This window comes from Colias philodice, chromosome 15, assembly GCF_061535455.1.
Source record: "Colias philodice isolate Cphi_HAF_F1 chromosome 15, ilColPhil1 Martin Lab GWU primary, whole genome shotgun sequence".
Lineage (NCBI taxonomy): Eukaryota > Metazoa > Arthropoda > Insecta > Lepidoptera > Pieridae > Colias > Colias philodice.
Window position 1 is genome coordinate 8,655,844 of NC_143100.1, and position 55,762 is coordinate 8,711,605.

A 55,762-nucleotide genomic window follows, 5' to 3' on the forward strand; every position below is an offset into this window, starting at 1 on the left:
TTCATGACAACCCAAATATTCTTTTTTTTCACTTTCAGGACTATTCAGTTCAAAAATCAAGTCTAATGCTGAAACAAACAAAGAAGCAAAGCAATATTTTTTCACATTTAGGATATAAAATCATTATTCACAAAACAACAATTTTTACAGAATTTTTTTTAAATATAAATGTGACAATTTTCATAGCCCAAAGTTTAATGTTACCGTGCCGTTATATTTGCGTTATATGTATCATGTGTTGCTATTTTATGTAAAGATGTTCAAGAATTTACTTCGGTTATCATAAATCTCAAGTGTGTTCTAGAATTTTGATGAGACAACGTTATTGAAATTATTCATTGAAACCTCAGCACTGTCTCATAATTAAGAAGTTATTCAGGATTTCCGGGCTTCTTAATACTGAAGGTTTTTGATATTTTACTCTTTGAAATGTGTCCCTCGTTTAAGGTTGATATTTTTGACATTTAGATACATTGCCTATAGAGAAAACTGATTCGACATGCAAATTATTATTATAATATTATTAATTAATTCTGCAAATCCAAGAAAATATTTAGGGAAGAAATAAGTCCAAATATCGACTTACTAAAGTTCGGGCGTTAGTAAAAAGTCTCATACAATAATCTCACCTTTATTTAATAATTCTAGCGTAATATCTAAATACATAACGGTACAAATTAATCATAAAGATCTTATATAAAAAAACTAATTTATAGCAATAATCAAAACATAAAAATGAATAATACAAATTGAAAATAACACGTAAACTTAACTGGGAAATACAAGAAAATAAATCTTTTTAAGAGTAATATAAAAGTTCATTTAAATAACAATAATAATAATTGTTGAGTGCCGCGAGATTCGAAAACGTAACACAGAACAAATGCAATTTTAAAAATCTTATCATTTATAAAAGTACACTACGTGTACCTTTAAAAGATGTAAAATTAAACAATCTTGACAAAGGGGAATTTATGCAATGAGGAACAGTTTTACTTTTTGCGCAAATTATAGGAAAATTCAGTGTGAGCGAGCGTTGCGGTGGCACGACTTTAGATAACCGCTCCATTTCCTCTATTCTGCTCCACTCTGGACTTATATTTTACTTTGCTGGGGAAATTTAAAGCCCCACACAAAGAGAAATGTGACTACGTGAAACTATCCTGAATTCCAGTTCGTTTAGATTGCCCGGCTTGATACAATCTTACGTTTACGCTCGCTTGTTCATCTGGATAGAAGACGTGTTTAAAAATGTTTCGCAGTCTTTGGAATAGGAACTACGCTTGGTACGTGCCTAGATAAGCGTTACAACTAGGGCAATAGTGGTCGGCGTTTTGACAGGAATCCACGCAGTACGGCACGCAAACGCATGGCCAGCATCTGTGAAAAGGAAAATTTATTTATACATCGATGTTTTTTATGACGACGCGGTTGGCGCAGTGGTAAAGTAACTGCCTACTGAGCTGACGGTCCCGGGTTCGATCCCCGGTCAGGGCAAATATTTGTGTGATGAACTCAATTATTTTTTCTTGGGTCTGGGTGTTATCTATATATGTATTTATTAAATATTATATTTATCGTCGCCTAGTACCCACAACACAAGCCTTAATTGAGCTTACTGTGGGACTAGGTCGATTTGTGTAATAATGTCCTATAATATTTATTTATTTATTTTATTTTATAGGAAAGATTTGATTGCTTGTGAGTTTATTTAAAATGGATTACTTTAATACTACACTGGTTATATTTTTTCACCTTCTAAAGTTACATTATGGCTTACTGGACTATCTTACTTACTCCATATGTGTTTTTTTTTATTCCGATTTGACCGGACGGAAATAAATAAAGATAACAATTACGAGTATTCTCGAAATATTTTGCTTCCAGTTCATTTATTGATAAAATATGAGTATGATAAATATGGTGTTATAATATTGAAACTTTAAAAATTATAAATACATTATGAAGTGATTCATTTATTGACGTCAACGAGCACTCTCGACTGCTCGACTGATAGCCATTTGGTTTCAGGTCATTGATATCATCAACGTATATCATCATTAGTTCTGATGTCTGAATTGAATTTGAACTAGAATTTATTTTAGTACAAGATCCTAATGTTGTGGGAAGACGGTAATGCCGAGTTTTCGACGTTTTGACGGACGACGATTGTATATTTTATAACATAACGACGTTTTTTAAAAATATATCGATGTATATATCATACAATACATAGTTATAATTCATAAAATTATAAAATATTTGCCAATAAATGAATTTCAAAGGAAAAACACACACTTTAAATATCTTCAACTAGATTGCCTTGATCTGAATTCTCGTCTGTTAGTTTACTAGGTATATTTGAACAGATAAGTTTTAGTTACCTGTATAATTAACAAAAAAATAATTCCAACCGAACTGTTTAGAATTATATGTTTGAAATATGTTAAACATAAAACTCTATTACTTACTTCAGAAATAATTACATACTTAATAATTATATAATATAATTATTATGAAACTAACAATGATAAATATCTGTCTATGATTGTCAAATTTAAAAATAACTAACTGTTTATCTAAATAAGAAGGAATGCTTGGTTCTCACGATCCATACTTAATTAAAAACACTTGTATTAAAAATGAGGTCATGAGACAATAGCCTATATCTAAACCAACTAGAAACACGTCATAGGACTAAAGACTAAATTTATGAACCAAAATGACTAATAGTTTAATATGTTTGAAATTTTAATAGGGTGTAATGGTAAATTCACAATTAAAAATTAATTGTACATTTCAAAATTATTATTATACTCTAGGGTCTAGAGGTTCCATTACATTAATAAATAATAAAATTGTTAGACGTAACTTTTGATTTAATATTTTTGTGGATGAATAGTTGTCAATATAGCTGTCACTGTCACCTGTCAGAACACGCTTAGCTGTCGAATACTATAAATTGCCGCGTTCCTTTGACTCGGCGCGCAATCGTACGGATCGTGCCTAGGGGCTCGGACGTTGTTTATACGACGTTTGACCCAACTACCTTCACTTTGCTAATAGTCGTTGACTTGCTGCGATTTGTTAACCAATTAGGTAGCTGTGTAGAATCGCAGTACATTCTAATTACATTTCAAACTAATATTTAGCCCAGTCTCGCTTGTTATTTCTATCATCAGAATTGGGATAGAATTCAAGCCCACTATTTTTAAATGTGTTTATGTTTACGTAGTTTTGTAACTGGCATTTGTGTTTTTTTTTTCGTGCGTTGTATAAAGTAAAAGTTTGTTACGAGGATTATTGTAACGGGAATGTAGTCCATCGAAGAAATTGTGTGTGCTATCTGGGCTGCGGTCCAGTGTTTGTAATAAAAACCTCTCAGTTCACAGGTAAATTAGATTCGGGGATGCGAGGGCCCTACGAAGTAGTGAACATCCTGCCTAGTGGTCGATACGAGTTGAAACTAGTTAGTGGTGACTACGGAAAGAAGACTTAAGCCGCGACTCAGCATATGGTGCCCTGGCGTGGCGAGTGGTGTCCCGAAGCATGTGCCAAATTTTTTTGACGATGAGTGTTATTGGCTCGTAGTGATCCAAATCGCTAGTCGAACCCTGGCGTTGAGGTATTGTCTAGCCGCTGACGTATCGTAGTGATGTATTTCACTAGTCGTACGAGCGTAGATATACCGTCAAGTCGCCGTCTGTATGTCCGTAGTGAGTTGTCTCGCTAGTCGGATTTGAGCGTTGAGGTATTGTCTAGTCGCTGACGTATCGTAGTGATGTATTTCACTAGTCGTACGAGCGTAGATATACCGTCAAGTCGCCGTCTGTATGTCCGTAGTGAGTTGTCTCGCTAGTCGGATTTGAGCGTTGAGGTATTGTCTAGTCGCTGACGTATCGTAGTGATGTATTTCACTAGTCGTACGAGCGTAGATATACCATCAAGTCGCCGTCTGTATGTTCGTAGTGAGTTGACTCGCTAGTCGGATTTGAGCGTTGAGGTATTGTCTAGTCGCTGTTTTACTAACAAGTGCGTAGAAAAGTATGGTCAGTGTGGCCGAGGCAGTGTGTTTTTGAAATCCCGAGATGAACTACCGTTGTATTGTAATACGAGAAAAGGCGTACGAGGACGTACATTTGTCAGTATGGCCGTGTTAGACGTAACTTTTGATTTAATATTTTTGTGGATGAATAGTTGTCAATATAGCTGTCACTGTCACCTGTCAGAACACGCTTAGCTGTTGAATACTATAAATTGCCGCGTTCCTTTGACTCGGCGCGCAATCGTACGGATCGTGTCTAGGGGCTCGGACGTTGTTTATACGACGTTTGACCCAACTACCTTCACTTTGCTAATAGTCGTTGACTTGCTGCGATTTGTTAATCAATTAGGTAGCTGTGTAGAATCGCAGTACATTCTAATTACATTTCAAACTAATATTTAACCCAGTCTCGCTTGTTATTTCTATCAAAATATATTTTAAGCAAAATTTTTAATCTTAGTTGTTAAGGCATTCGTAAAAAATGTTAGTATGTATATTATCCATCTGGCAATAAAGAAACCAATTCTTACTTTAAGGGTGCTTCTCCACCAATAATGTGCGAAGACGTGTAGCGAGGAATGTCTTTGTAAATAACCAATCATATCGTTTCATTTAGTTTGAAGTTTGAAGCATTTAGCATTTGTAGCGATATACTTTTGAATTGATAAGAATTTAATCAATTTAAACTCGGTATTGTGTATTTACGAGAGAAATAGGGACATAACATGTAAACATCTTTATCTTTTTATCTACCGATTGTAGATGTAAACATTTAACAACAACAAACAACACAATTAACTAAAGATAACTACTAATTCTTAAGCATGCATGGAAAACATCTGAAAGCGAAATGAAAAATTCCATTAAATTCTAGATTTAATATTTAAAATTTCGAATAAATTTGATACTTGAGATGTAGTCTTGTATTTTTAGTCAAAATATAACGCTACACGATTGATTATTATCAGATTATCCTCATACTATTAACAAAAAAAAAAACAAATTTCTATATAGGTAATAATAATAACTGTGACAAGGTAGAATAGCCGTGTAAAAAATATCTAATTCGCGTTTCAAATCATGAATATGTATGTCTGCGTCATATGTTTTCGAATAATTTTCCTTTTGAGCAATTTCACAACAATTAATAAATTTTTGAAGTTATTCGTACATATTGTATTTATAATTATTACTATATTTCCTTACGTGTACTTTAATTCTATATTGAAAAAGCTCTATCATCTCTCTTTATGAACAATTTCTGGTCGACCCAGGTTTTGCCGGTAGTAGGTACTGGTAGTATGCTTATAATCAGGATCATGTCAATATCTATCGGTCAATTTTTTTCCAATCGGCCCAATAGTTCCTGAGGATATCGCATTGATACAATCCTTCAGCTTTATAATGTTAGTATAGATCTATATCTCTATAGTGCAAATCTATACTAATATGCTAATAAATATACTACCAGCATGGACTAATAAATATATATTTATATATTTATTAGTCCATGCTGGGTTACTTGTAAAACACCAGCAACCTCGCAGGACAAGATAGCTAACATCATAAGTAACAACATTTGTTCTATGACTATTGGCATAACGCAATAAATTATTTTTAAATGATTTTTGCAGCTTTTATTGTACTCTCTTAACTTAATTTGTAAGTCTATGTTCTATTCATTATCGAAAGGACGACGCGACGCCCTCTTCCCCTCTCGTTCGCTTTTTGCTTACGTAATATTTGAGATGCGCGTAGAGTTTATAATATTCAAACGGAAAATTAAATGAATATTTATTTTTGTATGAAAATAAAATCTAACAAATTATCAAAAGTCGTAGAGCAAATGTTGTTACTTATGATGTTAGCTATCTAGTCCTGCGAGGTTGCTGGTGTTTTACAAGTAACCCAGTATAGCTTTGCACGTACAAATTTCTATCAAAGTTCTTGTTAAATTAAAAACCAAACTTACAAGAATAAACATAACAGAAAGGCTACAATATGTGTCCTGGTAGTTGCTTTATGCTCGATTCTGGTGACCACGCTCGCGCGGCAAGATGGGCAGATCAAGGTCCCCGGTTTTGGACCCACAGGTGCGATGTTACTCATTGTTACTGGAAAGATAAAGAAATAAATTAATTTCTGAGCATTTTCTTTAAAATTTCTTTTAGCATTGATTAGATTTAAACGTCACTCAACATAGAAGCTTGTTAAAAATGTTACGTATGGGTCGGACGGCTGGGACACGAATAAAAGACAGTAACTATAACAAATATAAATTATAAAAAATCATTATTAACTTATGATTTTTTTACCGAAAATAACCCTGTAATATGTAACGAAAATCGACCCACCGTCGTCTTATCTCCTAATGTTTTATATGTCTAGTGGTCTAATTCAATAAAGAAATTCACATATAATACACCCACACAATATCGTCACAGTTACAAGTATTTTAAAACTCTATTTTTGGACTAGGTATTACACATTTTCTGTTTCTAATCACTAGGCTCCCGTCTGTCAAACGGATCAAACTAAATACAGGGCATAATCACGTATAATATAATAGAAATTTGAACTAGTTGGTGAAAAATGTGCCTTTTTTGTGAAAGATCGAACACTTCCACATTAGATCTATGAAAAAAAGATCAAATTTAATATTCAAAATACTATAAAAGTATGCTGTTTGCAACAATATCTAGTGTTCGTACCCAATGTGAACCTCATCGCTAGATACATATTAGTATAAAAAGTTTGAGTTCATATTACCTATACCACGCACGCACGAATTTGGTTTCGGCGATATTTATTTCATACTCGAATAAGCACTATTCATGGCTTAGATTTAAATGATATTCTTCTCACTACACTTCTTTGTATCAATACATGAATAGATTATAGAGGTTTAGTATCCCCTATGACACTTGGGAATGGCTAAAATTACAGTTCGCAATTCGCGCTAGATCAGCATTCAGCTGCAGCGTCTTAATAGGTATTTAGACGTCTTATTATATTACACCAAGTTTGCAGAAATTGTAATCGTAACTATCTAAAATTTTATGCTTGTATTATTCGGAACAATATAAATTACATAATATTGTGTCCTGAAAAGGAATTTAACATCAACTATATTATGAGAGACTTGATTGTTTTTTTTTTTTGTTCAACCCGTGTAAAATCCTGCTTATTACGTTTCTTGTAAATAAAAGTAACGGGTAAACTCAAGCATGTGTCATATAATATACACTGTTTAAAGATATTTGAGAAGTTTCAAGGACGCCTGCGCATGCACATCACACAGCTCTCGCAATTACCTGAATTTTCGCAATTTCAAATACATAGTTTTCAAACAATACATCAGTTCAATGTTCATTGTCACACTTATTATAAAATAATTATTATTATTCATAACTCTATCGATTCGTCCGGTTCATTATTTCATAGATGATAAAGACCCCGACACATCAATATCATATTTTAGGTATAATCAAATCATGTTCTAATTAGGATACCACGTAGTAAGTAAAATTAATGTTTAAGTTAAGCAAATTTTTAATTAAACAGACTCTACCAACTTGACTCTATAAAAGGAAATTTAAAGGGAATCTTTATTTGCACAATTTTAAGATAAAAAGAGCTGATTTCTATAAACATTCACTTAGTTGCAACCTTATTCACTTTCTTTCATCACTTTATGTACACACACTAGAAAACTCTTCGAAGCCTGCCGGCAAAACATGAGGAAAACAAACTATGACAATCTCTACTACACTGATCATCAAGAATTAATATCATATCAAATATATAGTATTAACGTGATATTATTTTATGTTTCTTGATTATTTTAGAACACACATGGTTTAAAACATACCTGTATTTAAAATTTATAAACTAGCGACTCGACACATTCACTGGCAACAAGCTACTAAGTTGTTGAACGTGATTGTAATTGGTCAGGCCAGTGTTGGCCAACAGCTGTGACGTCATCATGAGTCACCCAGGCTTGGTTGGTAGGAGTTATTACCCTTGATACTCCAGTATATTATACTAAAGTGGTTAATCTTAATGATAAGATGGAGACGAATTTATATTTATAATTATTCATACAGCGAAGGAAACACTTAGAGTTGGCCCTGATTCATTCAGTTTACGCTCAACAGGTTAACGTTTGTATAGTACCTATTTTAGTTTCATTCTGGTTATTCGACGTTGAATTATAAATTGCTTAGTATCGGTATTTTGCATAACATTGAAGATCTATATACATAGAGGTAAACTATAAATCAAATCTTAACCAATAACTATTTATTCTGTAATTTAAATAAGAATTTTTATTATAAACAATGATAATACTGTTGAATAGTAATTGACCATGAGCTAATTACGAGTATAGCAAAATAATAATAATAATGCACTTTAGATTAAAATAAATAACTTCATATTATATTCATTCCACTGCTAGAGATAGAGACAGCAACTATATAACTATAAGATACATAATAGAGACAGCAGCACAATATATTTATTATTTTTTGTAGTTTTATTGCATAATACATTACTCGTATTACTAGCATTAGAATAGATTCAAGCGTTATCCAACATTAATCTAGATACAATACAATGTATACTGATTCTATCACCAACTAATAACAAACCGGGTCAGAGCCACGTCGATTTACTAGTTCAAGGACAGCAGCAGCGTATTCATTAATGGTATTTGTTTTAGTCTATTTTTTTAGATCACAATCGATTACAAAAAGCCGTCTGAGAATTTATATCCGTATGGAATGAACACAATATCTTCACTAATTCATAATTTTACCTACTTTGGTAAAATTATAAATATAATAATACTAGCGGTCCACCCCGGCTTCGCCCGTGGTACATATTTACGTTTTCTCTACATAAAAACCATCCTCGTACTTCAAGGAATATAATAAAAAAAGAATTATCGAAATCGGTTCAGCCGTTCTCGAGTTATGCGCTTACCAACACATTTTGCGATTCATTTTTATATATAAGAAGATGTTAATCAATTATTATTATTCGTATTATCATTTAATTCTATTTTCCATCATATGTTATGTAAGTACATAACATAAGTATGTTGCCTTCGATTGAGTATCGAGTAATTATCGTGTGGTATTACAGGATTCGGTGTCCAATGTGACTAATAAAAACAGACATAGCTGGCCACAGAGAGTTGATCACCTACTTACCCTTATAAAAAATCAATCTCTAATGCAACTAGTTCGTAGAATAATACAGTTTCCATACACCTTATAGCATGGGAATAGGTACACTTGAATCGAATGGATATTATTCGTAATAAATGATAAGAATTGTACTAATTATAATTAAAGTCACTGCTCTTGTCGCGGGGTTTCTCAAAGAATTCATTGATATCAATCAATCGATAGCAAAATTATTATCAATAAAATGATTTCATAGTCAACACATTTAAAACTACATGTGCACTGTATTACAAATCAATCTTTTTAATCTACACGTGTCTTTTGACAGGAAAAACCTATGTTTAAAATAAAATACACATGTTCAGTCATAAAATATGTTCAAACATACCTTTTATATAAATAAACTACTACAATAGTTTACTTCAAACGAGAATAGCACTACGATTACTAAAACACGTCTCACTTCAACACCACCAAGAACAGTATACAGCTGTGTGACCTATTTATAAATCAGGGAATGTTGAGGAAAATAATATCTATAATCTCTTTAGTCTATGGTCGATGTGAAAAGTATGATTCGGAAGGAGGAGGACCTGAAATTAGCTACACTATTAGAAATCGGCCGTCTGAAAAGCCCTGGGTGGGTTATAAATAAATCGCTACCTTGGTATAGACCGTAATATTATTACTGAAGAAAATACATTATGTTTCTAAGGTATAAATGACAGTATATCTATGTAACTTCATTTTGCCTATATCTAACGGTGCATTTACATCAAACGAACATAGAGCTAGAGCTAGAGCAAGAGTTTGACTTAGTTGGGTTAGAATGAGAATTCACTCGTTTGATGTCAATGCACCGTAAGACGATTACTTTCATTACCTATCATTTTTTCGAACCAATTTGTTCTCAAATTTCTTCAACATAACAATGAAATATGTTTTTGAACAAAAATTCCAAATAAAAACTGCATTCAAGCATCTGTTTATGTTATTTGTGTTCCTCTGGAACATGCAACAAAATGCAATTTATATTACAAAATAAACAAACTTAATGATCGTAAAGCCAAAAGTCTCTTTTTCATAAGAGATCAAATAAAAAAGAAGGACATTGAAGTTAGTTTTTTTAATCAATAAAAAGTTGCACGTAGTGCCTTCCTAGTCAATTGAAGTTTTTTTATAAGGAACAAAATGCCTATTACCTTATTTATAAAAAAAAGTATCAACACAATTTAAAACGTTCAACTTGCCATAATAAAAAAAATAACTTTTTCAATCCATTTATTTCTAATCATACGTCATAATAATAATTAATAAAACCGAGAAAAGTACAATTTATATATATTTATATTTTTGCGATGTATGTAATTTTAAGTCTATAATACCAACCCCAACCCCAGGTACAATTAAATCTCTCCATTTAATTTAATGATCAAGTTCCTTATACAATGTACTTAGAAAACAATAAATATGTACAACAAGTAATTATTATGTTTCATTTTTCTTATAAAGTTATAAAATTATGTTTCATTTTTCTATGCAAAACTATTGATTATATTAATTTTATCCGATAAATAGATATAATACTTATTTATATTGATATAATATAAAATATCCATAGAAAATACTTAACCTACTCTCTATAAATCGACTTAGCCCAATATTTAAGGGGACTAGAAGAGCTAAACGCGAGTTTTATAATGCTTTAAAGTATATGATTAACTGCAGTAAAAAATCTCAGACAAATATATGATATTCTTCAGTAGATATACTAGCTAGATAGTTTTCAGCTAGCTAGCACTCAAGTTCACTCTTGTAGTCCTCTTAACTCTATTATTTCTAGGTTATCATACAACAAAAACTATGTGATTATAAAATATAAACAATAGGAACACTTATCCCAAAACGACACACAAAATGAATACAGACATATTCATTGAAAATGCTTGAGTCAAAATGCAAAAGTAACTATATCATATTATACGTTTTGTATAGAGTATAATAATTATTGGTATGTCTTTTCAAACCAAAAAGCGGATCCACACAGAGCGAGCAGAAGCAGCGCCATTTTCCTCGGAAAAGCCACGTCCGCATGGACCTGCCTCCTGAGGAAAACATCTATCGAGTTTGCTCGCTCTGTGTGGATTCTCCTAATAAATATTTATATGACGCAATAAGATTGTAAAAATATATAGTCTATGGAAAAATAATACGTTAAATTGAATGCAAATGTTACAATAAAAGATTGCAATCTTGAGATTAGATTTATTTATTATTATAATATTATAATAGAATATTTAGAATACATAGAATTATTTAACGGTATTTACAATCTTAAATACTTAGGTACATTTTATACATATGGATATCCACCCAAAAAGTTTTACTTTTTACTCAAAATTCTTTAATTAACGAAGCTCGACTTGCGTATTAAAGTTAACGATTAATGTTTTATCCTTGAAACGCTGACTTCCCTTTTTCTTGTTATATATTGCAGCCTAAATAAGTGTTACATATCGGACAATAATGCTGAATTTTTTTACAGGCATCTGTACAATACGGTATCCAAACACACGGCCAGCATCTGAAAATAAATAAGAATTCCCTTAATTGGTTATAAAACTATCATTAATAGTCGCTTTATAATTCTCTCTAAATAAAAATTGTGATTGAGAATTAATTTTAATAACTATCTAATAAATAGTTGTTATTATTAAAACACTATGCCTTTGTTTACGAATATTTGTTACTTATCATCACCCTATCATGCACAAACTAGCTATTTGACAGATATATACTTGAATAAAAAAAAATGTAGACATCGAAACAGTAGTCTCTCACTGACTAGCAAGTTATTTTCTACGATGTAGTTTTGATGGTTGCAAACATATTATTGCACTAGCTTCCGCCCGCGACTCCGTCCGCGCGGATGTCGGTCTTCGCGTGGATGGTTTATTTCTCCATTTTGAGTAACTCTGACAATGACATCTTATAAATATCTATTGGACCCAAATACGGCTAGGCCTATAATAATACGCAACGTGTGTTCGCGGTTCTACAGAACAACGTCTATGGATAAAACTGAAAAATTAAGATTAATTTTTTTTCTACGTATTTTTCCAGGATAAAAAGTATCCTATTTTACGCCCAGGATAATAAGGTATAATTATACCAAGTTTCATCGAAATCGAACCGTTAGTTTTCACGTGATGTCTTCACATACAGACAGACAGACAGACAGACAGACAGACAAAAATTTTTTTAATTACATATTTGGGTTTGGTATCGATCCAGTAACACCCCCTGCTATTTATTTTTTCAATTTTTTCAATGTACAGAATTGACCCTTCTACAGATTTATTATATGTAAATAGATATAGATAAAAATGCTGCTTCATTAAACATAAAAAACCTTCACAAAATTATTATACATTGAATCAATTACCCAACTTTCTACAAGAATATAAATTAATTAACTAAACATTTCGAGTAAACATAGACATAAACAATTTTATAAACCTGATTGACCCGTACTTGGACAACAAACATCGGGCACCTTTATTAACCTTGGTAAAGTCAATTGCATAACAAACACCTTACAATTAAATCAATTATAAACGCTTAGTTTTTTAATTGTCTAGTGTTATAAAATGCTAAATGGACATAATTATCTAAATATTATCACAAATAAACATCGTAAAATCTTTAGAAACATAGCGTGTAAAAAAATATCAATGAAAAAATACGTGTAGCACTCTAGGACTGCCGCGGTAAAGCTATTGCATAGCATCGCATCGGTGTGCTAGTTGGAGTGGGGGGTGTTAGGTTTTTTCGTTACGGAATTTTTACATTCGGTCGCCGCGCTCAAAGTCTGAGATAAAAGCTATGCAATGCAATAGCTTAAAAGTTTATAGAGAGAATATTATAGAGTCCATACTCTCCTTTCTTCACATAGCAGCTAGCTGGTATTTAATTAAACCACCAATTAACTGGACGTGGTTGTCCATAGAGTAAGATTATAAGGTTCTACATCTTTAATTATTATGTTTATTAGTTTTATTTGTTGAATATATCTCCTGTTTCCTTGAAATAGGTACTAAATTTATTCATTCGATTCGTAAAACACGGTAGATATTTGTCACTCTTTACGAGGGTAATATCTTTATTAGGTCCCAAATCAGCATCATAAAAGTGCCCAAAAAGGACGGAAGATTCTCGAATAGTAGGGTATACTTTTTTTTAGATTATATCTGTAGGTATCTCTTGTTTAGTACAACCTTAGTACGACTTACCCAAAAAGACACAAGAGCCCAGCGACCACGTGTGTCCTCAACGAAGTCTCCGTCCGCGTATATGTTGTAACTTGCTGCTTGCATGTATTGCAGTAGCACGATGTAGGATATGGTCCCAAATTGTTGACCACGATGACTGGTGGACTGTCCACTATGACGATGGTTCGTGGTGGACTGGATACAGGTGGGTTTGGTTGGTTGTATGTGTTACTTGGTTGATTGTATGTGTAGCCTGGTTGTGGAGGCGAATAGGGTGGTGGGCTAGGGTATTTTTCGTCTGCCATTTTATCCTGAAATTTTAAGGTTAAAATTAAATATACGGTTACGTACGGTTATACGGTAATTATTTTGAGGGACATTCTAATGACGTTATGATATGTTATGATGATGAAGTTATGGTAAAATGTAATGACTCCCATGCATAAATTGTACTTAAAAACGTTATTCTTTCTTTATACAGGGTGTCCCACTTTCGGTGTACTAAGCGCGAAGGGACTTGTAGTTTTGCATATACTGTTCACATAAAAAATACTTAAATAACAAAATTACGTGAAAAAATTTTTGCTAAATTTTTCCTTAAAATCCATGTATTCTTCTCTAGCTTCGCGCAGCCGGCATATACCGCTTTGCTAATGTGCGCATTTTGTCTATGAAAACATAATCTTACACGATAGCTCACGTGCGGGTGGCAAAGTTGGGCGGGTTGCTTGTTAGGGGTATACACATGGAATTTTAAGAATTCCTCTATTTGAAAAAAAAATGCGTCTGGAATTTTATAAGTATTTTTTACGTACTCAGCGTATGCAAAACTACAAGTCCCTTTGCGCTTACTATACCGAAAGTGGGACACCCTGTATACTGAAAAACAAATCAAAATCAAAAAATGTCAAAAAATTGGTGTATGCGATTTTCACAGAAAACGGTAAGTTGTTGCATAAAATCACTTTTGCGTAACAATATTATTGATCATTAAATTATCATTATAAAAGGTGTCTGTATATTCTATAACATAAGATATTAAATGAATGAAAATTACCTTTTTTATTTCTTTTGTATAACTTTTCCTCCAAACGGCACTGTTTTCGCATCGACTGATATTGAATATTTGTGTATCATGTTGATATTATTCTATGATAAGAGTTTCATTTATCAAATGTTATCTTTATCGAATATGATTCATATCATTTACATCTATATTAAGCTTCAAACGCAACAGGTCGAATTCTTTACATTTGAGATAATATTTAAATGTAAATTATGGTGTGCAACTCTTGGGTGCTTTGCAAAAGATGATATTATATTATACTAGCGGCCCGCCCTGGCTTCGCCCGTGGTACATATGAAAAATAGATGTTGGCCGATTCTCAGACTTACCCTATATGCACAGAAAATTTCATGAGAATCGGTCCACCCGTTTCGGAGGAGTATGCAGACTAACATTGTGACACGAGAATTTTATAGAAGATTATATGATTTACTAGCTTTTCGTCCGAGGCTTCGCCCGCTTTCTCTAAAACCTAAAATAAAAAAGATTTAAGCATACATAGGGACCTATGGACAGAGAAAGCGATTTCGTTTCATAGTATGTAGTGATATTATTCATATTATGAACTGCGGTGTAGAGTTTGTTTAGATCTTGTAGAGTTAAGAGATGTAGAGTTAGATACTTGGCTCTACATAATATCTGATAAACTTTTGGAGTATAAACCCTACAGTCACGTCTTGGCAACATTTTATATGAAAGTGGAAATTCATCTTACAGTATATTATTTAGGAATGGCATAAAAAATAAACAAGTCAATATAAATAACATTTATTTTCATTATGAAAAAATTGTACTGTAATGTTATTCTCTATATTTTTTTATTTTAAATTAACTATACAGTAAATCACCAATATATGCTTAACTATTTCTCATTAAATAAATGAATTAATTGTACTACAATTTGGTTCATTTTGTTTAACTAGTTAATAAATAAAAGTAATGAATTTTCCTCATTCTTATACTTTAATTATTATTATCTACCTTAAATTCACATAAATATAAATAACTGCATAATAGTGACTTAGAATATAAAAAGTACAACTGACCATTAAAATAAATTAATAATTATGTATAATAAAATATTCGTCTTTGTGATACAATGACTGAAAGAATAATAATTTCATATGCACATTATATAGATAAGGGTATGCGTTTTAAAATGAATAAACAAAAACAAATGAATCACATTATGAATGATTTTTTAACTATTAAAAAACAACGATAAGAAAAATTATCATGCTCGACAATGTATGAAGTTTTTGTTTGAAATGAAAATATATTTATTTATTTATTTAACAGTTTTATGTACCATTACAAAATTTATTACAATCATATAATATTAAAAGAAAAGGAAACATTCGCAGCACATAAGGCTGTGTATACGTCACAAAGTGTTAATAGTCCATGAGGGACATCATCAGTAAGTAGTGAAACCATCTTTTAATGTTATGTATCTTAATTGCGTACTGTGTACACAGAAACATAATACAATATTCCTTTATACAGAATTTTTTTTTAAATTTTAAAACAAATTATTCTAGTCTTCTAACTATAATTTATATCTAAAATTTCGTTAAAATTATAATAATATAGATAGATACCTAATACGTACATAATATTTATATAAATAGGTATTAAAATAACATTATATACCATCTTCCTCCTTGTCTTTACATCCTAATGTTTTTACGCATTCATTTCACTTTTATTTAAATATCAAGCTAATTTACATAAGAATTAATTTTGCGAAGGTATTACTCGTATCACATGGATATACTTAATAAATAAAAATAGCCTTCAATGTTCGTTTGGGTACCAACTCTATGACTAAATTTCTTGTAATTTTTCTATTACAATAAATTGATCGTAAATAATTTACATTATATCGTAAATAATTTACCTACATAAGTATTGAATGCTCAATAATATACATGAATTGCCATAAAGAAACAGCGTAATATTATTTTTATTCATTTCGTGACTAATAAAAACAATACAAGAACTACGCTCCACGATATGAACCTACATACGAGTTACAATTAGGACAATAATGGTCAGCATTATTACAAGACTCCACACAGTAGGGTAAACACGCACACGGCCAGCATCTGTAAACAAATAAGAAATGTTATTAATAATACAAACATTGTTTTGAATATAGCATTTATTAACAACTTTATTGCGACTGAAATTAAACTGTTACGGGGTTGGAATAAAAACTTGTTATTCCATTTAAAATCTCATGAGAGACACATGTCATATCAAATCTCATGCGAGCTGCAGCATTAATTTTTTCAAGATAATATTACAAAAAGGTAAGTAATAGAATAAGAAGTCTGTTGACTTATTAAGGAATTGTATCAATTTCATTATTACATTTGATTGTATCAATTTCATTGATTCGACAAAAATATTGATTTGTTGATTAAGCGCGTCACAGTATCTTAAGGTATCCGGTATCAGCGTTCTGACCATCATTTTTCTTTTTGTCATTGCGTACTAAGACCCCTGTATAACCGCCATCCTGTCACAAATGACCTATGATACTGTAATATTTTATATTAGAGAATCTTAACATAAAATATTATAGTATCTTCACCGTGTGTGACGCGCTTAACGTTTACAAAACTTTTAAAGTAATTAAAAAATTATACCTTATAAAAATAATTACCATTAAATGCCCTTTGTTTCTATGTTATTTTAAAATTTATAAGACCACATAGTTTGACCCGCGTTATATTTTAATGGAAAACATGAGCTGGTTACAGTCAAAACATTTGCATGTTATAAAACAGTTTCATGAAACGTTCGCTTTTCATATTTTTTACAAATTATTATCGTTTCATCGCTCTATATTTTAATAATTCCAGACTTGTTTAAACACGGCACATGTATGCTGTAACTGTGTAAACTTCATACCTACCTGTTATTGCGGAATAGCAATTTTTATTAAGATTTCTATAGATAAATAGCGTTAAAGTAATTTTTCAATCAATACCACTATCATTAATCTATAACATTCAATCGAGTATTATCACGTATTATCAAAATGTTTTCACGATTGTGATTATTTCTGACGTAAAATCTAAACAAAAGATAGAGAAATTCATAGTATTTTACTTCGTGTGTGCAATAATAAGAATATGTTAATGTTATATTATATTGTCGCTCGAAGGTCTCCAATGCAATGAGTTTTCACACGCAAATGCTAATCGACGACGTTATTTGTTTCACATTTAGGTAATTGTTTTAATTATTACTGCTTTAAACTGGTATGTGAAAATAAATATCAATAGAATAATAATACACAACATAGAGGTATGAACATACGAAATCTTTGGAATTCACTCAATTCATTGTTGTTCCGAGAGCCACTTGGATCCACGCAAATGTAAACTATAGTCTATTACTGCAGGTTCATCAAATTTACGCCAATCACTTATTCGTGAAAGTAGAAGCCAGAAGAATCAATTACTCACCCAATTAAGCAAATTAAAAGAGCGAATAAATGCGTTCTAACAGACGGCATTCTTTCCACCCTGGTTGTTATGTGCTGCCCACAAGAGACGCATACAATTATCGCGGAGTTCGGGCCCATAGCATTAGTGACTATAACGGGGACAACGTTGGTCCCTTGGATAATTGTAGCCTGCATTGGTATGGCTTGAGGCTGACTGGTGACGGGATAATCCGAGGGCGGACCAGGGTACGGTGGCGGGTTTTGAGGTGGGTACGTGTGTTGTTCACCACCCATGGTTGTCTGAAATTTTAAATTTTATTGATTTATTCTAAGTGAAGAATTGAACAATGAAAGAAGTGTGTGAACATGATTACATTGATAACAGGCCTTAGATTTCACTACATAGTATAAAACAAAATCGCTTTTTCTGTCCCTATGTCCCTTTGTATGCTTAAATCTTCAAAACTACGCAACGGATTTTGATGCGGTTTTTTTTATAGATAGAGTGATTCAAGAGGAAGGTTTTAGTATATAATTTATTAGGTTTTAGACAAAGCGGGCGAAGCCGCGGGCGGTACCTAAGCTAGTTATCTATAAATTGTTTTAATGACTGAAGAGTGTTAACCTTTATCATGAAGCGGTAATTGAACCTGCATTTTTTCATAAACTAAGATAGTGTTCTTAGAAATATTTTGGAACGATAATATACTGATTATTATTTATTAGCTTGTAAGATAGCGCTGATGGATTTTTGGTAAATTTTAAAAGAATCATGATAATTAGTTCTAGTTGAAAACACTGTTTCTAAACGCATTTTCTTAATTGTTTTATTTCAGCTAAAACTATTTACAGGGATGAGTCATAGAGCGAATACAATCGTGCGATAGAAAACATTGACTAGGTATAGCTTTCTTTTTTCATAACCTATTTCATATATTATTTCTAGTTACAATTATTGACTCTAATACTTATCGCTTCTATCTCAATTCCATCGATTCATTTGTTCTAAATCACATAATTATATTATAGCTTCACAAAAAACTATACTTTTACATCGAAGATTGCCACTTACACAATAATTACACCCGTTAGTTAATTATTTTTACGCTTATCATGAAAAACTACCTTGCAAATGAAAGGACACGTATACACTATTTTATTATCTATTTGGTAGCGTCCATGACATCATACTTTTATCAATAATATTGATTTGATGACGTATATGTATTTCATTTATATTTGGGGTGTTACAAAAAGCTACATAAGTATTTTTTTAACGTATATTTAATTAAATAAACCATTTTATAGAAAATACGAGACTGCAATAACTACTAATACTATTAAGTATTTAAGATAATAATTTACTACTTTAATGTTCAAAATATTTATGAACTTACATTTTTGTCCATGTTTTAAACACTAAAAGAAATCCTTAGGAATGTGTTGAATGAAATGTTCACAAAAAACCACGAATTAGCACTCTTTATCACGCTTCAACTTCGACTGAACAGTCGATCAACTAGCTCCTTTGATAAACACGTGTGCTGCAAAATAAAGGCTAAACTTTTGTGGGTTCTGTTGCTTATTTAATGTTTTAACTTTTAACTATATCAGATTAGTTATTTTTTTTAGTCTTCAATTTGTAGAGCTCATATAATTATGAATTGGTATAGTGTTTTTAATTTACAATAATTTACTTGTTTAAATTTTGATGTTTGAATAGGTATGTTTAGTCCTTTATTTCGCATATTTTTAACCAAAATGTGAGATTTTAGTAAATTCTAAATAATTAGAAATAGAAATAGAAATAGAAAGCGTTTTATTTGCCACCATGTAAAAAATATAAATCTTAGTACTTAATATAACACACAAAACAGAAAAAAAAAACAAAAATTTGACCACTGGGCTTTCTGGTCGCCAAGCAAGTAAAACTCAACTAGTTAAATTATAAACAAAATATGTAGATTTATGCATCTTTTTAATTGCTTAAATGTACTTTCATAAATAAAAAATAAAGGCTTCTTCTCTGCTGCTCTATATTAACTTTTAAGTTAGTGTGGCAAATTTAATGTAAAAAAATGATAAAAAGATTTTGCTTCACGTAGGTATCTATTAATATACATCTGACTAAGGGTTCAATTTAAAATTTAAAAAATAGTCACAGAACTCTAAATAACTTTCGAATACCTATAGATAATGTTCTTCGTGTAACGTATTACCTGATAAACCTAGATAACGATGACTGATTTTAGAACTAGAACAGACAAAGCAATATATTTATTGTAAAATATTAATAAAAATAAGATATAAATGTAACTATTCTTATCGCCCTCTAATTACCAACAAAACCCATGTACTTGATATGAAATATTTTTTTTTATTTAAAAGTCACACGTAAAAAACAAGATAATATGGAAGGATTTATTTACTACATTTCCATTTGTAGTGTATTTGTTTATATTGATTTGGCTTAAAAATTTAAATAAGTAGCTCATTTAAAATACCGGTGGTTAATATTAAATGTTGTATTTTGACTATGAAAAGTGTTCTCAAAGAAGGCTAGTTGAATGAAGTGTTTTGAGTTTGAGTTGAGTTTAAGAACATTTTAATCATTGATTATAACAGTGTTCGTATAAGATGTTATTTTTCTGTCCAAAATCTGCACGAAATTTTAATTACAGTTCTAGTTTTCTGATAAAAATAGTTTTGAAAACATTTTCGAATATTATCTGAAGGCCAATTAGTGCTTGCCATCAAATAGGCTCTAAATTAGTTCTAGTTTATAAAAACCATTCAAACGCAGATGTTGATAATTATCTCACAAATAATAAAAAAAGCCTGTACAGCCAAAATAACAATTAGGTATTAGCAGTGTTGTCAAAACCGAACATATTATGAGAAACGCTGTCAGGAGAGATAAGTTAATCTTGATGGAAAAGCTATTTCACTAATGCACGAACAGAATCAAAATATACGCCCCTAATCTATCATTTAGAGAACTTTTATTGTTCATATACGTACGTCGTACACGTCTGTTTCATAAAAATATCTGTATGATATAAGCGTTTTTGAAGAAGAGGACCTTTACAATTCATAGTTATTCTGATAAATATTCTGCAGAATGTGAGTGATACAGCTGCTTACAATTATTCGTTTGTGCTGATATTTTATATTTTCTGTGCTTGTAACATTTATTTAATAGGCAACTATTTTAGGAATATTTCTACAGAAATAATTAATACCAATTCAATGAATAAAACTAGTAAAGATCGATTACCGTCACGAATCTTAACTACTTATTATATTAGAAGCTATATGTTTGTTCCAATGTTTATTCTGCCATAGGACGAAACTTGGAATTTCTATTATTAGTAAAATGAACACGAATTAAGTACGGATGTCTCATTCCAAAGATAAGCCAGAGGCGAATGAATCACAGTTTATCTGATAAACATTTCACAAGAAGTGCACCTTTTTACGTTAATCCCATTTACTCATATTGTTATTTGTTACATATAATAAATCTGTAGAAAGGTAAATTCTGTACATTGAAAATATTGAAAAAATAAATAGCAGGGGGTGTTACTGGATCGATACCAAACCCAAATATGTGATTAAACATTTTTTTTATAAGATGTCATTGTTAGAGTTACTCAAAATGGAGAAATAAACCATCCACGCGAAGACCGACATCCGCGCGGACGGAGTCGCGGGCGGAAGCTAGTACATAATATATAGGAATAATAGTTCTCCTCAAGTTTTTCAGTATTAATTTAATCACTACATAGTATAAAACAAAGTCGCTTTCTCTGTCCCTATGTCCCTATGTCCCTTTGTACGCTTAAATCTTTGAAACTACGCAACGGATTTTGATGCGGTTTTTTTTAATAGATAGAGTGATTCAAGAGGAAGGTTTATATGTATAATAACATCCATTAAATAGCGGAGAAGTACTGTTATTTTTGAGGTTTCTAATGTGATGTCGTAAAAAATTACATTTTTTCCGCTTACATTGCAAACGCAGGCTGAACCCTACGAGTTTTATCAAAATAATGTACTAAGTATTATACACATTGAAAAGGTCTACAGAAAAGTCCGCGATGGTATATGTCTATCCCTTATGGATAACCCACAATAACTTTTTTTTTGTCATTTACTTTTTACGACAAATAATGGCTATTTTTCGAAGCGATTTTAACCAATACAGCATTAATCCATAACCAATTAAATACCTTGAATACATTGTTCATTTAATATAGATCTATATGGCTCTTTACACCGTATGATTTAAGTGAATATTTTCGAAGATATTACAGATTTAAAAATTTGCGGGACGTAGCGTTTGCGGCGGTACCGGCCGGCCGCCCGGCTTTATATTTTATACCCGTGCGGAGCCGGAGCGGGCCGCTATGTTTTTAATTTTTATATACAACGTTCACAGTTTTTCTGTAGTGTATTTTTAGTATCAGCATTGCACCCGTGCGAAGCCGGGGCGGGTCGCTAGTTAAATATAATTATACAAGTTAGTAAAATGTTGTAGAGGAATGTTATGAGAACGTCCAATCCGTATTTATTCTTTATCCTGCCTAAAACCAGACATCATAAACGACGAGCTCGTCATGGAATATCCCACTCCTTGTCTTATTAATTTAATACTTACACAAGTTATCTAAGAAGTTAGGAAGCTCTACTTACATTAAAATGATACTACCTACATTAAAATAATACATTATTGCTACGTATTAAAAAAAACAAAGCGTTGTAGTATTTTATTTATTTAGGCTGGTTAATTATTAACCTATTCACCCATGATTGAAAACTAATTTGATATTTTTTTCAATGGAATTTTAATTAAGTACTTTATTTATTTATTTTATTTATTTATTCAACATAATATTAATTCTTATGATCTAATTTACATTGATGCAATCATAAACTCATTCAAGTTTTTCTGTGCACCATAAGCCCACAAACCGCTACATATGTTTTAATACTTATTGTTAGTCCTTAATCCTAATAAAAATTTTCTAAGTACCCTCTACTTAGAAACTTTTTAGTGACGAGCGACATCTTGCTGGCCGTGTAAACATACAGTATGATCCTTCCGTGAATCTATAATTTTGTATTATTTGTATTTATATTTAGATAAAATTAGTAATAAGTTCTTATTATTTTATGAATGAACAGTTTAATCATATTTTTATTAGAAGGTTTTTTTTTATGATAGTTTATTTATATTAACTAAAAAGTATTGCTTTAGTTTTAATTTTAGATTTTTGTGAGTAATTGAATCTCTTAAAGATATAGGTAGTTTGTTGATGAGACAGGGTACCATATAATTTAACGTTCTCTTCCCGTGAAGGTTTGTAAAAGATGGAAGTCTTAGCGTAGCGTTTGTGACGCTACGAGTTATTATATTATTATGAGGCGTTTTTTTAATTTTGTTTATGTCAATATTAAAGAATTCCTCTTTTAAAAGTGTTAGATTAATTTTTTCATGTATCGGTATGATTTTACACAGTTCAAATAATTTACGATAGTCATTTTTATATTTAGCCTTAATGTTATATGGAACGATCGTTTTAAGTAATCTTAATTGGAGTGTATAAATTTTGTCAAGATTGGTCTTACAAGTCCGTCCGTAGCTAGACAATCCATAGGCGATTATTGATTCGGCTAGTGATTTGTAAAGCAATAATAAAGTTTTGTAGGGAATTTTGTGTTTAATTATCGAAAATTTAGCCAGGATACACCTCAATTTATCACATACTCCGTTAATATGTTCTTGCCAGTTCAGTCTGCTATCAATAGTAACACCCAAGTATGTTTGATAATCTACAATATCTATAGCGTTGCAGTTACAATGTGGTGAGTTATTAAAGTTCTGATTTCCGTGCAAGCATTGGTGTTCGTGAGCTATTAGTCTGGGTATATGAGAGCTTCTGTTCTGACTAGAGCTTATGTACATTAATTTTGTCTTATTCTCGTTAACAGCTAGACCTGCGTCATGTGACCATCGTAACAATGAGTTAAAATCCTCTTGTAACTTCTCGAGTGCTTCGCTTACGTTGTTACCAGCAGCAACGAGACAGGTGTCGTCGGCAAATTGATAAGTCTCACTGTGTTTAATGACATTTGTAAGGCTATTTACGTACGTGAGATAGTGCAATGGCCCGATGACCGAGCCCTGCGCAGTGCCCTCCGTAGCAATAACAATGTCACTAGTCGCATTACAGACTCTAACAGTGTATCTTCTATCGTTGAGGTAGTCCGAACACCAGTCCAATAGGTTGCCTCTAATACCGCTGTCATGCAGGCACTCTAATAGTCTATCGTGACAAAGCGTATCAAACTCCTTACTATAGTCTATAAATACTGCTAGTACATGTTTTTTGTTATTTAAATGTGAATGGACGCTGTCGGTAAACGCTGACAGAAGTTGTGTTGTGTTCTTGTTTGGCCTAAATCCATATTGATGATTGGTTAAAATTTTATTATTTTCATAGAAATCATATATATGTTTGGCAATATATTTTTCAATAATCTTATCAATAGTAGGCAATATTGTTATCGGTCTATAGTTGGTATAATCTGTTTTTGATCCCTTTTTATAAATCGGTCGGACAATGCCGGTTTTAAGCACTGATGGGTAGCTACAGGTTTTTATACATAAATTAATTAAATTTGTGATGACTGTTTGAATTCTTGTACATATTTTTTTTAAGTCACAGGCTCTAATACCATCTATCCCTGGGGCTTTATTATTGTCTAAGCTCATGATTATATTTTTGACTGCATCAGGCTTCGCGGGTTTTAGTCGCATAGTGACCTGGGCCGAAGTTTTGTATAGTGATTTATTAAGTAATGGCATTGAGCAGTTAGGGGTAATATTTTTTGTGCTATTTTTAAAAAATTGTGCAAAGTTGTTTGCAATCTGTTTGTATGACACGTTAGTTTTTTGAAATGCATTATTAATTGTATCATCAATCGACCTCTTAATTCTACCAGTGATTCGATTTAGTATTTGCCATAATTGTCTAGTATTATTCCCGTTTGCAATTATTTCTGATTTGTAATAATTATTTTTAGTTCTATTAATTAATTTATTAGCGTAATTTCTCGATTTGTTATAATTTTGCTTTAATATTAGGTTATTGGGATCTTTTATCCATTTTATAAATAATGTATCTCTATTCTTGCAAGCATTCGTAATTTTCTTGTTTATCCAATTATTATTGCGATGTGTTGATCGGTTTTTTATTTTAATTGTGTATTCAGATTTTTTATAACACTCCCGAAATTTAGAATTAATAAAGTTATATAATGTTTTAAAGATTTAGTAATTCTTTTAAAAATATCTAGGGGAGACCGGGTACAAAAGTAACACTTTGTACTTGTACCTTGATTTCTGACTGGGTGTTACTGTTATCACTAAATTAATATAACCATTATGTAGTGTTTTATATTAATAAAGTAAATTTAAAAATAATCGTAAGTTGTTACTTTCGACCCCGTAAGCAGGTCGAAAGTAACACGTCGTGGGTCGAAAGTAACAAGACAAAGGGGTTGGTAATTAATACAATATTATGATGGTAAATCAACAAATTATTTGTTAAAAGATTTTGTATTAATAACACATAATATCAACTTTTGTATTTTAAATATAATACTTACAAATATAATACAAAACAATCGATAAAAAATATTTGAAGTTCAAGTAATGAGATTAATTAAGGGAATCATTCTTTTTATAATTAAAAATTCTGCATCCTGTATCCATCCACTAGCATTCCCAGATCCAGCACAACCATCAAGACCCTCGGCAATACGAAAAAAGCAGAATGTGTTCTCCTAGAGCATTAATGGCAACAGCAACAGTTACTAATTTTCCAGGCTCTGCTAAGGTTATGGCACCTACTTGTTTAACCCCTTTTTAATCTACAATTTTGCTAGGTTTTTGGACAGTGGTCACCCCTGTCTCGTCCATATTCCAAATATCTTTTGGCTCAAATTGGTACCTTTCCCAATACCTCAGCAAGGTTATCAAAAAAATTATTCACATTATGCTCGTTGATGGAGATAACTGAAAATAAACTGCAGAACACTCGATTAAATAGTCGCGTAGATTACTTTACTTGTTATTAGTAAATCTCGATCGACGCACTAGTATTACCGGCTTTTATTTTTTTTATAAATCTATATAATGTTACATGGCAAATATTATTATATTTTTGCAAGGCCTCTAATTGTTGCACCATCTTTCAAAATGCTCTTCAGCCGTGTCGGTAATTCCTCGATCAGTTCTAATGCGTTGTCGCGGCACTCTGTTGAAGTAAAGATGTACATAAAAATATACATAATCATAATGGGACAAAAATATCATGTTACTTTTGTACCCATAGGGCTATGTTACTTTTGTACCCGTCTATATTTTTGCCAAGACGTGCAACAAAACTTTAAAACGGAACGTGCTACATAAAAATGATTATGAGCAATGTACAATTACTCTGATCAAGAATGGATATGCAAACATTCAGATTTCTATCATCCTTTTAAGACTACGTAAACGTTTAATAAAAAAATGTCGTAAATCTTACTTTTGATTCGTAAAAACACGTAGCGTCCTGTCACACAGCCTAACAGCGCGTTGCGCACGCGGCGAATGAATACAATTAAGGGGGGCGCTCTCGGCTATCACCAGACAGAGGCTAAGCGGTGTTCGCCCATTGGATAAATCTAGAGAGCATTTGTTACTTTCGACCCACCGTTACTTTTGTACCCGGTCTCCCCTAATAAAGGAAACATTAATTAACTAGTTATCGTAAATCACATCTACAAAAAGTACCTAAGTACAAGTTATAACAATTACAAACGTTTAAAGTTAAACGAGACGTTGGAATTATATTTTATATCGACTCATGTTTTATCACTTCACAACAGACTTAGTAATCGACCGCTAGCTTGTGAGGCACAATGTCGATGTTTATATTTAGTATCGTTTACCTATTACAAGTGTTATTCTATATAATTGTGACTTTATTTCTTTTTATCATTGGATGTCGGCTTTATTTCCAACCAGTGAAAGAAGTGTGTAGATGTAAGACGAAGCTTAACGGGAAGGTGGCTCTAGTGACGGGAGGGAACTCGGGCATCGGGCTGGAGACGGCCAGGGAGCTGGCGAGCCGCAGGGCGAAGGTCATCATAGCGAGCAGAGACGTCGCCCGGTCCGCGGCAGCCGTCAGCGACATCATCAGCACCACGGGGAACCCGCACGTACAACATAAACACTTGGACCTCTCCAAATTTAAAAGCGTTAGGCAGCTCGCCGAAGATATCAACAAAAGCGCAGATCCGCTGCATATTTTGGTTAACAATGCTGGAGTCGGCAGTCTAGAGAATCGTCTCACTGAAGATGGAATTGACAAGATCATGCAGATCAATCATTTTGGACATTCTCTGTTAACTCATTTGTTATTGGATAAGTTGAAGGAATCAGCTCCGAGCCGGATCGTCGTTGTATCTTCACTCATGCATTATGTATCTAAATTGGATTTAAGTGATTTAGCGGCGAAAAAGAAGTCTCATTACATGGTGAGGTATAATAACAGTAAGCTATTAAACATATTATGGGTGCGAGCGCTTGCCAAGCGGTTACCAAAGGGTGTGACTGTCAATTGCTTGCACCCTGGTTTGGTGAGCACCAACATGTTCCAAAAAGTACCACCGTGGCTAGGTTATATTGTTGGAAATGCTATAGCGATATTTTTTAAGGTTCCAAAGGAGGGAGCACAAACGGTCATACATTTATGTCTAAGTCCTGAATTTGAGGAAAAATCTGGTGGATATTATATGGAGTGTCAGTTAAGAAAACCTTCGAAAGTGGCGCAAGATGAGGATTTATCGGAAGCTGTATGGCAGAAAACTATGGAGTTGATCAAACAATGATTTTGTATTATTAATTGTATCTATAATATGTGAGATATTAACACAGATATGTACGGCTCTACGAGGTTATTGATATAGTCATATCAAGGCACTTATTATTGTTATATTTACTTAATTCTTTAAACGAAACCTTTTATGCGAATATTCATCGATTAGCGATGAATATTCGCATTAATTAAAATAAACCGATTTCAACTGGTCTTTTTTGGAAGATAGGATTGTAGGTAAATATAAAAAAAAATATATAGATTTATAAAAGTTATTCATTATGTTTAGTTTATAGTTATTGATTTGTTCTTAGAAATTATCTAAGCAATAAATATTCTACTGTAAAAATATTTGTTAATAACATCTAATAAATGTTTTTTTTTTTATTTGTTTCATTTATTTTATCTAAGTATATAATTTACTGATAACTGCAGTAATATGATTTCTGTAGGTATTCGCAGTTACAGAAATTATTATAATTAGTCTAGGAAATTGATTTAGAGTTTCTTAGACTTACAACCCATTGCATATAGTTATTATTGTAAAATAAATTTTTATTCCATATCTTTTCATATTATTTTGTTATCTATTTTTTTTCTTATTTATCATGCAAATAAAGGTGATGTGAAACCTCAGTAGGTTTAAAGTAGTAGGTACACTACACGTGTAGTTATTAACAAAGATTGTATGTTATTACTGTAGTAGGTAATTGCAGTAAAATGTGTTTTGACAATCCGATACAAACCAGGTGAATTATATTATTGCCAATAAATAGAATGAATTAGAATGAAATCAACTAATTTACATAATAAATAGACGAATAACTTTACTGATAGAATAACATATTTTGAATTGAATCAACGCACAAAAATTTAAAACGTTATTTAAATTTTACGGGAGCGAAACCGCACGGAGCAGCTAGTCTATACTAATCTATACATATAATAAAATCGTAGGAAAGTCAAAACTGTACATTGAATATTTTTTTAAAAGAATACATAATCCATGATCTATAATCGATATAGAAGCCAAAAACATAGTTTTTAGAATTTTTGTCTGTTTGTCTGTTTGTCTGTTTGTCTGTTTGTCTGTTTGTCTGTTTGTCTGTATGTTTGTCCAGGCTAATCTCGAAAAGTACTGCATAGATTGACTTCAAATTTTGCATGAATATTACTAACAGGTCGAGTGAGGCTTTTTTAAACATATTATCATGCTATCACCTCCGGGGGAGGAGCTGTGAACCTTTTTTTTTCTTACGTATTCCGTGTATTACGACAGCGTACAATCTAAAGACTCATGTTTAAATGTTGGTTTCGGGTAAGCCATGCTATTATCTAGCTTTACACAATAAAAACTATGTCATTTACGTAATTTGGGCAGAGAATCAGTTTAATGAATTTATTAGTATACAAATTTGAAACAGCGCCATCTATGAGATTTCGTAAAAATCAAATCAATTTACATGTTAACACTACTGGACACAATGTTAAAAATTAATAATTTAAATATAATTATGTTATTTATTTTATTTAACTCTTTAACCCATATCTTCCCTTCCCTATAAGGTGCGCTTATAATTCGTGTGAACTGTGAATATACTACATTTTTAAAAGTGAGGGTAGATGTTTATTATTTTAAGTCAAACTAGACACCATTACAGTTAATCTAATATTGATTGTGTTCATTGGTTACATTTTTAAAAATCTTCGTATTTTAAAAATTCGATAACGAGGCGGGACTCGAACCAGCATTCTTTAGTGGTCGAATTTTTTCTATCTATACTAATATTATAAAGAGGAAAAGTTTGTAAGTATGTATGTAAGTATGTATGTATGTATGGTTTTCACGCAAAAACTACTGGACCGATTTCAAAAATTCTTTCACCATTAGAAAGCTGCATCTTTACTGAGCAACATAGGCTATATTGCATTTTCAAAAAAATTAGAGATCCTTACCAAAAATGCAATAATGTAACCCAAGGTGTAAAAAAATCCTCAATAAAACTTCTGTCATCGCGTGCGCTGCGGAATCTATTGAAGATAGAACAAAAAAATGTTCTACAGTATTATAGAATGGATCAATATCTACAAGAAAGTCCGCGATACCATATGTCCATCTTCAGTAGTTATGTTACTACAACAACTTTTTTACGTTTTCAAAGTAAATAGAAGTGCCGACAGTAATCAAACCATGTTATCCATACACATATATTAATCCTTATCCCATTAAATGATGTTTTATTATAGACTGTTTAAATACCAGCAAAATACTTTTTAAATGAAAAGAATTGGATATTCCATTCAAAAGATATAACGAATTTAAAAGTGTCAATCTACAGTTCGAGCAGGCCGTAGTGCGGGGGTCACGGAGGAATTCTACCAATATGCGTCTTGACGGAACACAGTGGGGTTTTGGTCGGTAGGAATCCGACATAACCCACGGCCCCTCCCCTGGAGGCCGTGGGTATCTATGAAAGATTTCCCCACTAAAACAAAAAAAAAAGGCCGTAGTGCGGGACGGGGTAAAGGTGATTTTCATGTGATTAAAAATTAAACCTATAGTCCGACCTATAGTAGACTTTTCACTGTAAAGATATCGCTATCTATGCGGGTGAAACCGCAGGGCATTGCTAGTTCTTTATAAATTTATTGTTTATGAATTTATATTTATAAACAATAATACAAAAAGGTTAGTTTGTTGATAATTATTATTCCTTCATCATTTACATGTTGTAAGTAAAAATATACTTTGACTGTTAATACTTTTGTTCAGTATTTACCTGTATGATTATTGCTTGGTAATTAATATATTTTCATGTCGTATACCTAATTAAAAACATAAGTTTGATGTGAAACTAGCTGGATTTATTTTTACACACTCACAGTCTTATATTTTGTGTTAATGTTAAAATAGTATTAATAGTGTACAAATCATAATATTTTTTCACAATTAAAAATATTTCCTTTTTTTTGATGGTGTTGGCATCGAATTAAACCGCGCTGTCGTTTCGTTCACGTAAAATGAAGTTATGAGGATGTAGCCGCCTCAACTTACGGAAACGAGAGTAACCTGAGTTGTCTGTTAGTTATTGTATAGTCGAATTTAACGTTACATGGAAATTGGAATCTAATTATATGTATACTTATATACTTATATTAAATCTGTAGAGGTCAATTCTGTACATGAAATATATTTCCTAAATAACTATCACGAGATGATTAGGGATCGACACTGACGCCAAAAATTTTTCCGTCTGTCTGTCTGTATAACCGTTATAGAACCAAAAACTACTCGACGGATTTAAACGAAACTTGGTACAATTATTTTTCATATTCGTGAGCAGAGCAGTAACTCCATTTTTAAGCTTTCGTCGCGTGTGCAACCTACGGGTTAAAGCTACACAGAAATCAAGTATGAAAGAAATGTTCTCCATATTATATAAAAAATATCTCCCGACATCATAAATGTCTATCTTTTATGGTTGAGCTTAGGAGTTCAGAGCTTTCTGATTATATTTGTCTACTAGCTGTGCCCGCGACTTCGTCCGCGTGGAATAGTGACTATGGGACCTATGACCATGGGCTCAGGGTGGGGCAAGAATAATTGTTTTTATTTTCATGCTTCCACTCCCACGCCCACTCCCAGGCCCACGCCAACGCCCACGCCCACTCTTCCTACACTTCACAATTAGTACCTACCAGATCAAAGCCAGGGTAAGCGCCCCACTCAGCCCCACCGTGGCTACGCCCATGCTGAATTACTACTTAACATACAATTATTGAGTAAATACGTACTACCATAAATAATTAAAAGAATTGTTATTAAAGTTTCTTACTAAACTGAGCTAAAAAACTTACGTACCAACTTATTAAAGAAAATCAAGAAATGAAATGCCTAACCTATACCAAATAGTTACTACATAATATTGTAATTAAAAATTATGATTAGTATATAATATCGAAAATCAAAAAAGAAATGCCTAACTAATTCTACGTAAAATTTATTTTAAATTATGTCATATTATTTTTTAGGAACCAGGGGGGGAGAGGAGCAAATTCTATTTCCTTCCTTTCTTAAATGGATGTTTTTAATAATGTATGGTGTAGCCACTGATCAGCTTAATCGATACTCAATTTTTATCAAATCCAGCAACAAATCCAAATTAGATGTTTCCTGTCTCACGCACGTAACTAAAGGCTGAAGAGAGAGAGAGGGAGCACGTAACTTAACCGTTTAATAGAAGAAAAGTGTATAGAAAAAGGAATAAATAATTTCATAAACTTCCCGACGATCTTTAAAAATAAATTATTATATCATTTTTTTCATTCCCACTTTTACCCCTATGTAGGTATAATAAGTGGATGAACCGATTTTGATACAATTTATCTAAGAACCAGCGTCGGAAAATATGCTGCCTAACAAAAAAAAAGCCGCATCTAATTCGGTTTACCTGTTAGCCAGCTACGGTGCCATAGACAGACACACACACACGCACACACAGAAATACATAGCAGTCAAACACATAACACCCGTCTTTTTGCGTCGGGGGTTAAAAATATAATACGACATAATTTAAAGGACATTTTATGTGGAAAATTTACCTATTAGAAGTAACCATAATGTTAATTTGACCCCGCCCCCCCCTACTACCTCAGCTTACCCCCAAACCCTTGGGGAATTTTGATATGATCATCTGGACATGTAAAGGAATAACTGTAGCGTATAACAGATAAATTACGTTTTATCGTACACTGTACAGTGTACAATAGAATGCCTTAGCAAATGTTCGCCGTGATTACTTATAAATTGTCATAACTTTTTTATTTATGAACCGATTGACATGAATTAAACACTAAATGTTAAATGAAGATTACCACAATACATTAGTGAAAACCGCATCTAAATCGGATAAGCCGTTTCTGAGATTAGCGTGCACAAACATACATACAAACAGACAAAAAAAATTTTAACTACAGTTTTGGGTTCAAGATCGATTTAATAATAACACCTGCTAATTTTTTTCTACATATTTTCATTGTACAGACATCGCTTTTCCACAATTTTATTATATGTATTGATGATGATGATGATTGATGATTATAACACTCTCAGTCCGTTTCAACTTAATTTTTATTCACTCGCATCAGTGCCACCTAAAAAATCTTTATATCGAAATTCGAGCAAAGATAAGAAAATGAGAAATAAGAGTTCTCAAGGATCGTTAGAGGTAAGAGGCTTACTATTGACCGAAAACAACATGTGTTATGCCGAGAACCTGAAACCGCTTCACAACGAGAATTGCGGCTCACAACTGACCGCGAACGGCATGTACTATCCTGTGAGACCGAAACCTTCACTGAGAGGGTATAACGTCTCACAGCTGACCGCAAATGACATATTTTATCTCGATAATCTGAAATTTTTACTCAATATGAAGACCGTTTGACAAATGATAGGGTGCACCATAATATTATTCGATCTCTTGAAGATGAACATGAGCATAAGCAATGACTAGAGTAGGGACGCGACTATTACCATTATTTGAGACAAGTACGATTAATAAGTTTGTTTAATGAAAGATTAAGAATTGAAACTATTTGGTCTCTTGAAACGGACGAATAGCGAGAGGCCCGTCTTACTGTAGACAGATTTCGAGTCTTAATGACTTAGAGGTAAACATAGAAGATCAATCTACGAATTCGGTGGTGTGGTCCGACAAATATAAAAGTGGGTTTGCTTATAACCTCACAATTGATTACAGATCATCTTCTGTATAGGCGATATTAACGTAGTATGTTCTTTTTGTAATGCTTTAAAGAGGAGTAAGGAGTCGGCTTTCGTTTGAAGATACACCAGAACCTTTGAAATCACTACTTTTAGAGGAACATGTGCAATCTAAACAGTTCTTAGACAATATTCGCTCTTATAGTAGTGCGTTTTAAATGATCCTTTGGTGCTCAACAATTATCAGAGGATCCTTTCATGCTTACTTTTAAGTAGGGTTGTTGAGGATTCCTCTTCCGCTTCCTCATAATGCGGAAGTTCCGCAATATTTTGGGTTCCTCTACCGTTACCGCATCCTCAAAAATGAAAATAAAAAAATCCTCTTCCGCTATCGCTTCCTCAAAATTTAGAGGAAATTTATGAGGATGCTGATCCGATCGGGCGGCGAATTTACAAAGCCTATTTAAACTATGTATTTGAGTTACGAGTCGGACTCTACTAACGAACAAGAGTAGAGTCATACCGCCATATTTATATCTGCGCCTAAACACTTATCTCTAAACATAATAATATAACATTTTCTCTCATACTCACACACATATTTTACCAAATAATGTTTGTCAAAAGTCATTTTAAATTAAAAAACAAACAAGTTGTTTACATAATAATATCTGCCAGTTAGTTTTTTTTTGTGGAAATCGCCTAATGTCGCTTCTGGCACTGATAAAGATTAGGTTTTTTCTGTGGGTTTTTTCGAGTAATATGCATAAACAAAAGCTCATCTGAGTCCGGCTCGTGACTCAAATAGTATAGTACTTACAGGCTTTGTAAATTCGCGATCGGGCGAGCTAACCTCCCCTAACCTTAAACATCAATATGTAGAGACAGGAGAATGGCTTTTGTTTTAATTTTTAATTTTAAAAGTTTTTGTTTTTTAATTTTGATTATAATTTCCTATCATCCTCATCCTCATCCGCTTCCTCTTCCGCTTCCTCATCCGCATCCTCTTCCTCAAAAAAATATCCTCTTCCTCATCCGCATCCTCTAAATTTGTGTGTGAAAATTCCTCTTCCTCCTCCTCTTCCTCATAATCACTTCCTCAACAACCCAACTTTTAAGATACAAGGTCAAGTTTATCATTTGATAGGATCCCTTTTGCCTGAAGGCCAACCTAAGTTTCTTCAAATATATTTTGTATTCGACTACAACGAATAGTCGAATACAAGAAATCAATATTTCTCGAATTTAAAATATTACAATTTTTCCTACGGTAGGGCGACGAATGTATTTTCGCATAGTAACGGAGGGGAACTCACGGGGGGTCGAGTGACGCGGGCCACGTACCACAAACATGCTTAGTTTGTTGTACCGAGCGCGAAAGAAAGTCATCGTGTTTTTAGTAAAATTACTATGTAAACTAACGTAATTTAATACTTAGGTACATATTATATAATGATGCGCTCAAACTGTTAATCTACATTTAATTTAGATTATTATTTGAATTACTAAGTAATGTAGAATTTAAATCAAATTCACTCATGTTTTCCTCAGATTTTCGATGTCCTCCGATTTTAAGATTTTCTTATCAGAGTATTCAATTTTAATGTAGTTAATTTTTATAAGAGACAATTAAGAACATTCAAAAATAAAGTGTCACGTATTTTTTTTAAACGAGGAATGACGAAAAACGACGTAATCGCGGACGAAGTCGCGGGCAACAGCTAGTCTATACTAATATTATAAAGCTGAAGAGTTTGTTTGTTTGAACGCGCTAATCTCAAGAACTACTGCTCCGATTTGAAAAATTCTTTCGGTGTTGGATAGCCCGTTTATCAAGGAAGGCTATAATCATCACGCTAAGGGCCGATTTTTCAATGCTTGGATAAAACTTATCCGTCCAATAAAGTATTACACGATAATATTATAAGGTCACGTAAACTGTCAAATACGGGCAATTAGAATACGTTTTTAAAATGGTAGTTTTATACATTATTCGATGAATAAGTTTTATCCAAGCATTGAAAAATCGGCCCTAAGACCAACAGAAGCGGAGCCACGCGGATAAAACCGCGGAGCGCAGCTAGTCTATAATAATAATCTATAATCTATACTATTAATATTATAAAGCTGAAGAGTTTGTTTGTTTGTTTGTTTGAACGCGCTAATCTCAGGAACTACTGGTTCGATTTGAAAATTCTTTCGGTGTTAGATAACCCATTTATCGAGGAAGGCTATAGAGTAGATATAGGTGTATATCATCACGCTAAGACCAACAAGAGTGGAGCACTGCGCGCGGGTAAAACCGCAGGGTACAGCTAGTGAAATACACTTGAATAGAATATTATTATTATTGATCAGTATAGAAAGTCTGGCTTCATTCCAATAACGTCACGCATTATAAGATGATCAGAAAAAAAATCAATGGCCATTAGTTACTTTGAATTATTTCCAAAGATTACGAGACTTGCGTATAAAAATCCTATAGCAACTCTTAAAATAGACAACTACATTCGTAACGGTACTTATGTCCAGGCAAATTAAGAAAATTTTCACTTTTCATTATAATATCAAAATCGTTATAGCAGGAAAAATATAAAATGTGTATACGAAAATAAATCGACATCTTATATTTTATAACTCTTGCATTAATACTTAATATTTCCATGAACAAGAAATATAAAGGCGAACAAATGAATAACTTTAAAACCGTACCTTTTGTATTAGCGTAAAAATATCCATATATTTTACTTATAGGCCGATCGTTGACAAAATTAAACCAGGGCGGGTACCCAATCCCCAAAACAGAAGCAAAACGTGGTCTGCATTGAAATTCAGCTGATAACGTTAGGCTGGGTTACCTTGTTTCCGATTCGTATTTACCATACGTTTTGTACATTTGTTTTCTTAAAGGAATTGTTTTTTTTTTGTTTGTATTGTTGTTACGTGAGCTATAGATACGATTTAAAAATGCAGTTTGTTTTCAAAGTCGGAAGTTCGCTGTTGATACATCTCAACATGAACAGTTAATATTTTAGTAGGTATACAAGCATCTTTACCAAAAATATAGAGACTATTGTAGTATTTATAATATTATATGTTTAAAGAATATGAAAAAGGTAAAATAGACTATTATAAAAATAATGTAGGTATACTAAATGCGCTTGAACTTCCAATATTCGTCGATAAATCTTAACACAAATAAACAGTTCCATCACTTTCCCTTTCATTAATTTATAGTTTAATATTTGCTCCATACAAATAGCATCCAGTGAAGCCATTCCCTACATCTGCCACTGAAATAAAAAGCGAACGTATGACATTATCTAGATTCTACCCAGACAGATAAATCCTTTCCAATATGTTTTAACTTCCCTTTTTATCTTATTCCACGTAAGTAAAATTTAAAATGTCACTAACATTTTACTATTTGAATAAAAATATTTCTATCTCTCCAATTACAATATTTCTGCTATCTTATATAGCTACGAACTAAGCTTTAAGTGAATGATTAGGCAGAAGAAAGCATAATATTTCGTATTTGAACATTTTTTTTTGTGGGAAATTAATGCAAGATCCCCTATATGTACTCAATAATCGTACATTCATTTCTCGATATACGATTGTTTCGCTTCTATATTTGCTAAAATGATTACGGTTCCCTATCCCGTTTTGGATACAATCACGTTGATTACTTTCACACAATATCCCAAAACGGTCCCAATATAGCATAGATTCGTAATGTATTGCATACGTCAGTCATCTCATCAGCGTATTGGTCGGAATCATGAGCACTTAATACAGCATAGAGGGTGCTGGTTCACAAAGGGCCTCTATTTGTCCTACACCCGGCTCTGAGCAAGCAATTGCCTAATTGAAACGTCGACTATGCTTTACCATGTACAGTCAGCAACGCAAGCGTTGACAGTTTTTTACATAACACGTAATGGCAAAATTTACGTTAGCTACTTTGCAGTGAACCAATTTGTACGCGCCTCACGTAGTTTTTAATGGCTTATATTTGTGTGCATTTAAAACATACTGCTGATTGATCTTCATTGTTGACTGTACGTGAATCCGTTCAAATTTGATAGTCGGTTGTTGTTGTTACTTTATGTAATTACATAATGATGTTATTATGTGTGAGTATTGTAATTATTGATACGATCTCGAATAAAGTTTCTAGAGTCGGACAATATATGATACCTACGCTATAATTAACTCGTGAAATTATAGTTGTGATGTCAGTATTAATATTTATTACATTACTTTTACATTATTTATATTAGCTTAAATAATTACTAACATAATATGGTGGCTAGATAATATGGGTACCTACAAGAAAAAAATACAGGATGAAAATTCACTTTCAAAGTAATCCTTATCCCCTTATGTTCTACGAGATGCGAAATTTTAACGCGTTAAAAGTAGAACAATATCACACACGACATTCTAAAAGTGCAAAATTCATATGAAACCGCAGTACGTGTGGTCGGAAAAGCGAAATTGAAAATAAACCGCTACAAGCCACGGTCGAAAAGTTTCGCGACACACTCGAAATGACCGTGGAGGACACTCAAATGTTCCATAACTTTATTATTGCTATTCGAGATGCCTCAACTCATGAGATTGCGATTGTGACGTCACATTTAACAGTCATGGGAGTTTGTCAAGTTTGATTCCCTTGTTGAATAAAATATATTGTTCGTTTATCTCGCTCTGCGAACGGGATTATACATTTTGTCCTTTCATAAAAATTTGCGCTTTAAAATATAATTTTTCATTTTAAATGAACACGATTAGACACTGATATATTATGAATAACGATATCTGCTCATCTTTACATTAAGCTACCGTGTTTATATTATAATGGGTTTATAGTCTGAATATAATAACCATATCGCGTGTAAATTCGGATTGATCCATTATCACACGCGTTTAATTTTTGAAGAAGCCATCAATAACTTTAATAGTACCGCAAATGTAGCGCCTGTTGAAAAGTAATAGCAAAGTTGAGGGGTGCGTATTGTGGCTATTCTTTTACTTCCTGTTTTGAGATATATTTCTTCTGAATCGTAGCAGTTATATTCTCTTGGAAATAAATTATGAACCTGCTAAAATTTTTTCTAATAGCCAAAGCCATAAAATTGAGTGAACTATTTGGAATGACCTCATCAAAATTGCTCGAAATAGTTTTGTTGCAATTGGTTTACATATTATGTTTTAAAAGCTCCCGGTACCAAATAAAGTAAAGTTATTTTGTGAACTCAACAAAACGTACCCATAAATGCCCATAATAAGATTGTTATTCTAAAGGTGGCAGTAGGCCCCCAGAAGCTTCTATAAAAATTGCATTTTGCATTAATTTTATTTAAAAATTTAATTTTTTTTTTTTTTTTTTACCTAAAATAATGAACCTAAGGTATCATTATTGAAAATTACGATCTAGCCCTTTACTATAGGCTAATGAGTAATATAAATCTAACTTAATTTGCTAGGTATAGTATGTCTAAGAATGTGTCCATTAACACTTTTCTTAATGTCTCTATTTAAGGCGAAGACACTTTGTTCATGTGTTCTTTATGAATAGCACTCACTATATTACACTGACACTTCACTAAACTAACTCAAAAGGTTTTGTCCTTTTTAGTCTTCTCACTATGTCCGTGTTGTCAAGGAGCTGGATAGCCTCGACGTTCACATGATGGTGAAGTCTGCGTTCGTGAGCTTCGGCGTTTTTTTGTGTGTGTTTTAAAAATTTAATGAAATTGAACCAAGATCCACAATGCAAGGTTTGAAATATGTAGCAGCAAGCGAACACAAATCGTACCACTCTTATAAACTACTACAATTGTGGCCCCCTAGAGCACTTTACCAACTTTAAAGTTTTAATGTTAGTCATATGCAAATGTATCCCTGAAGTCAGCGTGGTAGATTCGGGGAGCTCCCTGGAGTTAATGTTTTCATCCATTAACTCGACCGCGCACTTATGAAATTCGTGCCCGCGATCCGAACGAGATTACACGGGCTAGCTGATAGACCGGGAGATACTGACACAAAATTTCGAGTCATTTGTAACAGGATGGCGGTTCTACAGGGTTCTTAGTACGCAATGACAAAAAGAAAAATGATGGTGTGAACGCTGGTACCGGCGGCTTAGTCGCGTGGGCGTTAGTCGAACTCGTCGAAAAATAGCGAAAGTCAAACGATTTGTAACAGTATGGCACTTATTTTTCCTGTAAGTTTGAGGATCAACGAATATAAATACAAAATTTCAAAGATCTAGGTGTTGGAAATCTTCACTTATATAAATTAATAATAAATTTATTTTTCAAGTATGACAGCACTTTTTCCCGCTACTAGAAGTATGGCAAATATAATAATGGTCACATTTTATCAAATACTCTCCGAAAATCCAAATGCAATACTGGTACAAAAAGTTTGGCGAAATAAAAAAAATTTGCAGATTTTCGGCGGTATGGCGACCATTTGGAATCGTCCGAAAAGTATGGCATGGCGATTTTCGTAAATGGCTGCACGACGATGGTTACCTGTGCAAAAGTTAGCTTGGTACAAATGGTTGAATAATTGTTTTTTTTTAATCAACACATTCGCGTCGGTATGGCGGGCTGTAAGTCATACCGGAAAAGTATGGCATGACACTACCGCCTACTTCTTTTTTATGGGCTATCGGTAAATTCTAAAATTTTTGTGTTACAAATCGTTTGACTTTCGCTATTTTTCCGACGAGTTCGACTAACGCCCACGCGACTAACCCACCGGTACCAGCGTTCACACCATCATTTTTCTTTTTGTCATTGCGTACTAAGACCCCTGTAGAACCGCCATCCTGTTACAAATGACTCGAAATTTTGTGTCAGTATCTCCCGGTCTATGACATGTTTCCATTCGTAGGGCTGGCTATTTTTTAATCTTTTCAAATAATATGTGTTTCTGGAGACGATTATAACGTTATAGTCAGGTAATGAATAGGTACGTAGATTTCATATTTATTAGGGACATTTTCTTAGTACCTAGTCAGTGAAAAATCCTCAATTGTTTTTCAAAAGTAATTATATTTTTACAAAACGTTTTCTTAAAGGCCCTTCTTGATATAGGTAGTTTAAAATATTTATCAAATTTAGTAACTTCATTCTATGCTTGTGAGTTTTGTTGGGCCCATAAAATCGACTGAGTTTAAACATACCTACTGTTCATTGTTAAATCATTAAACTCTCCCTTATACAGATATTATTCTTTCTCAAATTACGAACACTCTTGTAGGTATCCGAATACCTTCTGCATTTTCAAAACGAATCTATCGATAACGACCGTTGTTTAATTCTACAGAAAAACTCCTAAACGATTCACATTTACAATATTACGATAAAATTATATCGTTAAAGCAAATTTAATCAAATATCGACACCCCTAGTCCCGCCTACTCGTTACCTGCCTGATGGCACCTCAGGCGTACATTGCGTCTTACACGCCGACCATTCTCATTAGAGCCATGATTACACATCATTCACTCCTCGAACACCTAATCATAGAACGCAACAGGGGGGATGGAGGGATCAAAGTAAAGTGGAAAATCGGTTGGCAGGTTAAACCGTATTTGCTAATGGAATACAGATGTGAAGATGAACAACATTCTGAGGTTTACCGTAATACCAACACGTTGTTTCTATTCTATCGTGTGCCGTAAGCTTTGAGGTGTAAAATACTAAACATTTTGAACACTTGAATGCTCTTGAAAATTTAATAGGGTTGTTCTATGCTCTACTTTCAGTCTAATATTTATTACAATACCTACCTTTTTTATAGTGGGTTTCCCCACTATAAAAAAAAGGATACCCACGGCCCCCGGGGAAGGAGCCGTGGGTTATGTCGGATTCTTACCGACTAAAACCCCACTGTGTTCCGTCGAGCGGGTATTTGTTAGAATTCTTCCGCGACCATTACAATACAATCTACCTAGGTAATGTAACAAAAATCTAAGATGATATTAAATCGATATTTAATTTATTAACCTATAGGTATTCTAAATACTAGAATATCCAGATAGCTAGAAGAGCTTTAGAAATTTGAAATACTTTCGCAAATACTTCAGCTAAATCTAAAAGCCTTTAGCAATGTAGGACGGTCGATACCCTGACACTTCTTCCAATCAGCTCATTGTTATAAACTTTATGTGAAGTTTCGGTAAGTTGGAGGGAATTACCTCACCGTCTTAATTAGGAACGGCCATTAACAAAACCTTTTACGAGTCAATAATAAATTAGGATCTCTTTGCGGTGAAATAAGTTTTATAGCCTCGGGAGTTAAGTTAATTTCAAATTTGTTTCATTTTGCTTACAACTTTACATAATGTTTGAGTACGAGCCAATAATGGCAGCCAAAAGTAGCTTTATTTTTAAGAGGATTACTTTTTATTCCCGAAGGCAAAATTTCTCTTGGATGATTAATATTTCAACGTAATTATGGAGTTCGATAGAACTTGAGTGCTTACAATACAGGATTGGCACGTGAGCGCACAATAAAGTCTGATTTCGAACGCTAGACTATTATAAAAGTCTATGTAGTTATCTAGTAGGCCTTCAAAAGACTCTTCTAGATATCTTTAGAGGAAAGCTATAAGCACATTTGTAGATTTACACCATACACCAATTATACACCACTAGGACATGCGGAACTTGATTAGTTTACTTTTAGGGCGCGTTTCAAATATATTTTAGATTTTAAGATAAACGAAGAGACATACCTAATAAGTGAAATACTCTGAAATCTGAATAATCGTTATTATTCAGAGTATTTCGCTTATCATGAGCTTTTTTATTGAACTTTGAAATTGAATGTTTTCTCATATTACAAAGCATTAAATACATATATAAAATATTAGTTACAAATAAAAAATTCACATAATTTACATAATTAACTTTCCATCATAATACAGTGATTGATTATAATAATATCTAATCTTAAACCTCTATCTCTTCAACAATTTAAAACGAATTACTTGCGATTCACAAAACCAGAGTCACCTAAAACAGGCCATTTGCAAAAATAATTTTTAAATGTAGAATATTCAACGATTTTCTCGAATGGCGGGCGGTCGGAAGTGACGTAGCAGGTAGATAATAACAGCGGTGCGCCCCGCATTGTGCAGCTTCCGGCGAGCCCTCACTGCGATAATCTTCGACGTACGTAATTTCCAAATTGGACAAGAAATTTTAGGAGTCGCATTGTTAGGTAAATTGTATAGTGGTTTTACGTTAGTGTACGGTAGATAATTCTATTGTGACGTTGTATTGTTGTGATAATATAATTTAAATATTTAAGATATTGTGTGTACAGTGTAGGTAATAAGTGAAATGGAATTATTTCCGTTACTAATAAGAGTGCTATAATTCGATACTGAATAAGTTATATAAAAATTAATAAATTTATTGTTACGATAATTATGATCATTAGATGATATTCTCATGTTTTCATTTTTTCATATTTTATCTTTTGTTTAAATCATGCATAGTTTTAAAATACATATCTCGTCAACGGATTTTTAAGTGTGAATATTTAAAAATCCCTTGAGAATCATATTTTCTCATGAGCTCCAATATAAAGCTCAGTTTCAATTCATACATTTTTAATATAATTTTGAAAAAATATCAAATAACAACTCCATGCATTCTCTGTTCCAGCACCCTTCTTTGTGCAGTGACCCCCGAGGCTCCCCTGCGCAAACAGTCGTCAAGAAACCGGGAACACCTGAGATCAACGCAGCACAATTATAAGATCAGCGTTATTGCCTTACAACAACTTATACTAATTAAATGTAAACATTTCTTCTCTATAGCTTTAAGTTCAAGTTACGGTTGTTACAAGGGTCTACTTATGATTAATTATTATTGCTGTAAAGCTGACACCTTCGAAAGTCATTAACGATTAATATATTTGAGATTGGATATTTTAATTTGCGAGTCATTATTTATTAAGTGGAGTCTACCTTATACAAATTTAATAGTCCATTAAATCGGATCACCTTGAAATCGTATTTAAGCGATTAAAGCTCAGAATATCGCTGCCTAAAATGAATATCGCATACCCAATACAGTTTTCAAAACAAATAAAACAAAAATAGTATACAAATATCAACTCCATAGACATTAAAAAATTCTAAACATACTCGTTTTAAAAGTGTGGACATAATCCGAGCACAACAAGAGGACCAAAGGAATTTATTACAAAAATCTCAAACTGTCCGGAATTAATCCGATCGTCGTTAGCAATATTTATGAGGTGTTTGGGCTTCTGTCATATCTCGGCCTGCACGCACTTCCACAACATTGAACTGTGACTAAACACGAGGGACACAACGATAAACGTCCATTGTAAATATAAAAATTCTATACAAAATACATCGTGGTACAAAACATTCTGGTTGGTCCGGTGGTCGCGGTCACTATTAATTCATATATAATCACATAACAATAATATCATCTTCTTAGTAATCAATCATAATGTTTATAACGTCATGCAAGAGAAAGAAAGATTGAAGACTAATTTAATACTGTACCGTTTCATACAATGGTAAACTGTATGTTAAAAAATTGTTAATTAAATTTTATTTATTGTTTATCTTTGCTCGAAAGAAGATAATATCCGTACCTACTCTATGATGGACTGTAAATGAAGCTGCTAAAGTCTTTAAAATTTTCACTACTGTGGCACGGGGCACCGTCCATAGTAAGTAAAAAACTGTAGAGATGCGATGAGATGCATCCCAAAACATTATGTTTACCAATTTTCTTTATGGGCATAAATACTTCTATTAATTTATCGACCTCAGCAGGCATCATACTCACAACAACTTTAATATGTTACAAACAATATTATACCAAGAATATGATCGATATTATCAATAAATCATCAAATACTTTTACCACACATTGTATTACTAAACTAGCTTCCGCCCGCGACTCCGTCCGCGCGGATGGTTTATTTCTCCATTTTGAGTAACTCTGACAATGACATCTTATAAATATCTATTGGACCCAATTACGGCTAGGCCTATAATAATACGCAACGTGTGTTCGCGGTTCTACAGAACAACGTCTATGGATAACTTTGAAAAATTAAGATTAATTTTTTTTCTACGTATTTTTTCAGAATAAAAAGTATCCTATTTTACGCCCAGGATAATAAGGTATAATTATACCAAGTTTCATCGAAATCGAACCGTTAGTTTTCACGTGATGTCTTCACATACAGACCGACAGACAGACAGACAAAAATTTTTTTAAATCACATATTTGGGTTTGGTATCGATCCAGTAACACCCCCTGCTATTTATTTTTTCAATATTTTCAATGTACAGAATTGACCCTTCTACAGATTTATTATATGTACCTATAGATTATCTCGGTAATAATGGATAACTCCAAAAATACTAACCTACAAATTCATCGAATTTGAATCATCTGCATTAACATTAACTGACCAACCAAAGGTTAGACCAGTTCATTAATAAACAGACGAGTTAAATAGAACTAAAATAACTGGCTAATTTAAGTTTAATCAACCCAAAGCAACACTGACGAGCTTCCATACTGATTCCATTAACCCTCCATTTGCAAACATGAACTTCGACCAAACTGATTGTTTATTTTTAGTTATAGTGTAAAGGTAACTAGGCATTAATAATATGTTAGTATTAAATGTTATTAACGAATCACCGAAATTATGTTATGTTGATAATATTAAAACGACTACCTAACCTAAATGAGTAAAGACCAAGAAATTATTAGGTAAATTTTTTGTTTGTTTGTAAATTAATATTTCAATAAATACTACATCAATTTTGAAAAATGTCTCACCAAGAGAAAGCTGCAGTAGGTACCCATTTACAAATCCTGACTTAAATAGATTTTTTGCTTTACCATTTCAAGCCGGGCGGAATAATTGCAAACAGTAGTACCTACACTAGTAAATTATAAGTTAACAAATATATGGAAATCTTTAAAATTCATAAAGAAACTTTATCAACAACATGAAAAGGCGGTTTTCAAAGTCGTATGTATCTATTTATTTCATTCATATTGCATCCTTCTTTTTATGCATAACTTCGATCATAAAATTCATAAGACACAATTACCTATATGCTCCGACGTCTAAATTCTTTATGCTACTATTCTTTTTCCATCAACAACAGCACGTTATCGTAATAGTATTATCCGCTCTTCACAAAATGATTAAACAACGACCCTCACACACAATACCTCTCCGACTTACAGGAGAAGTTGCTAATTGATCTTATACACGGATGCTCGAGCTAAGATGCTGTTTACCAGGAATTGCTATTGTGTACACTGATAAATGGCATCTATTGTAGTGATATTTAGCTCGCGGTATAATAGAACGTGCGAATAATACGCAATATAATTCATAATAATGCGAGGAAGTGTTAGAAGATCGAAATGGTCCTGCACAAACTCGTTGTTAGAGTTTGGGAAAATTGGATGAACCTGCGAGGAAGATGTACCAACTTAATATGTACAGTTAAGCGAATTATTAGAATTATATAAATCATGTATACCTGATTCAAACCATTACCTTCTAAATAAGAATATAATTTAGGACAGGTACAACCGTGTATTCAAATCATATTTTTGCAAGTAAATGAAAAAATACATAAATAAATAATACACATTAAGATAAAAGCTTATTTCATTGTGACTGTGAATACATCTGGATTAACTGAAGATAAAAATATATTATATTATTTTCTTCGTCTCATATAATATGTATCATATTGTTTTTAATGTATTAGAATAAACATACATTTTTAATGAAAATGTATTCTACCATATAAAATGCAATATTTTATTCATATAGGTCAGCATCTTTACTAGAACTACTAAGAATTTCACATTATAGTTTATGTTTGCGTAGGTCATTTCTAAGAAAACTCTTACGTACTCGTAAGCTTTTAAACAAATACGACGTCAAGAAATATTCTCTTGATAATAATTCAATTGAACTATAAGACTTTTCAAGATATTTTCTACTTGCAATTTAATTTTTATAGTTGTTATAGAGAAACGAAGTTTTTGTTAATATCTATAAAATGTCCTCCTCGCGACATCTTATCAAAATGAACCGTGTTGCTCTGCAATATACTTACTGCAATACGATTACTATTGTCTGTATTGTGACAAACAAAGTAGGATACGGATAATATTTAATGAATAAAAAGAAAATTATGGATGTCATTGAATTTGGTAGCTATGCAGTGAAGCAAGAAAAGTTTAACTGATTAATTCAACCAAAAAACTCTACCTTTATATTGAAAAACACTACCTTTATATGCGGGTTCGAGCCCCGCCAAATTTTTTCTATTCTTTATAAATTTATAACTAAGTACCTTTATATTTTAATCTACGGCTACTAGCACTAATTTTAAGCAGATGTAAATGTGAATATCATAATATCACCACTAATAGACAGACAGCTTTTATTTCAAATATCCAAAGTCACTTCCTTATAAACTAACGTACAAATTTTTGTATTATGCAAATGTAACATACCGTTTTGATCACCTACTGGAGTCCATTACATTACTATCGGATGCTCCTTGACTGGAATTGCTATAGATAATATGTAAATGAGCTCTGTTCCGTTTTCCTCCACGATTGCCGCCGATATAGTCCGTTAAGCCCTTGTAATTTCATTCAAATATACGATTCCATTATTGGCAATGATTTCATAGTAACGGCGCGATGCAATGGGCATTTTAAATAGATTTTTAACCGACGTTCCCAAAAAGGAGGAGTTCATTTCGTACAGTGTAATATGAACTTATGTATAATTCTGTGTTGATATCATTCATACTGTTAACAGTATATCCGTTTTGTTGTGTGTGTAAAATAATTATTATTTTCCAGACCTCTAAAATATATTTTAAATTTTATATATTCATTATAAAACAACTCACTAAAAATAAACCTAATAATAATTTTATATTTTCGCTAACTGACCGTATTAAAAAAACCGATATAAATCAAGCACTTAATCCAATCAGCGTGTACCTGACTGGCTAATCAAGTGCATACGCTATTCAGGTCACGTAGCTGGCCTGTTCGACCTAAAGCATAGCATTGCTTCAAATTACTGAGGGCTTCAATTTATGTCATTGAGAACCGGTAGAATGATGCCAATTTCGACGATTATGGAAAGGGGAATATGAAATACGTAAGCTGAAGATGTAACAGAAATGTGTGAACTCTATCTGTTTGATATAAGGCCAGTATATAACATACTAGGTTTGAATCTGTCTTTGTTAATGTTATGGGCAATTTAGAACTCAACCAAACTCTGTTGTAAGTAGGTACGTATGTACCCATAAAGGCGACTTGGTATCACGTTGGACTTTATTGCATTAAGTTCGCAGCCGCCTTTACTTTTGTTAACATTGTTATCAAAATTAATGGAAGAATCAATTTAATTCATATTTAAAAATCTGCCCAACTCTATTTCTGGATTGTGCCCATATGTATGTGGTATGAGCACATACAGTTAGCAAACTGCTACCAAATTATCTTCTTTAACTTCATCATGAATAAGTATTTACCGAAAAGTAGGTATTATTTATTGCGTACTGTATAGAACATTAAAATAAAAAAAAACAGGACACTATACGCAAAGGGCGGCTTTATTTATTTTTAACAATTTCTGGCAATCAACCTTTTGCTATTATATTAAAGAACGGTTAATAACATGCACAAATATCTTAGTACATTTGTAAAGCTTTACGGTGATACCATGGATCCAAGCCGACGTTCCTATTTTCCGAATGTTGTTGGAATGTAAAAGTGTCTGAGCAAGTAATTGCTCTGCCAGTTACGGCGCGATGGATTTGTAACTTAGCAACCGCTGCGTAATCACTTCTCCCATGAAATACTGTCAGATAATATTTTATTGCGTAATTCGTCAATTAATGTACAAGCGGTTTAGTTGGAAACTGTTCAAACTGAAGATTATGCTATGAAATTTATTAAAGCAGTATTAATTTTAAGTGTATCTGCTAATTGCATAATATTGTTGCTAAGCACAGTCGATCCGATGAGCATTAAGGGGTGACAGACGTACGAGTAAGTACGCGAACTTGTGGCTCGACGACCTTTTTCGCTCGTGTGTCACCCCAAGTACGCGTTCTTAAAAACCGTCGAGTAAGTTCGTTGACGATCCAACATGTTTGAAATTTTACTCGTAGCCCGCCTTCGCTCGCACGTTTGTCACCGCCGCGAGCCGCGAGCCGCGAGCCTAGCCTGTCTAGCTATAATAGGTGTTACTAAGTGCAAAAGTTCAATTAATTTCGTCTTCTTCTTTTAGTTTTATGAAAATAATTTAATATAATTAATATGAATGAATATAATATAATTGAATATTGGCGAAGGTATCTTTGAATCACGCCAAGGAAGTTTCACTCCTGACGCGTGGGCTCGGCGCACACGCTCTTTTTTTGTAAAGTACCCTCAAAATATAATAACAAAAACGAAATAATAGTAAAAACGAAAATAATAGTAAAAACGAAAATATATCCTTCAATTTTTGAACATTTATTTTCATAGAAATCTAAATAACAAGACACTAGAAGTCGTAAGCGCGTGTGACCTTGTCGCCACTCAGGTGACTTTCACAACACCAGCGTGTTCGTCACTGTTCAGTTGCTCTGGAGACGTATGTGTATAAACATGGTGTGTTTCAGCATATCCCATTGCGAAAATTCTTCCACAAGTTGTAATTATACTAATAAAGGAATAATATTTCATCGGTAAATATTTCTTTTTTAGAAATAATGCCGTTTTTACTTAAAATTATAGAATATTTACAAGTATTACGAGTGTCACCATAGTAATCGAAATAACAATGAATGACACAGTATACCATTCTTATTATCACGTTTAACACAAATTTCAACCTTATTTCTATGAGTTTATGTTCAAAGTTAAATATCTATTGAAAATTGACAACTTCTGTTGTAGAAAAGCCGAATTTTTTCGTATTGGAACAAAAAGAAACAAAACATCTCATATACTTAGGGATGTTATTCTAAAATAAACCATAAATTCGTGCGTTAGGATACATATTAACTAAAACTAAAATCAAGCTGTCCAATAAAAGGCATAGTTTACTTGTGTGTACTGTTTAGCTATCTGTTTAAATGTGTTGATTTTGGCGACAGCGGTTTTCATATGAATTATGACATTATAGCACTTCTATGTGTCTTGTTATTTAGATTTCTATGTTTATTTTGTTAGAATGCTATTTACTTAAAAATAAGTTCTGGTTATTAAATTAAAAATGTCTATATTTAATTCCTGAATAACATAAAATTCCCTCTGTTGATGACATAGAGACATTCGATATCGGTGACACGCGAGAAGCTACTGACCAAGCTCTTGCGTGTGTCACCGACGTCGAGAGTACGCGAACTTTAAAACCGCGGTTTTAAAGTTCCTACGTCTATCAGCCCTTTTAGAGTCTTTAAAAAATTGAATATACCATAGCCAAGTCCACTTACAACATCCACTTAACAAACGTAAGCATCCAGTTTAAAAATTACACAACGTTAAACTAGTAATCGCCTAATCTAATAGAATCTTGATGGGTATTAGCGTATTCCAATGACAGGTCCTTTGATCACACTACGCACTGAATGTTTGTCTCAAAGCTGTATTTAATTGCTTGCTCGTTATTTTTGGATTATTTACAGTGCTAGCCATTCCCCAGGGCCGCCTCAATTCGAACCATCAAACGATTTTTCCGCGTATGTTACACTCATTTAATTGCCAGTAAATTCATACGTGTTTGCAGAGAAAACAAATAAACGCTTTTAATTATGTTTTTGATTACTGTACACAGACTAGTGGAACACGGCAGCGCTCGGTTATGGGATTTAACTCAGAATTGAAACGTTGTTAGGTATCGAGGAAAACTAAGTAGCGCCTTTAGGAGCGTATATTTCGATTTATTAAGAAGAATACTATCCTATCTTATATTAAATTAGTCGTAATTGATACACAACATAGTCCTCGATCTCCAATATTATTATAATTCTTATCATCATGCTTTCTTCTTTTTACAAATTCAGTAAATGAATTTTAATTCAAACAATTAAAAAAAATATTTTCAAGCCAAGTACCAATTATTACCCACAAGTCCAAAATATTGTTCAAAAGCTCTTATATCGCAGTTAAAATGTAAATAAAAGAGCGTAAAACTCATAACATTGGCCCACATTCGTATTCACTGTTAATTCGAACGCATTGTCTGGCATTTTTCGCCTCTCTAATCTTGTTAAGCAAATCCGATGGAGACTGTGACGCGGGTCCGGGATTAACTTAACTTTCCCGGAATTTACCTTATGTGAGCCGGGTATCATAAGGGCCGTTTTGATATTTTTATTGTAAGTTCAAATGTACTGTTGTTTGTTTTTATTGATTTTATGCAAGAATTGCTAATGAGAAAAGCTGGTATGGTATGTGCGGAGTAATGGCGTTAACTTCATAAGTTTATCAAGTTTATTTTTGTAGGTATGTATTAAAATTTTACTCGTTTCATCCCGTGCCATTTCCCCTATTTACACTCGTGATACCTACACTGACATTTATTATTCCGGACCATAATTTATCTGCAAGTTTTCGACAACTTCATAAGCTGGGGTTTGTAAAGGTTGTAGTATACATTTTCGAACTGTTAGGCACATAATAAAGTTAGTCCTTATAATAAAATGCTATAGGTATTAAAGAATGCATCAGGTTTAAGAGGTAAGTTTTAAACATCTATAATTGGCGAACAATTCTTGTTAGAGTCTTAATTGCACATTATGACGATAGAATAATACACGCAGAAACACAATACTCGTTATATTCCTACGTCGGATTGCGACATGTTGGAGCTCGATAAAATCTCCGGAGCAGAAAGACTTTCCGGTATCGTACTTAAGTCTAGTCACTGAGTTATAACAAGACAAACTTGGATCTAGTCGCTAACAAGTGAGCAGGGCGTTGTTAGGGTTCCGTAGTCGAATATTGTAATCGGCTTAGTTACTTGTACGGAACGCTCCCTTCAATGGGCTTAATGGCGAGCAGGATAATTAATGGTGAAATGAAACTTCTTTATAACTGAATTTGAATCGTAAGGGGAATTCTGCGGGTTTGTGACAAACGATTGTATTATATGCATTTGTAAGTTCTGTTAAATGATTTTTAACAGAATATAAAACAGTTACATATTTTAGTATGTTGTTTTGAGATTTTAAAAAATTGTTTCGTAAGTAGCGTATCTGTTAAGTATTCTCAATTCTCATGTTAAAGAAATACGAATCAAGCAATGTTAGTTGACTTTTGCTATATATTAAATACACATAATCTGTTCAGTCTGTTATTATGAACTGAAATAAACGTTTCCTTTTATAAGCTTGTATGTTATTACAATATCATCTAATAAAAAGTGTTGGACAGACTGTTTATAAACTTATACAATTAGTAAGTCCAAAAAGAAACCCAGACATTTTACGTTAGTAATTCCTCCCTTTTAATTAGCTAATGAAATAAAGACCAAGGGAAGTTTGTTTATAATTTTCAGTGAGTCCCCATCATCGATCGAACTTTCGCACCGTCTCAAGGCCCCGTCTATAAAAGTTAAGTGCAGCTTCCCCTCTTAATCTTCCATGTTTCGTGAGGTATTAAGTATTTACCAACGTTTGGGACGTCCATCGATTTGTGCAGTATTGTGTAGACGAGATATGATAGCGTTCATCAAGATATTAACTCTTGCTATAGGTATACGAGATTGAGAAGTAATTGGATACGCAAAATTGGTTAGTATATGCTTCGACAAATTGTTGTAAATTAACCATGTTGCTAATGATTGAATTTATGATAAATTTAGGTCTGGGTTTCACATATAAATTACAGGTTTCAAGTACCTATACTGCTACAATAACTTGTACTTTTTTCTCCTTCAAAAATGATTTAACGGCTTGTACGAATATTCTATTGATTAAAGATTTTAACACATTGTTCAATATCTTTAATGTTTTCAAAACTAAGATATTGTTTGCGTTTAATAATAACAAACTATAAATATCACAATTATAATGATGCACAAAACCATCCTTAAACTTGTATGAACTAAAGCTATATGCAAAGCTTACGTGACAAGCAAATATGTCAGCTGTACCTGATATATGATAGGCTCTACGGCTAGCTGTTGACTTATGGAGTTCCTTAAGATTATGTAGGGTTGTGCCTTACATCGTACTTACAGTTATCGATAAACATACGTGCATGTTTGGAAATTTTATCGACATATACGTAGGTGCTTTTTAGCAAATATGTTTATTAAAATTCAAACCAAGGTTACTTTAATATTATGTTTGTATTAAATTAATTACAGCATCAATTTTTATTTTTATTTTATAAAATAGAAAGATTAGAATCGGGCTCACGCATTATTACACACAGACCTATTATTTTCTATGTAACAAGTACTATTAGTTATGGAAAACCAATTTCAAATACTTCATCTATAAACTTTCTTTATTTCTTAAAGCACTTATTTATTTATTTATCGTATCATTATCATAACATCGAGAGGCGCACAAGCCTACTCCAGCACTTTACATTCAGCGCTCCCTCTGGCGGCAAACGACTAATCTCTTGATATATCGACCCTCACCTTCCTTTATTGAAGATCAACGAAAAAGTGCTCCTTTATTACGACACCCGGTGTTGCTGGATTAGTGTGGAGATCGCATCACTGACTAGCTCAATATAAACAATGCGAAAGGCTGTAAAAAGCAGCTTTGAAGTTATATTCTTATTTATTTTTACAGTTCTCTATATGAAAGGAGAATAGGAGGTTGTATAAAGATGGTATTGTGTGTAGATATTGTGTGATTATAAAAGTGCGAAAAAAAAATGTAAAGAACAGAAAAATCTCATTTATATAGTATTTGCATGTTATAAAAACTAAATTATCAAATTTAATTATGTGTACTTTTGAATAAATTATTTTATGTCATTCTAGCTAATACTGTTATTAATATTATATATTTCCTCTTACTAAAAAAACAATACAAAAAACCTAATATAAAATCGTACTAAATAACATTGACCTCCCTAAATACAGTCCCTAAGAGCTTCGTAGCATCCACGTAGCGTTGTAGGTCTCCGTAGCAAAGCGGTACGTTAGCGTAGGCGTAGCTTAGAACTCGTATAAAGAATTATAAAAATAAGTATTACGGGTCACTGAACTTGTCTTTTACTTCTTTACTTATCTGGTTTTGGCTAAATTAAAATATATACTTGTCTGCTAACATTCTACAACTGACATCATATAAAGAACCTTTAATTTATTAGTGTATATCTAGAAACAAAAAACCATTGTATACTAAAATGTTCATGTAATAAAATTACTTTTACCTGTCCCAAGATTCATTTACCGATTAAACAGCTCAACTTGTATTTTATCAATATCGGAATCAAAATCCTAATAAGCGGATTGTACCATTAAGTCGTTAAGTCGAGATAAAATCTAAAAAACTTAAAGTACCAACTAACTCGTCTTGAAACAAACACGAGGCGGTTATCTCCAGGACCCTAGAATTCTAAACTTGTAACTTTGACAAAGCATTTATTGTTTGTAAAGAACTCAAGAAGCTGGCTACGAATGATAACGAGTTTAAATCGCAGCGAAAAATGTTTTCACAGTAAAATGTTTCGGTACGTTTAAATGATAATACAAAGTTTGTTTATTTAAGCAAAAATCGTTTAAGGTTTAATATTAAATACTTTAAACTGTAAAATATAAACTATTTAAATTGCATTTTGTCACACATTAAAACCTATAATAATTTTAAGGATTTACACAAAATATACTATAATACACCAATAGTTCAATCAATCGGCGAACAACAAAAAACTTGTACATATAATTATTGTTAATCACATCTTTTTCTAGGACTAATTAATACAACAAAATATATAAATCAAACAAAACACAATAAATCCCACTACTTTTATCTTAAGAAGCGCACAAATAAAAATATTTACAAATTATTTTAACACGTCTGAAATTCTTTTAGAAAATTCCGAATCGGGTTTGCTAAAGTGCTACAATAAATTAGTTCAAAGAACGTGGCGACAATGAATTTCCCTAAAGCTAGGATCTAGACGTAAAACTTGAACGTTAGCTTACAAGTAAACCTGGTGAATATATAACAAGAAAGAAAAATGGCTACTTAAACAATGCTAAAGGAAAGAAAACAAAACGAATTTTATAATGTTTTTATCCTTTCATATCGTCTCAACATGATACTAAAAGACAAATCATTTGAATGGGATATTCGTTTTGTTACGTAATAATATCTACTGACGGAAAAATAAAGAGCGGTTCATAAAAGTACGCTCAATTTCAACTCGTAAAACCGTCTGCTTTTGCGATAGTTCATATTTTAGTGTAAGTAAATTCAACACAATATTTCATAGACGATCGTAAAGTTATTTATCTGTCTAGAAGTTAGAAATGCCTTTCTAAACTCTTTTATTGACTTCGCGTTGTAATCTCTTCACGATAGGAAAATAAAATAATAAATCATTTAAACCTTTATGTCGGAAACGCTATTCATGAGTACGTGAAAACAAAGCAGTTAAACAAACTCTGTTCACTTAATTTCGGCGGCATAACCCGACCTGTCATAAAACAATAAATATACGACTTTATGGGCGGCTTCGAAGGATCAGAACAGCATTGTGCGTCGAGTGCCAGGCTGTCTGCCTGAAATCTGCTTTGTAAATCCCCTTTCATGAAGATGACGGCTTAAAACCTCATTTAGCGGGACCTCGACGCCTGTACCACTTAAACGTTATGGCCCAAGAAAATTGTCGCGTAATTTGAATAACTCCAACGGAATCCTCCATTGTCCTCGGCGTTCGGAGCGACGAGACATCGAGTGTATAAATCTCCTATTGTACATGGAATCATTTGTAAAAACGAGGCATTTCT

At 32.6% G+C, this 55,762-nt stretch overlaps 3 protein-coding genes and 1 pseudogene across 5 annotated transcripts; 1 reads left to right on the plus strand and 3 right to left on the minus strand.

Moving 5' to 3' along the window:
- Nucleotides 1-615: 615 nt before the first annotated feature.
- On the minus strand, nt 616-9,707 carry LOC149482409 (lipopolysaccharide-induced tumor necrosis factor-alpha factor homolog). 2 transcript variants are annotated; one of them, XM_089703737.1, is made up of 3 exons: nt 9,629-9,707; nt 6,018-6,159; nt 616-1,380 (listed from the first exon to the last, which is right to left on the minus strand). In XM_089703737.1, the coding sequence occupies exons 2-3, from the start codon at nt 6,152-6,154 to the stop codon at nt 1,278-1,280; spliced, it is 240 nt and encodes a 79-aa protein (XP_089559863.1). In that variant the 5' UTR covers nt 6,155-6,159; nt 9,629-9,707; the 3' UTR covers nt 616-1,277. The 2 variants fall into 2 exon arrangements, with proteins under 2 accessions (XP_089559863.1, XP_089559862.1); XM_089703736.1 differs by lacking the exon at nt 9,629-9,707 and adding an exon at nt 7,917-8,042.
- A 1,858-nt stretch (nt 9,708-11,565) lies between these two features.
- Nucleotides 11,566-14,620, minus strand: LOC149482410 (lipopolysaccharide-induced tumor necrosis factor-alpha factor homolog). The gene is made up of 3 exons (XM_089704386.1): nt 14,569-14,620; nt 13,533-13,822; nt 11,566-11,824 (listed from the first exon to the last, which is right to left on the minus strand). Exons 2-3 carry the CDS (start codon nt 13,814-13,816, stop codon nt 11,725-11,727), a joined length of 384 nt encoding a protein of 127 aa, XP_089560512.1. The 5' UTR covers nt 13,817-13,822; nt 14,569-14,620; the 3' UTR covers nt 11,566-11,724.
- Nucleotides 14,621-15,482: 862 nt separating this feature from the next.
- On the minus strand, nt 15,483-19,553 carry LOC149482411 (lipopolysaccharide-induced tumor necrosis factor-alpha factor homolog). Of its 2 annotated transcripts, none has more exons than XM_089703932.1 (3): nt 19,110-19,190; nt 18,057-18,337; nt 15,483-16,685 (listed from the first exon to the last, which is right to left on the minus strand). In XM_089703932.1, the coding sequence occupies exons 2-3, from the start codon at nt 18,329-18,331 to the stop codon at nt 16,580-16,582; spliced, it is 381 nt and encodes a 126-aa protein (XP_089560058.1). In that variant the 5' UTR covers nt 18,332-18,337; nt 19,110-19,190; the 3' UTR covers nt 15,483-16,579. The 2 variants fall into 2 exon arrangements, with proteins under 2 accessions (XP_089560058.1, XP_089560057.1); XM_089703931.1 differs by lacking the exon at nt 19,110-19,190 and adding an exon at nt 19,435-19,553 and having other exon boundaries at nt 15,487-16,685.
- Nucleotides 19,554-26,993: 7,440 nt separating this feature from the next.
- On the plus strand, nt 26,994-27,982 carry LOC149482412 (retinol dehydrogenase 12 pseudogene; annotated as a pseudogene).
- Nucleotides 27,983-55,762: the final 27,780 nt, after the last annotated feature.

Excerpts from the sequence above, each read along its gene's own strand:
- LOC149482410 (XM_089704386.1), bottom strand. The coding sequence starts at position 13,816 with ATGGCAGACGAAAAATACCCTAGCCCACCACCCTATTCGCCTCCACAA. Across the intron at positions 11,825-13,532 it reads GGGCTCTTGTGTCTTTTTGG|ATGCTGGCCGTGTGTTTGGA; the intron begins GTAAGTCGTACT and ends ATTTATTTTCAG.
- LOC149482409 (XM_089703737.1), bottom strand. The coding sequence starts at position 6,154 with ATGAGTAACATCGCACCTGTGGGTCCAAAACCGGGGACCTTGATCTGC. Across the intron at positions 1,381-6,017 it reads TTTCTGTTATGTTTATTCTT|ATGCTGGCCATGCGTTTGCG; the intron begins GTAAGTTTGGTT and ends TCCTTTTCACAG.
- LOC149482411 (XM_089703931.1), bottom strand. Across the intron at positions 16,686-18,056 it reads CTTTTAATTTGCTTAATTGG|ATGCTGGCCGTGTGCGTGTT; the intron begins GTGAGTAATTGA and ends ATTTGTTTACAG.